This window comes from Vigna unguiculata, chromosome 9, assembly GCF_004118075.2.
Source record: "Vigna unguiculata cultivar IT97K-499-35 chromosome 9, ASM411807v1, whole genome shotgun sequence".
Taxonomy (NCBI): Eukaryota; Viridiplantae; Streptophyta; class Magnoliopsida; order Fabales; family Fabaceae; genus Vigna; species Vigna unguiculata.
This window is the reverse complement of record NC_040287.1, coordinates 4636350-4708094: the sequence shown is the minus strand read 5'-3', so window position 1 is coordinate 4708094 and position 71745 is coordinate 4636350. Positions and strand designations below refer to the sequence as shown.

General features: G+C 34.2%; 5 protein-coding genes across 18 annotated transcripts in view; 3 read left to right on the top strand and 2 right to left on the bottom strand.

Moving 5' to 3' along the window:
- The window catches only part of LOC114162320 (cation-chloride cotransporter 1), a 15621-nt gene extending 2203 nt beyond the window's left edge, over positions 1-13418 (bottom strand). The window contains exons 1-13 of one of the 3 annotated variants that reach the window (XM_028046169.1): positions 13283-13418; positions 12990-13194; positions 12493-12639; positions 10956-11034; positions 10598-10689; positions 9042-9156; positions 8271-8371; positions 8057-8118; positions 5629-5856; positions 3719-3833; positions 2115-2309; positions 1050-1450; positions 336-497 (exon numbers count right to left, since the gene is read on the bottom strand). In XM_028046169.1, the coding sequence (XP_027901970.1) occupies positions 336-497; positions 1050-1450; positions 2115-2309; positions 3719-3833; positions 5629-5856; positions 8057-8118; positions 8271-8371; positions 9042-9156; positions 10598-10689; positions 10956-11034; positions 12493-12639; positions 12990-13171 (1879 nt within the window). In that variant the 5' untranslated portion in view covers positions 13172-13194; positions 13283-13418. Of the gene's footprint in view, positions 1-335; positions 498-1049; positions 1451-2114; positions 2310-3718; positions 3834-5628; positions 5857-8056; positions 8119-8270; positions 8372-9041; positions 9157-10597; positions 10690-10955; positions 11035-12492; positions 12640-12989 lie in introns of all 3 variants that reach the window. The other 2 variants (XM_028046170.1, XM_028046168.1) reach the window with 2 other exon arrangements.
- Positions 13419-24543: 11125 nt separating this feature from the next.
- Positions 24544-28979, bottom strand: LOC114163131 (BTB/POZ domain-containing protein At1g30440). The gene is made up of 4 exons (XM_028047247.1): positions 28123-28979; positions 27317-27386; positions 25616-26833; positions 24544-25401 (listed from the first exon to the last, which is right to left on the bottom strand). Exons 1-4 carry the CDS (start codon positions 28179-28181, stop codon positions 24814-24816), a joined length of 1935 nt encoding a protein of 644 aa, XP_027903048.1. The 5' UTR covers positions 28182-28979; the 3' UTR covers positions 24544-24813.
- A 7054-nt stretch (positions 28980-36033) lies between these two features.
- On the top strand, positions 36034-40764 carry LOC114164095 (nitrate regulatory gene2 protein). Of its 2 annotated transcripts, none has more exons than XM_028048609.1 (6): positions 36034-36264; positions 37036-37937; positions 38264-38448; positions 38657-38880; positions 38976-39303; positions 40111-40764. In XM_028048609.1, the coding sequence occupies exons 2-6, from the start codon at positions 37232-37234 to the stop codon at positions 40507-40509; spliced, it is 1842 nt and encodes a 613-aa protein (XP_027904410.1). In that variant the 5' UTR covers positions 36034-36264; positions 37036-37231; the 3' UTR covers positions 40510-40764. The 2 variants fall into 2 exon arrangements, with proteins under 2 accessions (XP_027904410.1, XP_027904411.1); XM_028048610.1 differs by lacking the exon at positions 36034-36264 and adding an exon at positions 36305-36504.
- Positions 40765-41656: 892 nt separating this feature from the next.
- LOC114163268 (cell division cycle protein 123 homolog) lies at positions 41657-46454 on the top strand. Of its 11 annotated transcripts, none has more exons than XM_028047481.1 (4): positions 42727-43066; positions 43585-43690; positions 44590-44757; positions 45012-46454. In XM_028047481.1, exon 4 carries the CDS (start codon positions 45046-45048, stop codon positions 46042-46044), a length of 999 nt encoding a protein of 332 aa, XP_027903282.1. In that variant the 5' UTR covers positions 42727-43066; positions 43585-43690; positions 44590-44757; positions 45012-45045; the 3' UTR covers positions 46045-46454. The 11 variants fall into 11 exon arrangements, with proteins under 11 accessions (XP_027903280.1, XP_027903282.1, XP_027903278.1 ...); XM_028047480.1 differs by having other exon boundaries at positions 42728-43066; positions 44590-44762; positions 44979-46454; XM_028047475.1 differs by having other exon boundaries at positions 42729-43066; positions 44979-46454.
- Positions 46455-48231: 1777 nt separating this feature from the next.
- On the top strand, positions 48232-52247 carry LOC114163521. The gene is made up of 4 exons (XM_028047827.1): positions 48232-48551; positions 49103-49306; positions 50036-50446; positions 50574-52247. The coding sequence occupies exons 1-4, from the start codon at positions 48345-48347 to the stop codon at positions 51609-51611; spliced, it is 1860 nt and encodes a 619-aa protein (XP_027903628.1). The 5' UTR covers positions 48232-48344; the 3' UTR covers positions 51612-52247.
- The last annotated feature ends 19498 nt before the right edge of the window (positions 52248-71745 follow it).

Sequence of the window (71745 nt, the reverse complement as noted above, 5' to 3'; positions counted from 1 at the left end):
GTCAAAATCCTTTTAATTCAATTTGAAATCATTCAAACTGAAATTAAGGGATCAGGCTGCATTGGTAACCGGGAGAAAGGAGATGATAAATCTAAGTCAATTAAAGTAATAACTTTTCCAAGATAACAGGAATGAGACATCATCAGAACGAATAGCTATGCCTTTTGGGGTTTAGGGAACTTTTGAAAGGAGAATAAACTAGTGGATCAACAAAATCTATCTCGAGTGCTTGACCATTCAATCATACATAGATGCCAAATTCAACATTGTTATGCTTTTCTGTATTCTATCACCTACTTGAGGAAAGCATATGATTGAATTTGAATGATACATACCTCCAAGGGACCGAAGGCTACGAAGTGCTAGTTGGAAATAGGCACTTTTGAAACCATCACCCCAGTCCCCAGCCTTTCCTTTAATGCTCACGTACTTATATATGAGGCTTGCAAGGGCCAAAGATACCACAGTGAATGACCAAGATATTAGGAACATGATCACTGTAAAGGAAAAAGTTAATGATCAAAATCAAGTTTCAAGATGAACACTTTTGTAGCAGCGGTCTATAATGTAAGGTTATATACACTAAAAATACCATAATACAGGGCTTCTCAGTTCTCACCACATCATTTTGTCTAAAATGTTGTAAATAGTGTTTGGGTAAACAATTAAATTAAGCATTCATTTACTAATCTTTTATTACATTAGTGCTTACATCATAACTTTGTCCATAAAACTTCATAGGAGTCGACGAGTCAAACTATTTTAACAAACTTAAATAAGTTCCCTATAAGCTTTTCAGACACGTCAATAAGGCCATACATGATGGTGTGTAACTGTTGGTATCTTTAGTGCACTATTTGTCATCCATGTCTATATGTCTATTTATTATGTTTACATAAAGAAATTCCAATCATCCTACATGTATACTTCACACACCAGATAGTAGAACAGACCAAATCTAAAACAGAGAGATCTTTCACATTTGAATATAATGAGATAAAGAAAAAATTGACTGAATTAATTGCAAAAACAAAGGGAAGACAGCAAACCTATGCATAGTAATGCTCCCACAAGGGACATACTCCAATGGTGAAATTTCCACCGAGGACGCCAACTAGGGGCATCTAGTAGATCAAGAAGGAAGCAGGATAAGTTGACACCAGTGTAACATAGAAGAAAAAACATAGTTACAGTTGGAGTGATGAGATCCAGATTCCCAATAACGACACATCCAATACACAAGAAAGCAGTAAAAAGGGTAGCAACATGTGGTTCACCGCCATCTGCAGCTTTAAAGTAATTCAAAATGGGTAAAATATCATCATTGGCTATCGCTGCAAGCAGACGAGGGGCACCAGTCAGGCTCTGAAGAGCAGCACCCATGGTCGAAAGAATAATTCCAATTTTAATTAATGAAGGAAAAGGCCAGGCAACTGTAGCTGTGAGTAGCCTGCATAAAAGCTCAAAATCAGACTTCAAACCAATGAACATAAATTCTATCGGTATCCAAAATGACAAGGACAGATATAATATTTCTAATATATCCATATCTCCATAATTTATTTTGAAACATAAAGTCCTAATATTCCTAATTAATCCACACCCTCCTTCCAAAGAAAAAAGAAACCGTGAATGTTCAACGTCAGACTGGGATCAGATACATATTACAGGATAAAATACTTTGAAATACAAACAAAAAGGTAAAAAGATGAAAAGGGGATTTATTTGGTGCAACATTTAGATAGAAGAGACATTTTGAGCTAATCCCTTTATCTTGCTTTTATTTTCCTTTTTCTCTTGTTATGAGGAAGCCTGATCTTCCTATTCATTTTTTCTCAGGTTCCTCAACAAATTTACTTGAAAAAGAGAACTTGAATTGCATTACCATTTGCTGATCATTTACATCAGCCAGTACAAGCTATATATAGACATTGAAATGGATGCTAACCTACGTACTTTTGGCCACAAATATGTACATAAGGTAAGTGGGGAATTAGGGATGTTACTCCTAATTAAATAAATAAGAAAATAAACTGTACATGACTGTGCAATACAACAATGTTTTTTTTAATATCAAGAAATACTATATGAACAAATTCTTAACCAAAAATTACCTGTCAGTTAAAAGCTTCTCTCTGGTGGCAACAGAGCCAAACAACACTAAAGAAACAAAATACAGACAAGTAGTTGCAAGAGTTGCTGCTAAAGTTCCAACAGGAATTGATCGCTGAGTATCTTTCAGAGAGGATGATCGGTTAGAACCTGCCATTATTCCCGTCACAGCAGGGAAAAAGAGGCCTACCAATGAACTGTTGGAAAAAGAAAATCAGAATTAAAAAAATATCAAAAATCATACATTTTTCGACCAATTGGTCCCAAGGGGACTTGCTGTAATTCTTAGTGGTTTTAATTATACTGAAAAAGACTATTTTAAGGTGATGAAAATTTCCCCAACTCTTCCAACAAGGTTGCAAACTTGGCCCTCTAGGAGAACTCACACAGCCCTAGTATGGCACTCTTGAGAGTTTCCATGCTTCCAAAATATTTCTTAAAAAACATATCATTCTACAATATTGTCAATAGCGTATAGTGCAAAATCACCAAAAAGTTGAAATTCCGCTATATCATATAGTGTTGTGAGCACACATTGAAGCCACATGCAGCTGATATATAACATTTATATATTCTATATAAAAAATAAGGTATATGCCAATAAAAGTAAGTTTGTATAAACATTAACATGATATTAGCTCGGAGTCAGAATGGTGAAGAATGCTCATAGTTAAAGAAGTCCCATTGATAAAAGAAAAAATAAAAAAATAGAGTAGCTCTTTGAAGGTAGTACTTTACACAACTGTCCCACATACTCTCACATTCACAAACTCTCCCTGCACTCCATATATATCTAATCCCACCCATCCGGATCCAAATTCTCTTATAATTTATCAGTCACATAGGAATTCTATTATGCTGCTGCAAGTAACTAATTTGATATTCCTGATTCTGTGACTGACACATTTCTCTACTTTCCATCCCCTTCATTACGGAGTAGACCTTAGTAGGAGGTCCATCACAGATACTGCAATCGTAATTAGGCAACTATAACTACATTCACGATAGGTCAACAATAACAAATATTTTTAACTGTCTAACACCCTTATCAACTCCGCATAAAATCCAAGAATGACTCTTGGTCCTGGAAGTAACAGGTTCAAATCCTACAAAACAGTCTCTCTTACGAGGTTTGAGGTTGTATACATCTAAATTCCCCAAACTCGAGTTGGGAACCTTGTGCACTACGTTGTCATAGCAAAGGAATTCAAAAAACTAGTTAAAAGACGAAATAAACCACTTTTAAAAACCAAAATTGAAATGTTTGAATAAAAGGTTAATGAAATCATTTTCAACTTCAAGAGGTAGAACTTACACGAACTAAAAATTAAATATAAAATTGAAGAACACAAATATTGTATTTAGCCATTACATCTGCAGATTTAGTCTAACTAAACTCATTGTTATCATAGTTGCTCTGATTTACCATATAGAACTTGGTCAATTGTTAAAAGCAGAAACACTTTGTTCACAAATTATTTACTTACAGAGTAAAACCCAAAGCCCAAAGATATTTATTTATTTAGGCTATTCATGTCATGGTGAAAGTTTAAATGCCAGAATAAAACGGTATATGGTTAAATGAGAAAAAGCTGGGAAATCTTACTTGAAATCCCAGGTTACAGAGCCATCAGGTTGCGGAATTCCAGCTTCATTAGTCTTTTGATAATCTGAACTCCAATTATCTCTAAATGTCTGTGAATTCAGCCCAGTAATTCCCTCTGGATTAAATAAGGTAAAGACGGGGGAAATGAACTGAATTAAATCAGTATAAAAAATCTGAAATACAAAAAAGATGGAAGAATGAAAGGAAAGAAATCCTCAACATCACCATGGAGTAATAGCAAAGGCAACGGGAGCTGTTTCCCTAATTATTGTCTAGATTTGATTCTCTTTTCTGTTTCTGCTCAAATTTCTCTTATCAATAATTTCAAACCGTAAATTATACTCTTTTTCTCTTCTCTAAATTTTGTTTATTTGCTTCCGAAAAGCAAAAGGTAATCCTAGTCCTATTTAATATTGCTTTCTAAACAAAGAACATTATTTTCTTCAGATTTGGACTTCCAAATACATTTTATAGGCTTAGATATGGTCAGGTTTGGGAAACTTTTGGTCCAAACCATATGAATTCAGATAATTTTTCTGTGGATTTTTATGGTAACCAACTTGATCAGGATGGGGTTGTGCAGGTCAGGTCATTGGGCACACCAAAATTTAAATAATCATTCAAAAAATCACACACATAATCAGAAGAAAAAAACACATGACTTCAAACAAACACTATCAGGTCACCATTCTTTATCAGAACACCCAAATCAAACCTTCAAGAAGTTGACTTGGTTTGGGTTCCTCAGGTTAACCAATAGTTAAGCACGCACATCCCTCATTGGACATGAAAAGGCCTGATGATTTGAGGGTAAATTAGAAACCTACTTAAGGACTGCAAAGACAACATAGAATAAAGGGTTCAAATTCCACATCCTCATTGACAGAAAATGTGTAGAACCATTCAAAGAAATAAGAGACTCAAACTCAGTAGCTTTTCCATCAATAAAAATATTGCCTTTAAAATGGAAGTTACAAGACTATTTGGTTTGGTAACAATTAAATTTAGAGAAATATTTCTTTAATGTAAAGCTCTTTCATAAATCTGTCCAACAAGAATAATTTGCCCAAAATAAAATAACTAAAGCACAAACGTAAAATGAGAACCTCGGGTTAGGTATGTTGTGATTATAAATAATTTAAAACTTCATAACTAGCATTCGTTCTGTGTGTACCTTAGGAAATTAAGACGGTCTTTACTAATATATTTTGTAATCCATGCACTGTATTAACTATCTATGTGTATGCACAATTTAACTATGTCTGCATAATTTGTCCCAAACAAAATAACTAAAGCACACACGTAAAGTGAGCACTTCAGTTAGGTATGTTGTGATTTATAAATAATTTAAAACCTTATAATAGCATTCGTTCTGTGTATCTTAGGAAATTAAGATGGTCTTATTAATATATTATTTTGTAATCCATACACTGTATTAACTATCTATGTGTATGTACAATTTAACTACGTCTGCATTAGGCACTCCGGTATATTCACTAAAAATTAGTTTTCCCTTTTAGATTTAGATTAGATAAAATGTTTCCAGATCCATTAAACTGAAATTGGAAGTGTTTCAAGTTCCTATTCTGGAATATTTAGTTATGCCTGTGAAATATAATCAGTGTTCTTCATGTTCCTTTCATTTCATCCATTTGATAACAGCTTCTTATGTGTAAGGAGGTACATAGTCTTACCCTAACAAGAAATTAAATGACGCAAAAGGCCCAAATTTTATGTTTCACATTCCTGAAAATCAACCGAAGTGTTACCGAATTGAGAAGGTGTCTACACAAAACAGTCTACATGTAAGCCAAGACTAGGAGGAAACTAAAATATGGCTTCCTTTAACATGAAAGTGATTGCAAAAGGAAGTGGAAATTGGGAAAAGGGAACAGAATAAAAAAACAAACCTATAGGATGGTCCTTCCTTGCCGCAAAAATTCCCAAAAATATGCAGATGACTGAAAATAAAACAGGTATGAGAAAAGCAGGTGCAACCCGATTTATCATCTTCACACCTCCAAATACAATAAAGCATAACAAAATAGTCAGAACAATCCCGTATATTTGCAAGTCATGAGAACTTGGACTCTCTATTGGTTGTGCAACTGCGGTCCCATTAACTTGTGTGACAGCCTCTGCACTTGCAATACAAATAAATATATAATTATATAACATTAATAACAAAAATAATAAATCATTACATAATCAAATTGCTTGATTCAAACATAATGATTACAACAATACAACAATAAAGCATAACCCTAAACAATAATAAATCATTACACCTGTTCAACGTATATAAACTCTTAAGAAGTGGATTTTAAATCAAACTCGAGCCTAGAAAACTAACTTGTAAAATAAGGTTTGCACTTACCTATATATTCTAAATTAGTCTTATTTCTAAACGATATGAGATTTCTAACACACACCCCTCACGCCAAAGCATATACATATCGAGCATAAAACTAGATATTTGAGGATAGTCAAATAGTGGACCAATAACAAATGGCACAATAGGTCCAACAAACTAGATGTTTAACTTATTTGTTAGATTCTTCAGTATGATAAAAACACAATTTGGAAAGTCAATGGAAGGGAATGTGTAAATTATGAAATGTCTAAATTCCTTTCCGAGAATGGTGTTGTTCATGAATTCACATGTGTGGACACATCACAACAAAATGGCGTTGTTGAGAGAAAAAATAGGCATCTTCTTGAGGTGACATAGGCACTTCAAATTCCAAATGTATGTCCCTAAATCTTATTGGGGAGAGGCTGTCCTCACTGCTGCCTATCTTATTAACTGATTACCCTTTTGGGTTCTAGATGGTTTGAGTCCCATTGAGACTATTTCTTCCTTCTATCCATCAATTCCTTTTCTTTCTAGTCTTCATAGTCGAGTGTTTGCATTTGTTGTGTTTGTCCATATTCATAGTCAAATTCGTGGAAAGTTAAATCCTAGAACTATTAAATGCACATTCATTGGTTATACATCTAATAAAAAGGGATATTGTTGTTACGATCTTCCAAGTCGAAAGTTTTTTACCTCCATGGATGTTACTTTTGAGGAAACTAAATCTTTTTATGCGCATCCTCAACTTCAGGGGGAGAGTTCTTTTGAAGCTGAGTCTTTTGAATCTCTTGAATCATCTTTTGTACCTTCCATATAGGAACCATCTCATTCTAATACTACTCTTGGTTCTCATAATACATCTCCAAAAACATCTTCTATGGATGTCTCCAAAATTGCTACGAACAACTATTGGAGTTCCTATAGAACAAAACCATAGAATTGGGAGTGATGAAGGCAGTTCTACTATAAATAAAGACCAATATCAAAGACTTGTTGGGAAGCTCATATACTTAGCTCACACCAGACCAGAAATAGCCTATGTTGTGACTGTTGTTAGTCAGTTCATGCATGATCCAAGGAACAGACATTTACAGGCTATAAACAAGGTCCTTCAATATTTGAAGACAAGTCCAGGAAGGGAATTATTGTTTAAGAGGAATGAAAAATTAAAAATGGAAGTGTATACGGTGCAAATTATGCAGGGTCTGCCATTGATAGGAAATCCACTTCAGGATATTGCATGTTCTTGGGTGGAAATTTGGTGAATTGGAGAAGTCACCAAAGGATCCAACATTATAGTCACCAAAGAAAAATGTGATGACAAAATCAATCATAATTGAATGGCCTTTAGGCACAACTTCTTTGCACTACATGATTTGATTATTCCAATCTACTATCTAGTTCTATTATAACTTATTTAGAAAAATAGAAACATTTCCAATAGCAAATGAAATGTTTATTGACATGGAATAAATAGCAACTAGTAAAGTATATACATATAGAGAGAGAGAATAGAGGGATCAAATTGCCCAAAGTAACTCTAAAACATATCTATCATTCAATTCCTTTTAATCTAAGGGTCTCAGTGTTGATGTTGGGCGCTAGTGGCCAATCCACTCTGGGCTATATTTATGGGTAATATCAGATCAATAGGATGAGGTGTTTTCCGCTATAAAAAGTTTAAAACTATACCTTGAAACCACAACACTAAGATTAGTTACTCAATAAAATGCTTAGGCTAAAAGAAAATGAAAGGTGAAGAGGAGGAGTAACTTTTACATAGTTACCTTCGGAACAACTCAATCCTTTTTCATATTGAAATCAATAAAAGTTTTCTTTTTGTATCCCATATATATATGTCAGCACAATTATAAAATTCTACAGTTCCAGTGTGCCAATTTCAACAAAATTAGGAAAAAAAAATTAATATTAATTGAAAAGGATAAAATACCAATTAAGTTCAAAATATTTAAACTTGTTACCTCTAAAAATCCCAGCAGCAGGAACTGCTTTCAGAAATGTTTCTACAGCTCCCAATACATAACTAGAACCACAAGCAACAGACAAAGAACTTCAGAATTAATTTCATGGTACATATCAGTTATCATAACTACAATTCGGTTACATACATAATCCTTCTAGCCTGATTTCCTTTTAAGAGATTAAAATTAAAAGAGATTCATATTATACGCTTACAGTGCTCCAGCAACAGCATTTCCAAGGAAGAAGCATAGACCAATGCTAACTCCAACTTCAGGACCAAGGGCTCGACCTATTAGATAGTAAGGTCCCCCACCCTACACCACACACAAGAAAATACTAAACTATATCAATTATTAATGCATCCTAGGATTAATTTTTTTGGAAAAATAAAATGTTATCCTTTCCACAGTTGATCACTTGAAAAGATTTTGTATCGAGTTATTTCAAACACAAATTTAAGCTAAAAGGAAAGATAAAGAAATAGCAAAAATTCTCATAGAAACACACAAGATATAAAACTGTGCTGACCTAAATTTTCATTTTAAGAAAAGAAGCTCTAATAAAGTTGGGACAAACACCGCCTTAGATCTAAGTGACCTTTTCTAAAAGACTTTATTTTTGACAAAACACAATGGTGCATTTGATAATAGCATAGCTTACTCAAAGTAAAAGTAAAATACTTAGTAATTGTTTTTGTCATAAGACCACACGGAGTCCTTAAAAGATTCCTTGTTTTAAGAAAGAATATTCTAGTTGGTCCAACTGTATCCAATGTAGTATAACCGTCACTAAATATTAAATACTCAATCATTCCCTTGTCACAAATCATAGTACCTCAACTTGAGCAAGACATGACAGCAAACTCCTTTTTCAAATTAACTAACAAGTACAACTTAAATTTGCGAATAATCCAAAATATAAAAGTTAAAAAAACTGCATTCATAACAAATAAGCAGTACTTCAACTTAGTCATAAAGTGCTTACCTTCATGGCACCATTGGTTGCAATAGCACTCAATGATATTGAAGTAAGGAATGTACAGGCGCCACATAAAGAAACAAGCAACAATGTTTGTCCTACGCCAGCCATGCCAACAATCCTACAATAGTGACAATTATGAAAACATCCAATGTTTAGCTAGCTTAACGCCAAAGTATCCAATTCAATCATATTGAATATACCAAGGGGATTAAACAAATATTATAATAATTAAAATACAGTATGGCAAAGAAAATCGTGAATAATTATCAATTTCTCGTCATGTGTTTCTCTTCTTTTTTATTGGGACAGAATAAATGAAGTCCTATTAAAAGAACAAAATAAAGCAAGGTGACCATAACATATCCAGAATAGTGGGGGAGGGGAGGGAGGGGGCCAAAGGGGAAGAAATAGGAATGCAGTACGACATCCCAACCACTCTCTAAGTCAGACATGCCTACACCCCTGATACAACCATTGGCACAACAGTTGGGGGAAGGGGAAGAAATAGTAATGCAGTAGGGTATCTCAACCCTTTTGTAAGTCAGACATGCCTACACTCTTGATATACAACAATGGGCCACCAACCACAGAACAGATAATAAGATCATAACACTGTTGATATAGGAGTAAAAAGTTCCACTTGAAGATGGATGCAAGTGGTCCAACAAAAGGCCCAAAAAATAACAGACTGCACACGGTTAAGCCTCGTTGATTCCACCAAAGCCTTTTATAGTAACCTACAAGCAACAGTGGCCTAGGGAGAGGAAACCCAGAGCTCAAAAAAAAATCAATTTGAGCGTACAGGTGAAGAAAGAAATATGATACAAGTGGACTAATCCAACCTAGAACATGACCAGAAGGATTTAATCAAAGAAGCCATGCACACAATACATTCTGATTAAGTATGTACTGATATTAACCATGACTAATCTTTACCAGGGAACCTAGCTAACCACTTTCAGTTGGATATTGTTAAAAATGTTGGTAGGGAAAATAGAAAATGGGAAAAACCTTTACAGGTCTGTTTTAGACGAAGAAAAGGAAAAGAATTGAATTGTAAATAGAGTATCTGCATTGAATTATGGAACGACAAATAAGAATGGAATAATCAATAAGATAAGTTTACAAATGTTCTTTCAAATTCCTTTTTCATTGAAAATTTTAAGCTCGTGTGACTTTTTAAAAAAAAAGAAAGTGAAAAGCATATGATTGTTGAATCGTAACATTGATAAAAGTTACATAGATCTATTCATGTATTATAAGATACAAAGTCATTTAAGATTCATCTTGAGATATGAATTGGTAGATAGCTAAAATGTATCAAATCGGAATATTGGAAACAAGAATCATAAGATTATGATACAAATAGTAAAATTTCTAATAGCCTAAATTTCCTATTTAATGGTATAAGCTTTACTATAAATCTCAAATAAATAAGTAATTCAATCTTAACAAATAACCTTTTAGTAATAATCATTCTCCAACAATCAGATATTTAATTCCAAAAGGCCTAAACATGAACATATATGATGTAAGATTTAAAGTGATTTACAAGTTACCAAGAGAAACGAATGTAGTAGATGATGCCCAGAATGCTTTGTATACATGGAATAAATACACCCATCATTGTACCAAGTTTGGGAGCAGCAGGCTGCAGAATTAAATAAACATGATATGTCAAGACAAAACATAGGTAATTACACATAATTTTTATTTTATAGTGACACTATATACAGCTAAGCTAACCACATCATGTCTACCAGAAAACATTCGAATATGCCACTTTTCACTTTTCAATCTCTTATTTTGGTAAATTCAAACCAAAACACACATAACATTTTCATCAATCTACATATGAATGTCATTGTTGTTTAGAAAGTAGACAAGATACAAATAAAGGAAGTAAAGTTATACTACCTTTGGCAAGCCAGCAGTGATAGATATATCCTCACCATCTCTAGGACTTGATGGTTGTGCAGCCTGCTCACCAGTCATACTGGAGAAGGACAGGATAAAGTCAATAAAGTTGTTTGAAATCAGAAAACCGGGAAAAATTCTAAAACTTAAATCAAATTTAACAGTGACATTGATAGGAGACACCCCTTTAGATTAAGAAACAAATTAGAGCCCATTTGTTTGCTCCATTTTTAAGGGATGGTGCTTTTTAAGTTAAAAATAATTTAATTCCCTTCTCAATAACTAGATAATTATAAAAGTATAAGTAAAAACTCAAACAAATTCATTAGAGTACATTTCAGCTAAACAGTAGCTAATGTTACTGACAAAAGAATCCCAAAAACAAGGTCTTCTTCAAAGCTTATCCTATCCACTCTCGAATTCAACCATGCAAAGAGTTTAATAGTGTGCTCAGATGAGAAATTTTTAAAAGGCAATTTATTTTTATAAAGAATTTGAAATGCTTTATGACAAGACATGTTGTTTACAAAGAAATTGAAATTCTAGAAATTTATGAATTATTTGATTATTTAAAAGTACAAAATTTTAAATTTTACCTAAAATATAAGAATTGGAAATTCTTAATACTCCTTTCTCGCTAAGATGTTATCGTCTTGGTTAAGGTTGGGGCATCATATGCTCAACATAATTTTGTGGTTGACATTAGCATAGCTTGCTTTAGGTTACAGTTAATCATGGTTATTTTTCAATTGTCATAGCTGACACTATATTTTTGTACATAAAAACTTATTTTTCAATTGCCGTTAGCCACATTTCTTTTTTAACATTAATGGTATTTTGGTTGATGCCAACAACAATTTTTCCCATTGACATCAACTAGCATTATTTTCAGTTGGTGTAATTTGGTTGACAATGATAGGATTACTTATCTGCCAATGAAAGTCACGATCATTTCTTGGTTAACTTTTGTCATGGTTTTCTTGATCAACATTGATGAGACTACTTTTAGGTGAATATCAACCACATTTTTTCGGAAAGTATGTAGTGTTATGGCTAGGGTTTGTAGTGGTGCAATTCAAGACTATTTTTCCGTTGACTTTTATAAGGGTTTTCTCAATCAATGTTGGTGAAGCTATTTTTCGGTGAATATTAGCAAAAACAATTTTGGCTAAAGTCTATAATGGTTATTTTTTGTCAATGTCTAAAGGAAATATTTTTTTAATCAATATACTATTTGATGGTAATTTTTGTATTTGGTATTTTTTGTACTTAGTGGTAATTGAAACATGTCATCCAAACAAGAAAATTAAGATTCAATAGATTTGAATTGTCCTATCCAAACAAAACACTTGAAAATTAAACAATTTGAAGAGAAAGCAATTCAAGTGTAGCGTATTAGAATTTTTGGAGAAATGGTAAAGTTCCTTATTTACACGGTAAAGTTTAAGTATAAAACCCGAAAAACAAACTATGTAAACTTAAAAAACATCTACTAGCTGAAAATGAGCATCGGTAGCAGCAAGCAAGTACCATGTACCTTTTGAGACCAAGAATGTTGACAAGAGAGTCAAAACCGAACAGTTCCAATTTAGATTCCTGCTGCTGGGATCCGTTAGGTTGCTGTTGATGAGAAGCGTTGCCTTCTTTAGCATCTGAACTCCCCCTAAGACTAGTTTTCACTTTTCTGACCACATAACCGCAAATAAAGGAAGAAGAAAAAAAAAAAAACAAACTCAGAATAAACCCAATAACAACAGCAACTCATCAGAATGGACTAACTTTATTTCCTTCACAACAAGACACAATCGCACTCACACACAAAATCAACTCGACACAAGTGACTAGCTTACATTCATTCACAACACACTATCGCACTCTCACATACAAAATCTCACTTGTTTCAATAGCAAGCAACAGCAGGTGAAAACATCGCCCAATTCTTCCGGTAGGGCACAAGTTTCTGATTACGAAACGAAATGAAATCGGCGCAATCGCTAGAGAAGATAATTGGCGGAGATGGAACAGTGTGAATACCTGAGATTAGGAGGAATATCTGTAAAAGCAGAAGCGGAAGAAGAAGCAGATCCCGGATCTATGGAAGACATTTCGAGCACCGCGCGATCATTGGCCAACACAGGACGATACTTGCCGCCCGAGCGAAAACCATCATCGCCGCCACCGCCTTCAATGTCACCGTCGCCATTTTCTCGATCCATTTTCTCAGATCCAAATCGCAAATCTGAATCACAAATGGGAAATAGAGAAAGAGATATTAAGCAACATAAAATTCAGATCCAGCGTTCTATATACTTCTTTTGTTTGTTTACTTGAGAGAATGAAATACGAATGGGTAAGAGTATGACCGCAGCGAAAGAGATTAGTACGATGGTTCGAAGAACGAAGAAATTTATGTGTGTTTGGAGGGAGGAAAAGAAATTGATAATTTTGGACAGAAAATTTGAATAAAATATTCTGTTTTATAAAATCATTTTGGATTTTTGGGATGGGGTTTTATACATATAATTGAATTTAATTCAAATTTTACATTTCCGTTGATGGTATACTGTTTAATGAATTAAGTAATAAGTAATATAAATGATAAACTAATAGATTTTAAAGTGTGAGCAATGAGCATAATTAATGATATCTAATATAGTTTTATTTAAATTAAATAAATTATTATTATATAAATAAAAATATGAACTTAAATGGGAGAATTTTTTTTATGACAAAACCTAAATGTAAGATTGAAGATGAATTATATTTATATTTTTGAAAATTATGTTCAGGATGACTTTTACTATCTTATAATATAATGAGGTGATAAAAAAAATGTATTACTCTCAGTTTCGTTTTAGCCATTTTAAAAGATATTTACTTGTTATTTAAATTACTTTTCTTTGGTTTATAAAGTTTAATATGGAACAGTCCAAATATTTTAAAAGTAGATAAACAAAAAAATAATTTAACAATTTATAGGAACTAAATCAAACATTTGAAAATTTAGTAGGATAAAAAAAATTCTACCTTCTAAAGTATTACCATTTAAGGTCATAGTATGTTGAGTAAGAAATATTCAAAGCATTAGCCAGGTCAATACTTGTTGGTACTTTTACTGATTTAATTATTGAGTTTAAAGTATGTTTGGAGAATATTGTTATTCCAGATTTCGGTTATTTCGAGATTAAAAAGTTGGTCGGTGCTTCAGTTGTTTGTTTGATAATAGTTCAATTAGTATATAAAAAAAAAAAGTCATTCATATAAATCTAAAAACTTGTAATCAAAATGACATTTTTTTTCAGCTTAATAATAATTTTTTTTCTTACTTACGAATAAAACTAATTACCTTATAACTATGATTTCTTCCAATTTACTCAAAATAAAAAATAGAAAAGTTATAGGAAGTTATTTTTTATTGTACATCTAAACATAAAATAGAGTGACAAATCAATTTATCTTCATGGATAGTTTTTTTTTTTTTGCCAAAAAAGTATAAATATTTATAAATATGACAGAATATTTGGGTTCTCCGATCCAATTAGCTTTTAGTTAACTTAACAACAAATTTATACATTAACTTACCAAGAAATTTATACATTAGATAATACCCAATATTTTAATTTGGATATCAATATCCAATGCAATAACTAATTTATCAGTTTTTAAATGAAAAGTATACTCATTCCGCCCAATAAGTTCATTCCGCCCAATAAGTTCTACATCGTTTAGGAGTTGGGATCAATAGAAATTTAAATATTCATATCTCTTTATCTTCCAAGACGTCTTTTAAGGACAAAATTGTGATAGAGTTCAAATGCTCTAAAACAAACAATACCTTAAAAATACGGAATTTGTTCCTACCGATGAGTGCGAAACGAACTTGAGTTGGAATCCGAACAATACTCTACCAACATTTATACCGATTACCGTTTTGAAAACTCATGTATATAAATATTTATAAGTATGAAAAAAACAATGAATCGATCTATTTGTGAATCCCTCGATAATATTTAAGCTTTAATAAATAAAAAGATGTATCAATTTCTCACAAGATAAAAAAAAACAATAAACCTTACACTTGCCTTTTTAAAATGTTTTGGTTTATAATATTTATTTTTTATCTTAAATGTGTGTAAAACACTTAAACATATTATTGTGAAAAAAATAACTAAAATAATTACTTTAAATATTTGAAATTTTAGTTGCAACAGTTTTCAGATACCCTTGGAATTTTTCAAAAACTAAATATAGTTTCATGATTAAGGTGATATGGTATAAAATTTCTTTTCATTTTTTATATTTTAGAAAAAAAAAGTTATTTTGAAATATCTTTAGAGAAAAGTTTTTGAAAAACCCAATTGAAGGCTTTTTTGTATTTTTATGCGCTAATGAGTAGGGTTTAAGATGATTTTTATAAATTCCAAATATAATTAATCTCTTAACTTATTTAAAGTAGAACTTGCTTATTTTCTTCTATGGTCAAGCGCGCGTTCTCTTCATTTGAAAAGTATTTTCATTACATCTTTAAAATATAATAATTGAATTTCGGAGAATCGTATGAAAGTTTGAAAACTTTAACCAATCTCTTAACAATTTCCTAGAAGCTACAAATAAAAAAAATTAAAATCATCTCTAGAAGCTCAAACTAGTTCGAAAAGAGGAGTAGAAGTTTCAATTAGATGAGAAACATATTTATATTTAATATCTGAAAATGAAATAATTGAACATAATTTAAAGCCAGATTTTTTATTATTATTTCACATAGATAAAATAATATAAAATATGTTTCGGTAGATGTTTTGATCTTCCGTATTCATTGCAAGTTTTCTGTTTCTCATAATAAACCGTTACCGCAAAACAAAATTGTAAGAAATTGTGTAAAAGGAAAATTAATTATCAATGAATTTTACAATTTTTTTATAGAGTTTAAAAAAAAGTTATAAAATCTAAAGAATAAAATAATAACATGAAATTCATTTATACCAATAATATTTTTATCTATAGTTATAGAGTTATTTACATTATAAAACAAGCTTTTTCTCTCATCTTTATAATTATTAAAATATTGAATTTGACTGATATTTGATTAAAAAAAGTGTCTCCTTAAAATTTGGCTTGGATTTAGAGACATATTTAAAGTGGATAAAATTAATCAGTGTAGACAAAACTGAGAAATCCTTAAACCAACATATATAAATCAATAGTAGAGTTTAGATAGCATATTAGCCATAATCTTTTCACGGATTTTTCTTTCTGCACCTCCAAGCTTGACTAAGCTTGACTGTGAAGACTATTATATTTTTTTAAAAAAAAAATTATAAATTAAATATCTCTGTAACTCGTACCCCAATAATGAAATTCGGTATTTCAGTTTTTGAAAATCTGTAACACGAGATTTTGAAAGCCGGTAATTTATGATTTATGTATCTTAAATTTATGATTCTCCTATAATGTTTCTTCCAAATTAAGTTTTACCCAAATTAGTATGAACCCTAATTATGATTTTAGAAATTTTTTTATCAAATTGGCATAAACCTTAATTATATTTTTATTCAAATTAGTACAATCTTAAATTACAAAATTTAATGGTTTTTGTGTTTTCTGCTGAAATGGTAAAATTTATGGATATATTTTGGGTTGCATTACAAATTATGATACACATAATGAATTACTTGGATAACCTTGATTTGGAATAGAATTTAGAATACCTCTGTTACGTGAATTCAATGATTTAGAAGTATTAGAGATTGAAAATTGTATACGTGAATCACTATATGAAAATGGTTTAAGTAAAGAAAATGAAGAATTTTTTATTTAACTAAAAAATTAAATTTGACACCCCTTAAATTTTTATTCATGTTTCGCCACTGTTCGTATCTTAAAATTTGATAAAACTGAATTCTAAAAGCCGGTAAGACCAGTTTTTGAAAGCCGGTAACTACAAACCAAAAGGATGAAATTATAAAAAAGTTAGGGGTGTAGGAAGAAAAATTGGGGATGCAGGAAGAAAAACACTTGGGTAGCGCGGTCCCACTAGTTTCATTAATAAGTTTCCTTGGTTTATTATGGCAGCAACGGTTTAGAGAAAAAAAAAAAACAAAAAAACTATTTTGCAGCACCAAAAAGAAATAGGAACATAATTTGTTTTTGACAAACATTTGGTTGATAAAATAAACAAAATTATTAAATAGAATAATTTTTTATTTTTTATGAAAAGTAAGAAAATAAAGTAATAAAATTTTAAAGTTTTTTTTATAAAATTTATTGTTTGTCAAAATTTATAATTCTTTTATCAAAGTATCATTTCTCAAAAAATTATCAAAAATAGAGAAAAAATAATAATAATGAGAATCAAAAAAAAAAAAAAGAGAGAGAAAAACAACTAAAGCCAAATAAAAATCACATAGGCCAACCATGAATCAAACTCACCCCTTTTACATACACTGACCCATATCATCAATCATTAAAAGACATGCTTACTCCTAATAATATAGTGCACATCACATATTTATAAACACATATATTCTACATAATATAATTAAATAAAATAATAATTTAAATCAACTAATTAACTTTTTCATGTGTTTCTTTTATTAAATTATGTGACAACTACTCTAATAAAAATTATTTATTAAAATATTAAACATTTTTCTTTATAACTTCACTTTATTATTTTAAATTTTTCTCGGTTCTTACACGTATGATATGTGCAACTTGGGTCTATAACCCAATTTTTATGAAAATCTTCACATGAAGCCACTAAAACACCGATCGTTTAATATCCTTCAAAATTCTCAACAACATCGATTATTTTTTGCATTCGAGAGCCTTTAGCTTTTTGAAGTTCAACTCTCCTTTCAACACTTCGTCGCAACCTTGTTGGATCAAAATTGCTTCCATCTTGATCTTCCACAAACCAAAGTCATTTGAACCTCTAAATTTCTCGATGTCGAACTTCGTAGTCATTTCTTTGAATAATCTTTCATGCTCCCACAGACACCACTTTGGTTTGTGAGGAATGAAAATAAGATTAAACAAAATGGATCAAGGTGGATGAAAATGAATGAATTGAATTAGAATATTGGTTTTGTACACATATACACATTTCTCTTATGAATTTTTTTTTAGTATTAAATTTTGACAATTTTCTTTTATAACCTTAGGTGACATTTTTTAAGTGGTTTCCTATTTTTTCATTTTCTCATTCTCAATATTTCAAAACCACTTAGAAAATGTCACCTCATGTTGTAAGAACAAATTGTCAAAATTTAGTAGTCAAAATATCTTTCTCATTCTTTTATATAGGGACATATATGGAATCTATTTAACCATTTATTAAATATGTAAATTATTTTTTTATTTGTTAAAGAATAAAATTGTTTATTTAAAGGATGAACTAATACATTTTCATATTTAGAGCTGTCAAAATGGGTTGGAACCCGCGAGCCAACCCGGCTCACCATGGGTTCGGGCCGGGTTGGGTTGAAATGTTTCTACAAATTTCAATACGGGTTGATTTTTGACCTGGCTCATTTAGAACCAGGCTCATCCGGGTTGAACCCGTGGTGAGTCGGGTTGGCTTACCAACCTGCAGATAAAAGGGTCACACAAGTGTTTTTATTTATTTTTTATTAAGTTGGGCTTTACATTTGGGTCATGTTAAGTTGTTTTTTATCCAACACATAAATAATTTGTATTTTTTTATTTTGGTTTATATTTGGATTGTATTAAAGTTTATTTAGATTTTAATTAGAATTACAATTTAGTTTTGACTGAAAAAAAATTAAAAAAATATATATATTTTTTTTAATTAAGTGAACCCATGAGCTAACCCGTTTAACCCGTCAACCCGTGGTGGGCCGTGCCGGGTTCGAATTTTTTTGAGTCGCTAAATAATTACGGATATAATTACGATTTATAATAAATAAACTTATTTAAATATATAAATTGTTGTAACCAAAAGTATACAAAATAAAGATTGTATTTTCAGTTTTATGATTTATTTATCTTTTGATAAGATTACTTTTTTCCGTAAACTGAAGTAAGAACAAAATGTGATTTAGATATTCATATATTTTTGCGTAAAATTAATTTTAGTTTTTGTATTTTTAAATTAACGAATTTAGTTTCAAAATTTTAAAAATATTAAGTCATTTATATTCATTTATAAATATAGCGTATCTTTTACTAGAAAAAAAAAACGATACATTATGATCACGATTTTTATGACTAAAAAAAATAATATTCTTAAAAATGATTAAAATTTATTTTATTAGTTATAGTTATTTTTGATAATGTTTATATGAAATTGTCAGAAGTAAAATGATAAAGTCATAATTCTTACAAAAATATAATTACTTATCATATTAATAGATACAAAAATAAGAAAATAAATAAATAAGCATACTATTCAACAATCTCTTTATAATTTAGATATATACTGTTACTTTAGTTTTTACATTACATGAAATAAAAACTTGTTTTATATAATGAAAATCTATAATAAATACTTCTATTATAATTAATATGTTAGTGAATAAATATTGCAAACAAAGAAATTATGTAGCACGTTTATTAAAAAAATGTGAAACACTAATTATTGATAATACTTTTAAAAAATATTAAATTTTTAACTAAAGCTGTTAAAAAAAGTTAACAAACTCTATATTCAGTTTTGAAGACATAATATATATTTTATCAACCAAAAGACATAAGATATAACAAACGAGTGTTAAATCTATTTAAATTTAGAATAAAAGAGAAATATATATTTTCAAAATTCAATTTGAGATATCCTAGAAAAGTTTAAAAACTGAAAACATAAAAAGAAACAAGCTATATTATACTATTTTATTTTCGTATCATATCTTTCCCATCTTATCTTTCACTTATTCTATTCCAAAAGAGCTTTAAATATAAAGAGATTCTTGTGTCATCTCATCTGATATGAGAAAAAAAAAACTTTATGAGAGTTGAGAACGAAGATGAAGACAACGGGTGTAAGTGGCGAAAGAAAAGAAGAAGATAGACTTAGTGATTTGTCCGATGAAGTTCTTCAACACATATTGGAGTTTTTGCCGACAAGACAAGCTATTCAAACATGTGTGATATCAAAACGATGGAAGAACCTTTGGAAAGGTTTCACCACTTTAACTTTTAGATCCTTCAATGAAATTGACAAATACAACATATATGTCTCTCAAGTTCTCTCTAATCGAGATCATTCTATTTCCCTTCACAAGATGCATTTGACCGTGTTTAATTCTACTGCATCAAAAGTTTTCATCAACGCCATCAACTACGCTTCGTTGCACGATCTCCACAAGTTCACACTTGTTATAGATTCTGAGGTTAAACAAATACCCAACTCAATTGCAAATGTTTAACTTTTCTTGACATTTTCGTTCATTTTTCTTCCTCCTCCTTAACACTTCCAGCATCTTTTCCGCTACCGTTTTTGAAAACTTTGCATCTTGCCAATGTCGCTGAACCCTTCTCAGAGTGCACTTCATTGATCACTCTAGTCCTTAAACATTCCATCCACAATCATTCAACACAAACTCTTTGCATATCAAATCATAATGTTTCTGTTTTGAGAATGGAAAAAATAGTCTACCAACATACTTTTATACCCAAAATTGTGCTTTCTGTTCCTAAACTCACTTCGATCACACTCGCGAATATTTTCTTTCACATGTTCTATGAACTCTCATGCATTTGCGATCTTCCTCTCCTCAACGAAGTCAAAATCGACATCTGGATTCATGTAGATTCTTCCATCAACATTCATTATATACGAGTGTTCTCTAACGTGAGAACGTTGACACTCTCTAATCGTATTCTCAATAGAATGCTCACGGTAACACACTTTTTTTTTTCTTTCATTGTTGAATCTTATTTAGAAATATTTCTGCTAAAATGTTCTAATCTTCTCTCTAATCATGCAGAATTTATATATGAAGATAGTGAATATGCAACCTTCCTTATCGGTTAGATTGGAATCATTTAAAAGCCAAATGGATTCTAGAATTATCATATATGAAGATAAAGTAAAGATGGTAATGGATTACTTAGTACGCTATTGTAAAACAAAAAATGTTGATGTGAGAGAGTGCTGAAAGTTATGTACATGTTCGTAGCTTTATATTGTAATTGTCTTGTTATGGTGTTTAATTTCTTTCTTTTGATACATGATAATTTTGAAGAAACATCCGTGTGAACATTTGAAACAAATTTGTACTTTAACTTTTGGTGCAATTTTTGTTGCCGTATATTCAGCCTTTTTTTTCATTTAATTAGTTTTCATCTTCTTACTAAATTTAGATATGCTTAAGTTTTTATTGTAATATTTCTTAATTAAACCATACCTTGACACGTTAATGATAATAATAACATTCATTCATTAATTACATTATTATTTTTATGTTAATCACAAAAATAATATTACATTAATATATATATATAAAAACAAATAAATAATGAAAAAATTAAACAAAAAGATATTTAAAATTGAGAAGTCAATATACTAAAAAAAGTTTAATAAAAAGACTCAATTGCAAATATTCAAGTTTTTCAAGAATTTGATTAAATTTTGTTTGTTCAGTTACCAAAAAATAGAAACAAATTTATAGTTAAGTTGGGAAATATAACTGAAGATATATGATTGTGAATTTGAAATCTGAATTTCTAGTGGTAATTTTTTATCATTTATCAATTAACCTAATCTAAATTTCTAAAATTAATTTTAAAATTATTGTACAGTCTACTATGCAGTAAAAAAAAATACTACGTTGTATAATCTAAAATTAATTTAAAAATCATTTTGTACGGTCTAAGTATGTCCTTTTGATCAAGGGACACTGTATGTGTTTCATAATATTTCATATTTCTAAGAGGTGTTTGATACTTTGTTACTATATGAAACTTATTGATTTAATAAAGGTGGATATTGTAATTTTTTTAATTATGTAATTATATTTTGGTCTTCTAATATACGATAATTCTGGTTTTTCTTTTTCAAATTTCGAAAAAGTATTTTTAGTTTCGCGAAATTAAAAATAGTAGTAATTCATACCCTCAGTCAAACTTAAATGTTTAGATATTAAAATCACATTTTATTAAATTTAGACTATGAAATGAAATGTTTTCTTTTTTTAATTTCAGGAACTAGATGGAGTTTTTTTCAAGTATTATATAGGCTAAAATCATACTTTTTTTTTATTTATCCAAATTTAATTGTTCAAAAAAGCTGCATAAATATTTAATCATTAACGAATTTAATCATATAACTACAAGCTCAAACTTAAAATTTCATTTTTCTTGAACAAATCTCTGTTTAATTCTCCCGCTCATTGCCAACTCTCTCTCCTTAAGAAAAAAAATGGAGAACTCAAATTGTGTATTTATTTGCTTGTTCAATGGCCATGGCCAAGTTGTTGATTAAATTTTTCCCCACGAGAACATACAAAAGAACACAAGAACATACAAAAGATTCACAAGAACATACAAAAGAACACAAGATAAGCTCTCTACGTACGACCATCATACAATGCCCGGAGAGCCGTTATATCTGGTGTTTGTAAGAGCTCCAGATGTTGTTCTTTGGGCAAGGTTTCGCCCAATTCAATGAGAGAATTAAAAGTTCTCAGGAGTGCCGGATTGGTGCTTGCCACGGGCAATGGTGAAGGCAAAGATTTAGACGGGATGTCTTGAGCTGCTGACAGAAATGCTCTTATCTTCATCATAAGCTCTTCCCTGCAATACTTGAGCACCCCCCTCCAAACCTCCCATGCGTGTTCCTTTCCCATCATTAAAGCACGCAGATCTTTCGATAAAGATGATAATAACCAAGATTGAAGTCTTCTATCCTTCTCAGGGTCATCTTGGTTAGGGTTTGTGACAAACTCTAATAATTCTTCATCGATCAGAACCAGAACTACGTGCTTCTTCCAAGATACGAGATTCTCCACCCCTTCTAACTTGACGAGGCACTCATCCTCTAAGCTCCATCTACGATGCACCATAGATGGTTGTGATTTCCAAGAAGTGAAATTCTTGGGTTCCGTTTCCGTAGCCCATGCAACAGAAGCGAGAGAGATGATGAAGGGCGAGGACATCATTGTAGAGGATAATGAGGCTGATACAGATGGCGTGGAGGAGGGTAAACTCGAAATGGATTCCGAAAACATATTGAATGGTGCTGCGTGTTTGTTTTGAATGAGAGAATGGTTAAGGTGGATTCGTCTAAGATCATTTATATAAGCATGACCAGGGTGGAAGGTAATAACGGTTAACGGATTGGAAGGTAATAACGGTGGTATTGTTTAGAAACTTTGCAAAGTTCATAAGAGTGGTCATTGGATTGACTTGTGAGAGTAAACATGAACCCATACGAGTGCAGAGTGGAAACACTATTCGTGAGGGTTGGAGTTGTTCATTGCCCTTGATTCTTGATTGTTCACTACTTAAGTCTTTGTTTGGAGTTGTTTTTGATGATCGAAAGGTTTGTAGCTTGAATTAGATTATTTCACTATCATGTGCACGTTAGAGTTAGCATGTTAGAGAGTTAATTTGGGCAGAGTTGTATCATTGGTTTTCTGTTTTTAGGAATTTTTAGTTAGTTTTTTCTTTTATCTTGCCTAGGAGTACAATAGTTTAAGTGTGGGAATGTTATAAGTCCCTTATATATAGAGTTTTTCTTGGTTATATGTGTTTTTTTTGAGTAGGTTTAAGTTGTTAATTAAGAGTAATTAGCTTAGAATTAGTTTAGTTAGGATTTTAGTCTAGTTTTACAAAAGAAGCTTAATTAGGTCCTTTAAGTACATTTTTAGTGTAAGCCCTAGAAGTATACTTAGGATGGTCCAGTGATACGAGGTTTAGGTTAAGATGATAAAATCACGTATAGATTCATAGCATCTTTGTTTAGATAAATAGACTTAGGAGTGGTTATAAGAATAGAGTATGTGGTATAGTTTAAGAGTCATAAGGAAGAGTCTTGGTGTGACTAACATTAATTTTGAGCTTTGTGAGTATAAAGCAGATAAAAGGTTCAAGGATAGCATTGATGTAATTATTGAAAATTACTGAAGAATCCAAATTAGACAAGTCTCGTGAATTTTGTGAAGAGTTGACTTTTGCAATGAGAGTTGACTTTTGCAAGTGACGGTACCTCAATAATTAAAAAAAATGATATGGAGAAAAAAACTGAATAATGAAAAAAAGGATTGATAACATTTGAAAAGAGAAAAAAAATTAATATGTTAAAAAATAAACCGTCAAACTTTGTTAAAAATAGCAAAAAAAAGTCTATCAAAATATCATTCTTTTTACTAATTATAATTCCAGGAATCTCCATTGAAACACAAAATTAATATCCCATAATTCATGTCTGAGATTAGAGCATCAGAATAGATAGTTCTATCAGACAAACTTAAAAATCAAACCCCAAATCACATTCTCAACAAACATGATTATCATTATTCAATGATACATACCAAAATGTTCCAAAAGGTCATCACTTTTACACATAGCAAGGGGCATTCAGAACTGAAAAGGAGTTAGGGAAATTTAAAAACAAACACAGAATGAATGTGTCCCAGCAAATATCAGAAGCACACGTTGCAACAGTTACTTCCGAGTTCATTACTCTAAGGAATATTTTGGACAAGTAGGAAACACAATGTGCATGGAAACTTTATATGCATATGTAGTGGGACAAAGGACAAATAAATAACCGAAGCTAAATCTACGGTTTACACAATACAGACACTTCTGTTTCCATCTGAGTTACATTTGAATGAGAAGCAGGGGCCAAGAAATTGATTAGTCAATATGACACAGTAAGATTAAGATTTAGACACTATGAATGAACAATTGAAGAAACCGATGATGCCTTGTCACTGATAGAACAACTTTTCTTGTGCTTTACATGTCTTTCCTTCAACTTCTCAACCTTACTATTTGCTGCATTGTTGTTCTGGTTGCTCACTGACCCTTCTTGAGCACTACACATCTGAGACTTCATCTTGAACCCAAGTTTCTTAGAAACAGTTCCCCAAGCGCTTGATCCCTTTGAACGACCCAATTTCTCAATCTCCTGCCTCATGTTTGAACACTCCTTTTCCAGCTCAGACACCCTCATCCTCATGTTGTCCATTCCCACCTTCAAAACCTGATTTTCCTTCACCGCCGACGCCCACCCACCCTCCGTCGATCCCACAAGCCCGCTTCGCAGCTGCCTCGATCCGTCTAGGTTATCCGAAACCATGAAGCAACCGGCGATTGATGTCCGGAGCTGGAGCTGCTCAAAAAACAGAACTTGAAAAATTATTCTGATCGGTAGCCTCTCGTTCTGCGCCGCGTGCGTGCATGCCTCTAATGAGAGCTTCTGGCAATCCATCAGCCTGCATAGCTGCTCTCTCTCAGACTCCACCAACCATGGGTGAGACTGTAGTTTGGTGTCACCATCATGAATCAGTCCAAATTAGTTAGAAGAGTGAAAAACCATGGTTAGAATTTAGAAGGAACATGTTATAATTTGAAACATTCTTCAGGTGAAGTATGAGTTAAACATGAGCTAAGCTAAGTATATCAAAAACAAGCTAAACAATGATCATGTAATGATATAAACCAATTTGGTGTGGTGTGGTGTGGATATGTACCTTCAAGTAAATATCTAATGCACGATATAAACCATCATCCAAAGGCCTGGCATACTCTGGAACTGCTGCTGCAAGGGCCTGAAACTTTGGAAGTTTTAAGTTAATATCTGGGGCAACCTCTGCGAGGTAACCATCAATCAGCTTGGCTACCATGGTGATTGGTGTTAATGAAGGCGATCCGATCAATTGACCATCGTCGATCGAGCATGGAGAGGCACAGCCAGTAGCCTGATCCATGGCAAGGAAATGGTCAAGAATTCTTTGCACACAGTCAACATTGTAAAGTGTCTCCATAGAGTATGAGAAATTTGGCATCAAGAGATCTTCTAGAGTAGCTTGGTCAAGCTGCATGCCGATCCGTTTCTCCAAATTTGATATGCAAGAAGGGCTCACTCGTAGAATCATGGCCGTTCGAAGTAGACCAAACAAGAACTTTGTTTGGACCAGGCCCTTCTGCATTGGTAGCAAACCATCAATCTCTTCCAGTAGGATCTTCTGGTCATCTTCAGACAGTGGAGACCCTACCTGTGTCAGCCGGGTGCTGGACTCGCCGGAAACCTGGCGCCGGTTTAGCATAGGCAGATATGTTTTAGCATAGAAAGCAAGAGAACCAGCAATAATCTCCTGCCTAATGCCTCTCGATTCCATGACAGCTATTAGTCTCTTATAAAGAGGTAAACTTAAATTTGATACATCCTCATACCACCAATCTGCACTTGAATTTTTTGGTCTTGCACCGGTACTTATTCCATTCCACAAAACACTTCCACCAGGGCTCTGCAAAGGACCACCACGCTCCAGCACCGGCCACCCGAATAGATTTGGGTCGGTAGACGCCTTTGCTGCGAGTGACTCGATGCATCTTTTCACAATGTGGAGCTCTTCGGCATGGGCCAAAACATCATCACAGGTTTCAAGTGCCCTCAGAGAGTCTTTCCAACTGCGGAGGACCACTTGATTGAAAAAGGTTTCAGCCTGTGAAATAAGATTCCCTTCACCATATTCCTCGGTCATTTCTAGACGCTCTGCTGCACACCACAGGTACACAACATTTGATGCTGTAAGTTCAAGTTTCACTCCATAGCAGAATTTTGCCACAAGTTCAAATGTTTTGGCACCACCAGGAATGTCACTGAGTGATATTACACATTCTTCTTCTGATTCAGTAGCCTCAGCGATCATTCTTTCCAGAACCCCACTTCTAGAGAGCAAAGGAAACTGCATTAAGCATGAATTTGATTTAGCTTAGTTCACAAAAACTTTACACTCAAAATAACGAGAGAAAGCTTTTAGATGGAAAAATATTTTGACTAAGAAGGTAATATCAAACATGTACGAAATGATATATTGAGGAAAATGGAGTTACAACTTGGCACTGTTTTCCAAGAAATGGAATAAAATACTGCTCCTTGATGTATTACATTTGCATAACGTTCCTAGACAATAACAACATTTCTCAAGTTTTTAATAACACAAACATGCCCAACTACAATTACATTTAACAGTGGCAGTGTCTTTATTTTGAACTACTATTATAATGACAGCATAATCCTAAAATCTGATCAAATCTAGCAAATTTTTAAGTGACTAGATCAAATTCTAAACTAGTTAGAAATTTAAGGAAACTGATGTTTGAATAGTGCAACAACTGGATGAGATGAACATAAACTAAAAGAATAGGTTTATGTACATATATTATACCTTGTGAAGATGGAAGGACATCTCTCCAACTTCAACAACTATATCACTAGGAAGACCAGTCGTACAGAACCTATGGTTATAACAGCAATGAAAATGACAGATTATATAACTGTGAATGTGACGAAATTTAAAAGAAAAAGAAAAATTATAACAGGCACATTGCATCTTCAATCAGTTTGAACTCAGAACAATCACATTTATAAATGGCTTACTTTATAAAGCCATGACAGAACAGAAAAATGCCAGAAGATTCATACCAATTCATACAACAAGCATGAAGAAAAACTTCAGATTAGTTCTTCAAAGACCATGAACAAAATAAATCAAATTAAGCATTCATAGAACAAGATAAAAATCTTCATTGACAAATCCGTTTTTATCATATTGGCACCAAAGTGGAACAACCCTCATTTCATACACAGGAAGAACAGATTAGACCTTTGCCATGCATTCATGTTTCACCAATTATATCAAATTACTAGAAAGGGAAGGAACTCATTGTCCACTTTTCATTCACGCTTTACACGTAGGCCTCACGCACCAAACCTGAACTTGACATATGAAGATCTAACAAGAAAGACTGATAAACAGAGAAAGGAGTTCAATATTCTGAACCAATATAAACTCTTGACGAAACAAGCAAACATTCAGTACACGTACAGCTTAAAAGTAGATAAAAACGTTTTTCCCAAGTTTAGACTTCACAACACACAGAAAAAAACGTCACACTCGAAGAGAGAGGAGAGAGAGAACACAAACAACAAAACTGCAATTTACAGAGCAAACAAAAGGATAAGGCAAGATACCAGGCCTGCCCTTGACGCTGAAAAGCATCAGCTTTGGAACCCAATTTCACGCAGGCCATTTGCTCGAATCCTCAAAAGAGACAACAATTGATGAACAAAACCAAGTGAAGAACAGATCTAACACCAATTGAATTTGAAACACAACCAAACCCTTCACAAACACTGCACCACGCAGCACAACTCGGTCTCAAATTCACCCTCCACGAAATTGATTCACAATGCAGTATCTTTCCATGCCCTTCCTCAAAAGAGACAACCTTTATCAAAATTCCGAGCACCCCAACAAACCCAAAGGCCGAATCCACCACAAGATTCAATCAATATAACACCACCACCTCAAAAACCCTAGAACCACTCCACTATCGGTAGGGTACGAAAAACACAAACACCCACTTCCCAAAAAAATAAAAATTGATCCCCAGAAACCTAAATTCCTTATCACCACTCAGTTTAGGTCAACAACCCAGTTCTCTACCCCTAACAAACAAACAAACAAAAGGAAAAGGCCTAAACCAAACTAACGGAGACAAAAGGGGCTAAACAAAACCCACTCAAACCCATCAAAGAAAAAGTACTAACAGTAACAGCTTGGTTAAATAGAAAGCATTGACTCCCTCTAAATGCAAGCATGTGTGTGGAAAGTTTTAATTTTGGGACATGGGACAATGTGTAACATTAATGGCTTTGGCATCTCAAAGGGTAAACCTCAGCACCCAAGTGGGGTCCGTGCCTTCAAATACACTCATTGCTCTTTTCTCGAACATGGAATCTCCATTAATAAAATATTAATAGTAATAACAATAATCAATAATTTCTATCACAGAGAGTAAACTGGATTTGACTTGGGAGAACAAGAACAGTTGAAGATGGAAGTAAAATCGGTTTGGTATTTTGTATTTATTAGGAGAATTCCTTTGTTTATTGCGAGTGTCGGTATCTTATGAGCGGAACCAAGGCCCCCAGCTAGGCCATGTGCGTTACCAGCGCACCTGCCGTTGAGTGTTGAACTTCAAAAATCACATTTTTATCTTTTTCTTTTTTCTAATTTCTTTTTCGCCCAATCAGAAATTTGTAAAAAGTCAAAATATTTCAAAGCAGATAAACAATTTAAAAAAGAAAGTTGTTTTAAATATAATCGAACCAAATTCCACCTTCCATTTTATTACTATTTTTATTTTTCTGTTTAAAATAATATGAAAATCAGCATTTCGCTCTGTCAGTGAACCCATGAACAGACCACACCGAGAAAAACATAATCTTCCAGAAAATCATGTCAGACAAGACTGTTTCATTTTCTCCTCTTTTCTTTCTAATCCCATAAGAAAAGAGAAAAAAAACTTTTATTATTTTTATTCTCGTAGGAGAGAGGTGGATTAAAGAAAATAAAAATTTAACTATATTTTATATGCTCTTCATTGTTCCGGAATCGTACTTTTTAATTTACGGAACCTGTAATGTAGTTTTTTTCGGCTTAAACGTGTCAGATTTTTTTTTTAACTATGCATCTATTTTTTAAAACTATCAAAGTACGATGGTTCATTTAATGTTGGATTTTTCTATAGTTTGATTTAATGTGTAAATTTCTAGTCATTTTCTAGATTTGATAATCTCGTTACTTTATTCAAATTATCAGACTTGGCATTTATAATTTGTTTGACTATTAAGATATAAAAATCAAAAACTACTTTATTCAAATTTATCGAACTTAATATTTAAAATTTTGTTGACTATTAAAGTATATATTTATCAACCTTGAAATAAATTTTCAATTTGACCATGATTAAAAATATAATATGAACGATAAAAAATAAAATATACTGTATTTTTTATTCTTTTATTGTTTATGGAGTCTCTTACCCAATAAAATTATAATCCAAGACTTTACTTTGCGCATAACATATGATGTTAAGTGTCCTTACCAAAAACTTACAAAGAGTTCTCACAACCACAGTTTAAGTAATTTCTTAAAAAGTTTTGTTCTTCATTTATAGAATCTCGTTTTATTAAAGTGTGCGCGGCGAAGAGAAAATGTGGTGTACAACATGTGACATTTTTAAAATTCTATTTGTAACATGTTTGGATATTGATTTATGATCATATATCTAATATATAATGTTCTAGAATTAATGTAATAATGTTGATATTTAGTACACATGGTATAAATATTTGCCATATGTGTATTCGATATTTTACCAAACTATATTTCAGACTCAATTTCAATATATATTTCATTTGAATTCATATTGTATATTGTATTTAATTTTGGTCTTTATATTTGCGTTAATATTAATTATTCGCTCAAGGTAGGTTGGATTTAGTTGGAGGCCGAATGAAGTGAGTAGGCTCAGATATATTTAATATTTCGAATTCAACTTCAAATTGAATATATTTTATTTCAATTTCAAACTGTACGTACTTCTTTAATATATTTGTACGTTATGTAAAAAATAAATAAGATTTAATTAGTCGGATAGTACCTATTTATTTTTATTTAGATGTGTTAATTTAGTATTTATTTTTAAAAATGTGTTCATCTAATTCCAATTTTTTAAAAGACAAAAATTACTAAAGTTATTAACTTAATTCATAAATTTTTACTACTAAATTTTAATATAAATATCAATACTTAATTTTGTAAGTCATTTTAAATATCAATATCGTTAACAATAATAATAATTCTTTGCTTAAAATGACCTAATTAAAATATCACTTCAAAAATTAAGACTCAATTGACATATTTAAAAACAAATACCAAACTTACATATTAAAAAAAAAGTTAAATATGTTTTTAGTCCCTCAAGTTTCAGTGAATTTTGGAATTAGTCCCTCTTCTAAACTTGATACCAATTTAGTCCTTCATCTTTAGAAATATGTGGATTTAGTCCTTTTTACCAAATTTTGTTAAGTTTATTTGACATTTTAAATGCATTATATGATAATATTTAAGTTGATATTGAAGCAAAAATGTGTCAAACAGTGTAAACAATTCAAAAATTATCATGAAATGCGCTGAAACGTCAGATAAATTTAATAAAATCTGGTAATAAGGACTAAATTCACACATTTCTAACGATAAAGGACTAAATTGGTATCTAATTTTGAAGAATGACTAATTCCAAAATTCACTAAAACTTGAGAGACCAAAAACATATTTAACCCCAAAAAAAATCATCAGAATAATTAAACCAATAAATAAAACTGCGAAAAATGGTTCGGAAAAGCAACATCACACTTACTTGCACCACCCAATCTCTTGCTTTCTTAAACCCATTCCTATTTGGAATATTTCTTCCTGTACCCCCATGGTTTCTTTCTGCACTTCTATCGGTGTGTACAAATTAGAATCCATAGTCTCGATCAGCTATTTTTATGTTGTTATGGCCTTTTCTCATCTCCTTATACTACTATCTCTTTGGTCGTCTATTTTTTCTTTTTGTCTTACATTTTCTAATTTTTATATTTCCTTTATTTAGAAGATATCAGCACATATAATACATTCTGATAGAAGTTTTATTTTTATTTATTCTTTGTCTTCAACAATGATTCTCAGAATTAAATATTTTTATGTAAAAGGTGACTTTTGAATTGTGCAATTTGAAAAACAATTCTATATTATATTATCAAAAAAAAATTTAAAATGAAAAAATACTCAAAAATTGGATAATTTAGAAATTTATTTTTTATACAAAAATATAACTCTGAATTGCAAAATCTAAAAATTAAAAAAAAATTCTACATCACACAATTTATAAGTAAAAATTAACTTATAGATTACGCAATCCATAAATCAATAATAAAAAAATATTCAGTGATAATTTTTCAATTTATTAAGAAATTATTTTAAATTTTTTTAACTAGTTTTAATTTATGCAGGAAACTAAATTCATGATCATATGAAATAGTTCAGAATTATAAGTGCGCGAATCAACATTATGATATATGTTATAATTAAAGTACTTTCAATGCAATTTTTCATAAGAAAAAAGTTAAAGAGAGATAACATTGTTTTCATTAATTGTTAAAAGAAAATTTTAAATTGTCGTGCAAGAAGAATTAATTTATGATAAATTGTTTTGAGTATGTATAAAATTTTTAAAGTTTATTTGGATTTAAATTCTCAATTTTCTATAGTCAAATATGAGATGTCTAGTGGCGTTCACTTAAGTTTAGCTAAAATCTAACAAAATCAAAAAATAATTTTAATGGTTTTTTTACCTGAGTGGGAAGCCTGTCGTTTGAACAACATCTTATGTCGCTTGGGCTAGAAGTTATCACTTAACCGACAAAATAGAAATTTGGCTATTTTCGCTTAAGCTAGAGTTTACTTGTTTGAGTCAAAGTTACAAATTTTCACTTTGTTTTTAACATCCAAACTCAAATAACACAAATCACTAAAATCTCACATGCATTCTTCAATTCGACACATCAAAACACAATTAAAGACCACGATAAGTAGTTCATATCAAAATTAAATAAAACCTAGTTTCCCTTACCTTGAATGTGGACAAAAACTAAAACAATAAATATCCCAAGGTGATTTTGAGCACAAAAACCTCAATTCAACCTAGATAAGCCAAAAGTACACAAACACAAAGAAAAATAAGACTCTAATCATGATCAAAGCAAAAATCAACACTCCAAAACAAAAAATAGAAGACAAAGATTAGATTTTTAACTTACATAAATGAAGATTTTGTTTAAGTTGATTTGGAAAGAACTCTACCACAATCTCAAATGTGGCCTTTGATTCAAGAAAATATGAAAATTAGATGAAAAAAAGGATAAAACATATTGAGTTGGATGAAGAATACAAATGGGTCGAGAGAAAGAAAAGGGACATACATTTTTAGATACCAAAATTACTTAATTTGTGTTTAAAAAAGAAAAAGGTTTTACGATTTACATGTATTGATTTCATACATTTCTTTCTATGAAAAAACATAATAAATATATTATATACTTTTAAAAATCATGTACAATAGATATACAAGTTAAGATACTTTTTCACACAAACCAACAACACTTACTTATCGTATAATTTTATTTAAACAATTTATTTTGATGAAATTGGTTAAGGTTTGTAACCCATTTGTTTATTTTCATTCATCATGACTAACATGTTATTTATGTCTATCTGTCCTTCAAATTACAACTTTTTATCTGATTAAGCACAATGTTAAAACTTATTACAATTTTTATTTGAAAAAATCCTATGCACTTCACATCAAATAAAACTATTATTAATTTTTAAGTATGCAAATTACTACTCTAGGCAATAAATGAAGAACATATCTTATTAAATGCATTTGTTTGGTTGGTATAAGATGAGTAAAAAAAGTAGGTGGTGAAAAATAATATTTTTACTGTTTGGTTGAAATTAAATAGAATGAGTGGGTTTTTTCACTTACTCTTCCTTGCGTCCATTGCAACACCATTTATTGAAAATTAGGTAGGCTTGATAATTGTTTTTAGCTTAATTTTATTTTCAGTCTCTTCAGTATAAAAGGAATATAATTTTGGCTTTCTAAATTAAAAGAAATGATTTTGTCCCTTATATTAATTTTTTTGTCTAAATATTAAATTTGAAAGACTAAAAATTATTTTAGTTTTTAAATTTAGCATTTAAGGACTCAAATCGTATGTTTCAAATTTAAAATATTAAAACGAACTCCTTAAAATTTAGAAAATAAAAGTTATATTTACTTTAAAGTTTAGAAAATCAAAGTTATATTTACTTCACATTTTAGGTAGCAAGAGTATAATTAAGTTTTATTGTTTTTTTAAGAAAATAACTTTGGTATTAGTAGAGGTCTAGTAAATAATTACTTCACAAATCGCAAATAATTACATGAAACTTTCGAAATCATGAGAGGATTTAACAATTATCTCTTGAAATAATTAAAAGATGTAACAACTAAATAGTTGTTAAAGAGGATTCAACAATTGTTTATTTCTAATATTGTTGGAAAATAATTACATATTGAAGGGTAAATCAAGAAAATAAATTGTACATTAAATAAGATCAAATGTAATATTTTATGTTGACCATTTTTTTTTTATGAATACGGATTACCAATATTTCAAAGTTTTGTTTGATTTAATTAAGTAATAGGTAATTAAAATCTGGTCAACTATCACACGTGAAAAATATAATACTTTTCATTCTCCAAATGCATTCATAATGTTAAAATATGGTTTCCGAACTTAATTAACTATAATCTCATTTTGTACCTCCAAATAGAAAAACAAAATTATATGCAGTTTGTTATATTTTTGTAATATATAAAATTCAAAATATATTATATTTGTTGGGGTTAGATATGTCTCCGATGTTTGAACTTTAAAGAAAAATTATAATTTTAATTTACATGAAACTTTGATCCTCAATTTTTAAAAACAAATAAAAATAGTCATTTTAATTCAATTAGATTCAATCTTTTGACATTTAAGTTATAGTTTTTTTTTTCTCAAAATTTAAGGATTAACATGTATAAAAGTTTCATACATAGATGAATTCTAAATTTAAATTAAAGTTGAGGAACTAAATACATATTTAATCTTATATTTTATAAAAAAAATAATTACATTGATAAGTTAATTAATTTGACTTTTATTCACATAAAACACATAATTTAAGATTTTACTTTCACTTTTTTTTAATAGGTATAATTTGTTGTAAAGTGTAATTTATATTGTCATGGTTTTGATCTTTCATATTTTGTATTTATTTTTTCTTTTTCAATTTAATAAATTTTTATGTGATAATAATGATGGACATTAGTACAATGGTAAAGTTCATAATTATGATTAATATAAATTTATTTAAAAAATAATTTTTTTTCTTATTTCTTTAAATATCCCTCAATACTTACTTTTGTTCACTTTTCACGTTTTTTTTTTACAAAAAGTGTTATTTGTTGTGTAGACCAATATATGAGATTGAGTACATCATTCTTGAAAAGAAAAAAAAAAACTATCAAAACCTTTTTTAAACAATTGAACTCAAACCCAAATTGACTTAGACTCATGTGAGATTTGTACTTTTATTTTTTCTCTTTTGGATACCTTTTGGAAAATCTATAACAATAAGATAGATAGAAGGGTTTGTGGGACATGATCCCATGCATTTGAACCAAAAATTTTGACAAAGAAAAATTGGAAGAAAAATTTGGCAGCAGAAAGCTAATAAGAAAAAGCACATGCACTCCCTTAGCTCATAAGTAACATGGATAACCATGCCACAAAATACACACAAAAAAAAAGTATTAAATTTTTGTTATTATAAGAACCAAAATTGGTGTATTACATTATTGTTCAAGCATGGTTGGCCAATGCCAAAACAATAATAATATTAGGTCATAAAGTAACACTTTTTGTGGTCACTCAAAAAGTTAGAAAAAGAAGATAATTTTGCATAACTTTCAAATAACTTGATCACTAATCATAAACATTATATGTATCTTAAACTCTAAGATATCACCCATACCACTTGTTGCTGCCTCAGCATTCCACTTATTACAATGAAAAACTCTTCTTACTTTTTTACGATTTCAATTTTGATTCACCATTTATGCAATTTCTCTATCAATTTCATGATAATTGAATTTATCACGAAGTTAACAAAATTTGAAACTAACTTTCACATGTCCATAGTTAAATCATTACATTGCTATTTGTATAGACACAGTTATATCGAACCTATTGAAAATAGGTTTTATTTTTTACTTTTTTTCTTTGTGGTCCAAATACATACCCCAGTAATAGATCTCTTCCAACATTCTTAAAGAAACCCAAGTATAATGTTCATGTTTCTTTGTCCATAGTTTCACACTTTATCATTAATAATTAACTACCATGATTATTGTTAGTGTGAAAAACAAAACCAAATCAGTGTCCCATGCTACCAGGTAATATGTCTCATGTGAAGTTCTATAATTTGAGAAAGGTGTTCTTTTTCTCTCTCATAGCTAACACCCTCTTCCATTTTTCCATTTACCTTGGCAATGCAAAGCTGTTCAAGAGTTTTCTCTCTATCATCGCATGCTCCAACATCATCTTTTTCACACACCCTTCAAAGTTATCTTCTTCTTCTAAGCAGAACCAGCAACATAAAACTTCAACCACGTGCTCTGCTTCTGATAGGTAGTAATACCTCCAATTTTTCTTCTTCTTCGTTCTCTCTCTCTCTCTGCTGTGGTCTTTGTGCCGTTTTTCTTCTTTTCTTTGGATGCTTCTCCCTCTCTCGGGTCTCGAGCTTTGTTTCTCTCTCTCTGTTCTGTAAAGAAGGAGCAAAGTGGGTTTCTTTTGAACGCTTTTTTTAAAACCAGAAGAAGATTCACCTTTCTGTCTTCACATTTTACCATACCCAAATGCCTGTGTGTGGTGAGTTGCAAACTGCAATTGCAATTGGCTATGCGTTTTTGTATGACTGTTCTTGGAGTGACCTCTGTTGCAGACAGATTCTTTGTCAGAAACATTGTTTTTTTTTTCTATTTTTAAATTTTTTTCCAACATTTTAATATCCCTGTGCTAATAGCTTAGTGTTATATGTTCTTTTGTGTGTGTGTGTGTGTGTGTGTGTTTGAAGCTTTTTCCTGTTGTTGTTTCCCCCATATTGAGTTTGGTCATGGCAACTGTTTACATTGTGCTTTTTTCTAGCAATACTCTCTGGAGTGAGTATTGAACACACTGTTATAGATTCTGGGTTAGTTATTGGGGTTTTGACAATCATGTAAGAAATTCGTTGGAAAAATTAATGAAGCAGGGGAGTTGAATATGTTGGGTGTGGTTATTTTGTGGGTATGGTTGACAACTGTGAAATATTTCTAATTGGGTGTCTTTTTTGTGTGCTGCGTTTAGTTTTTGTCTTCCTTGTGGTTTAGTAATTACATTTGTTTGTTTTGTGTATTGTAGGTGACAAGTTTTTGGATATTGAAATACTGAAAACGTTGTGAAGACTATTGGATAGTGGAATCTAGTGATGAACCATACAATCTGAGTTTTTGGCAATACAATGTTTGTTATATAGTTATTTTGAATAAAAACTATAGAAACTTCATCAAGATACTTTTCTGACACCCTTTGACTTGTGAGATCTGTATATTCCAAAATGGGTTGTGTTTTGTCAAGTATTGATGAGGATGAGAAGGTTGGTAGGTGCAAGGAAAGGAAGAGGTTGATGAAACAGTTGGTGAAAATTAGAGGGGATTATTCTGATTCCTTATTGGCTTATTTGAAATCACTGAGAAACACTGGTGCCACCCTGAGGCAATTCACTGAGTCTGATACAATTGAGTTTGAAACTGCATCCCCGCCACTACCACCGCTACCACCGCCGCCGCGGCCTTTTTTTCTCACTGACAAGAGTATGGTGCAGGAGGATGAGATGCTAGAGACAGATGACACCAATGTTCCTCCACTGCAAATTGATCCAAGTTTGAGTTCATTACGGCTGTATCGATGCCCTGATAGAAACGAAATGGTGGAACCAGTGGAGGAGGATAATTGGGAAGAAACCAAAACAGAATTTGAGGATGAAGAAGCAGAAGCTGCTGTAATTGCTGAAAAATTGCGTAGGGGAAAGCAACAGTTGGTAGAATCAGTTGATGAAAATTCCTCTGCAATAAGTTTGTGTAGAAAAGATGCTACAACTATGCCTGTTACAGTTTATAGAAGTGGGAAAACATTGGAGGGTATAGGTAAAGAGTTGGATGAGCAATTCTTGAAAGCATCTGCATGTATTAAGGAAATTGCTGTTCTTATTGATATCAGTGGAGGAGATACTCTTCTGCGGCAGAATTCTGGGCGTCATGATAGTAAGGCTTTTTTTCTTTTACTGTGTCCTTTTAAGATGTTGGAAGTTCTGTAATGATGAATTTTGGTAGATTATTCTAAATTTTTGAAATTGTGGTGTCTTCATTATAAGCTATGTTTTATGAAGTATGATTGTAGTAATATATCATATACAGTCTTATCTGAACTTCGTCCATCGAATAACTATCAAGCTTAATCCCATTCGGTGTTTCGTGATATACCATGTTGTGTGGCAGGTTTATTATGCTTAACAATTGTTTAAGACATCATTCATTTCCGATGTTGTTTTGGTGCTGACATGTTTTTACTGTGGCTATGTTATTTGAAGGGAAGAGAGGCAATTCTGCAAAGGTCTTCAGTGTACTGTCATGGAGTAGGCATTCAAAATCACCACCATCCACCAAAGATTGTGCTGAATTTTCTGGTCGTAGTGAACCATGCAAGCCTGGAGCTCATTGTGCCACACTTAAAAAGTTATATTCGGCAGAGAAGAAACTGTTCAAAGCAGTAAAGGTTAGCTAATGAATCTGGCTATCTGATTTCATAGATAGGAAATTTGAAAGTTGCCAATAAAGGAATACTGTAATAGGGTTGATTGGATGTTGTTTTATGTTGATCATTGTCTTCTTTCTTTTCATCTGAATGGAAATCTTTGCTTTTGGATTTTAAATCTTAGAGCATGATTGTTCTTGTCTCATTGTTAAAATGTCATACAATGTAGGAAGAGGGAATTGTTGCCTTGGAGTTCGATAGAAAGTCGTCATTATTGCGTAAACAAGAGGATGAGAACCTTGACATGGTGAAAATTGACAAAACTCGATCATGTGTTGAGAAGTTGGAGTCTGATTTAATAAGCTTACGGCAGTGCATCAGTGAAACAACTTCATCAATTTTGGAAATGATAGATGAGGAGCTTTTACCCCAGCTGGTTGCATTAACTGCAGGGTAGATTTTGTCTGAATCAATGCATGACACTTGTTGTAACTCAATGATGTGTTAATATGAATCTAACTTAATGAATACTTTTGGTTGTTCTGTAGGTTGGCACAAATGTGGAGAACAATGCAGGAGTCCCATGAAGCCCAAACACTCATCTCCCAGCACTTGAGTAACCTCAGTGATAATCACAGCACGATACTAAATTCTGAATATCATCCCCAGGCTACAATTCAGTTTCAGACTGAGGCCTCTTATTGGTATAGCAACTTTTGCAAACTTGTAAAATCTCAACGGGAGTATGTGAGGATCCTCCATGAATGGATTAAGCTTACCGAGAGCCTCAGGGATGGTCAAGAAAGTAGCAATCATTCTTCTGTTCTTACTATTTGTGAACATTGGGAGCGTGGGCTTAATGACTTACCAGAAAAGGTACTTTTGGGTCAAAACTCGATGTCAATATTTTTGCCTTGGGCTTTGTTTATTCTTGACAGGAAAAATACAAAATCTGTTGTCATAACTGTTTTCCTACTTCATTTCTTTCTCTCACAACTGAAGAATCTTAACTTTTAAAAATTCAAACTATTCCAACTGCTTTGTTTTGGCTGCAATGCTATCTTGTTCTAGTGTTTTCATCTAGTATACACCAGCTGTTAGAATCCAAGTGTGAGTTCCATATCGGAAATCCAAGTATGAGTTTAAGTTTCACACGGAGTAAAAATGAGAAAGTTGAGTACCATATAAAGATGAAAACCTATAAATCATTGTTTTAAAGTTTTGGGTTGAGAGTGATACTCTTATGTGGTTGAACTCAGATCTCATTGGTGTTGTTTCTCTCGGTGAATTCTCCCCTCTCATTTGATCCGTCATTTATTTGACACTAGCTACTGTGTACTTGTTCTTGGCTTCATTCCAGATTGTGCTAGTTCTGTGTGTCTATGTAAACTTCAAACTTTAGGGTCTGATACTAAATTACAGATATCATCTGATTAACTAATTCTTCCAAAAGTTTAAACTAAGTCTTAATTCAATCAGTTTCTCTGCACAAAAATTCTGGTTTCAAAACATTAATTGCTTTATTGTATTAAGACTGTGCAGAAGTTGGTTTGAAAGATTAAATCTTGTTTGAATAAACACTTTCTTTTCTCCATATTACCAAACATCTTGACGAATTTCATGAGTTGATTTTCTTATGAATACCAAGATTTTCAAATTTGCTGACATTCTGGGTGGTTGCAGGCGACCTCTGATGCAATAAAAAGCCTTTTGTCATGCATCCGATCCATAACTTCTCAGCAGACAGAGGAACACAACATTCTGAAAAGGTTAGAGAAACTTGAAAGGAAATTCCAAAAATGTGTGAACACCTTGGCTGAGATGCAGCAGAGAATAGATGGAGATATAGCTGATACAAGCCCCAGGCATCCAATCCATGTTAAGAAGAGTGAAACAGAAGAAATTAAGAAGCAAGTGGAGAATGAGAGAGCAAATTATTTGGATGCTGTTCAGTATAGTAGGGCCATGACCCTTGATCAGCTACAAACTACACTTCCCCCACTCTTCCATTTACTCATGGAATTTTCAAGTGCTTCATCCCATGCTATTGAGCTTATCAATGCCCCCACTGAAGCCATTTGAGTAGAGTGCAGGGATATTGCACCTCATAACATTTTTATTACTGTCTGGTGCTTTGGATAGTTTGAGAAGAAAAAATATATACATTTGTATATTGTAGATTGTGTTTGTCAGTTTGTGAACTGACACAAAATTGTGTTGATGGTATCAAAATTAAACTCTTTTGTATATCCCTTCCATGCCACCGTATTCTTAACTTTTTAATGGGGGTTGAAGGTTATCTTTTATGTGGAACAAATGAAAAGAAAAGTAAAGGAAGAAGAGTATGAAGTGATTCTATCATATAATTATAATATATGAAAGTTAATATAAAAAGATTTTTTTTTGATATCAACGTTTTTCATGACTTAAATAAAGCATGAGTTAAATATATTTTTGGTCTTCAACTTCTAGTAAAAATTAAAATTAGTCATTTTTAAAAATTTTGAATCAATTTAGTCTCTCATATTTAGAATGTGTGGATTTAATTTTTTAAATCAAATTTTTTGAAGTTTGTTTCACATTTCAAATAAACTATAATAAAATGTTTTGAAACGTCAAATAAACTTAAAAGACTAAATCCACGCATTTACATAGAGTTGAGAGAGTAAATTTATTTAAAGTTTCAACGAAAAAATTAATTCTAATTTTGACTCAAAATTAAAGGACAAAAATATATTTAATCTATTATAAATATAATAATCCATTAATGTGAACATTTTCTTTAATAGATTTGTTGTGTACATGTTTTTGTCTCTTTCCATCTTTATAAGTACAATAACTATTTTGAAACAAATTATTTACTTTGATGAAAATTACAAGTGTTTCTATAGTGTAATTCTAACACTATGAAATTTAATAAAAAATATTGTTTTGTAGGTATACATTTTTTATAATTTCAATATAAAGTTTGGGAACTAATTTGTTTTTTATCTTGACAATTAAACTACAAGAGTGTAATTATAACACTATAAGAAATTGGTAAAAAAAATATTTTTATACCCGTTTTGTGTACATATGTTTTTTATTATTTCAATATAACTTTTAGTAACTGGTTTATTTTTTCATTTTGAAAATTATTATAATAATTAATCATAACTCCGATTTCAAAATTTCCATGCTATTTAGTTTAAGGTTATCTCTTAAAAGATTACATTTTTTGGTTTCTTCTCTCAACGCCAATTCTTCTTTCGCTTTAGCTTCGTAACAAGTTGTTGCAGTTACTTCCCTCGACTTCTCTCAATTCGTGGTTTTTTTTTTTTTTTCTGAGTAACATTGATAGTGGATTTCTTCTTCTCCAGGTTAGGGTTCGATTAGGGTTTTATTAAATTGAAGGATTGTGCTGGATAATGATAGACTGCATGGTTTGAATGAATTTCTTAATTGTTTTCCATGTAAATAGGGTTCTAATTAGGGGATGTAATACATTGTTGCTGATTACAAGGAAATTTTTTGCCTTTTCACTGCCCCGTGTTTTAATCTGTTTTTGTGTTGCGGGTGCCAGTCACTGAGCCAAAAACGCTCTGTTTTACTTTGCTATGTAGCCTAGTTATGTGCTGAACTTCTTTTTCATTTTGTTTATGATCTTCATGGTTGTTATATTATTACCGTGTTGAGATGGCAGAGACCAGATAATGAAGTCTTATTTAGTATTTCTTTTAGAAAATTACCAAAATTTTTATTAGAATGCATATCATATAATGTCCGAACGTCATTTAATTCTATCTCAACACTGTGCGTATTTTTCTCTACTGCAAGGAGGATTCTAGGGAGACAATTTAATAGTTCATATCCCCTGTCATTAGCTTTTGATGAATTGTTTTTTGCATATTTCTTGTGCAATTGCTCAATTAGTTTATATTTGAAATGATAGTGTTTTTAATGGTAATTAATTTATCCTGCAAGTTACAATGTCTGCAAAATGAATCGTGTGCATGGTAAAGATTATAGTTTTAAGAAAAAAGATTTCGAACTGATTTTAATTGTTAACCTGGCTTCTAGTTTGACTTCCCCTAAAGTCTAGTGGATTTCCTCTTTGATCTTGTAGGTAGGGGTGTCAAAATGGGCCGGGTCCGATGGGTCGGCCCGCTAGCCCGACAAAAATAACATGGGTCGAATCAAGAAATTCAGCCCGCCAGTTCCCTACAGCCCGGCCCGTCAAACCCGCTGGCCCGTCGGGCCAACCCGTGGGCCAAAACGGGTCAGCCCGCGGCCCGTGTAACTTAAGTAAAAAAATCCCAAAATCCCACGTGCATGTTTTATTTTCACTTCAGCATCCCTCTCACACTCTCACACAATCCTTTTTCTCTGCGCTCCCCACCCATCCACAATCTCTCCCTCCGCGCACTCTCTGTCTGGGCTCGCTTCTCTTCCACTCTCTTCCACTCTCTGCGCTCCCCACCACCCATCCACACAGGCCACCACGCTAACCATACCCGCCGCTTCTCTTCTCCTCCACCTTCACAGCGTCCACGAACACCGTCCACGAACACCGCGTCCACGAACACCGCGAAAACAGCGGAGCCACCGTCGGACTGCGATTGGCGGACGATTCCGACTGCCACGACCACCGCGAAGACAGGTATGTTCCTAATTTGAGTTGTGGTTCCATTTGTCCCGTTTTGTAACCTAAATTCCCAATTTTGTTAACCCTAAATTTCTGATTTTCTGATTTCCGACCACCACGACCCATTCTGTGAATCATGAATCGTAATTGCTGGTGCTGCTGCCGTTAATGGATGTTCATCGTTAATATTTTAATATTCGGACTGCATGTAGATTGGATGTTTTTTTATATTTACAGAGGTGCAGGACGAAAATATAGTGAGGGTAGGAAGAATTAGGCATAAAACAAAGATGATTATAGTATATTGTTGATAATAAGTACTGCCACTGGTTCATATTTAGATGTGTGTACTGTACTCTGCATGTTTCAAACTGGGATTGAGTTGTTTGGAATTAACTTAAATTGAAAGCAAGCCTATACAGTTTCTGCCACTGGTTCACACTGCAGCACATGTATTAATTTTTATGCACATCTATTTTTATGTGTAATCTGCTTATGCTAGTCTTAAATGCTTCTATTTTTCTTTTGTGTAGTTGCTTGCACTTTGGTTATGCTCCATGCCGAATGATGTTCTGATTCAGACATGTTATTGATGCTGCAAAAGTGACCTTCATGACTTGCAGTTGCAGAGAGCAAAACGTCATTTACATGTGTTTTTAATCATTTCAATTTGTTTGGACTTTCATGATGCTCCTCTTTTTAGGTTACATTAAATCATGGACTATTGTATTAATGCAGACCACCCTGATTATTGTTTGTGATCATTTTCTTGTTTGAATGAACCTGCCTGATGCTTCACTGAATCAGTTATGTTATTATATATTGCATTCCAGGGCTGTTTTTGTGTTGTGATATTAGATTATTGTTGTTGGACAGATGTGAAAAAATTCAAAATTAAAATCTGACTGATTGGGCCAAAAATTACACACACCAGGAAAAACTGGCGGGCCAGCCCGCCAGCCCGCCAGCCCGCGGGCCGGGTCCAAAAAAGCAGCCCGTTTTACCTTGTCGGGCCAGCCCGGCCCGGCCCGTTTAATACGGGCCAAAAGCGGGCCGGGTCAAAACGGGCCGGGCTGGCCCGTTTTGACACCCCTAGTTGTAGGCATATTTTATGATAACTATATGGCCAAGGACTTGTGATGACTTTGTTTCTTCCTACGGGAAGAATACTTAAAGTCTAATTTATTGTCAACTCCAGTATTAATAAAATACTTGAAAAATTATAAGCAGGTCTGGTCAGTGCAATTTGTACTACTAGGGTAGGGTGTTTTCATAGTAAAGTATAAAAGAAAAGGCTAGACTAAAGATAAAAGGCTTACTGGTATGTGTTACAAATAACAAGCTAAAAGAGTAATTCCGAAGGGGAATGAGATTGATTTGGTTACCCTTGAAAGATGTCATTGTGGACATGCTTTTTGATTTGGATTTTATTAGTCAGGAATAGTGATTTAATATTACAAGACTTTAAAGATGGCCAATCAGCAGAGTCATAAACATTTGAGTTTTAAAAATTGATTCTTCTTTATCTAATGTTGTAGGTTAATTTGTTTTAACTGGAGGAAGTGTTGGATTCCTTTTACCTAGGAATACTGAAACATTGAACACCGATGTGCTCTTTGGTGGTGATTTACTGTTCCCAGTGCCCATAGCTTGAAGGTTCCAGAGGCAAGGAAAATCAAGTTTACCATTTATTCGAGGACAAGAAGGTAGGGTATGTAATTTAAAGCATATTAAGATAGCCTTGGTGCATGAATAAAACGAAAGCAATTGAAAAAATTACACCATAATCTCAATGCAGTGCTTTTATTCCAACTGGCTTTAGTGTTGTTATAAGTATCTCAATACCGTGCTTCTATCTTATATTTAGTCAGATTTTCCTTCCTTCTCACCCAATTGATCTCTTATACTTATGGTTACTGAATACCAGATACTGATTGTTGAAGAAGAGGTACTTCAACAGGTTATATTTGGTAGAGAAACTACTGTTACAGAATATGAAAGTGGAAGAGGTGAATCAATGTCAGATTCAAGAGTGGTATCCAAAGTTCAAATCTGTATCCATCAAGACTGTAATTCACCAACTTCCCGAGTCATTTATTCAGTACCTTCTTGATGACTCTGGGCCCTTTCTCTTACCTGCTTCTGTCTTAAATGAAGATGCATTACCCAATAGAATTCATAATCCAACTGAAGAAGAAGATTTTCAGGTTTCAGAGGGATCTGGGGATGAAGCAGAAGATTCTCCACCACCTTCTTTTCCAGAACTTGAATTGAAAATTAAGGAATCTATTGAGTCCCTTGGGGGTGCAGTCTTTCCCAAGATGAATTGGAGTGCTCCAAAAGATTCAGCATGGATAAGTACCGCAGGCAGTCTTAGGTGCACCAGTTTTAGTGAGATTGCACTTTTATTTCGAGCATCTGACTCATTGGTCCATGATTTGTGCCATGCGTATGATTCATGCCAGGATAAATCTTCGACTAGGCCCCATAATTTCTTTCTTGCACTCCGTAAATGGTATCCATCTCTTCAGCCAGACATGGAATTTCGATGTTTCATACGAGATCAGAAGTTGATTGGAATTTCTCAACGAGAGGTTACTACTTTTTATCCTATTTTGCTTGAAAAGAAGAATGATATCCTTTCATTGATCCTAGCATTTTTCAACAATTACGTGAGGGCTAAATTTGAGTCAGAAAACTACACATTTGATGTTTATATCACAAAGGACGAGAGAGTTAAGATTGTGGATTTCAACCCTTGGGGTGCTTTTACATTGCCCTTGTTATTTGCATGGGATGAATTAGAGAGTATTCATACTGAAGGAAATGATGTGGAGTTTAGAATTGTAGAAGATCGTTGTGCTGTTAGGCCAGGCCTTAAAACAGCAGTGCCTTTTGATTACTTGGATACGAGTGAGGGTAGTGGTTGGGATCAATTTCTAAGGAGTGCAGATGAAGAGTTTAGACAACAATCTGCAGAAGCTGGTGCATGATAATCAACTGCTGTTTCTCTAAATTAACACTTAAGGTAGCAAATAAAAAAGTAGCTTTTTAATTTGTATTTTGAGTTTCTTTACAAAGGAAAACTCCTGTTTGAAAGCATTATCGCATGGAGGAGGCATATTTTTTGTTTAACATAAACCTTAGTCCTTATGGTTATTAAGTTTATTTTGTTGGACTTCAAACATCAGATATTTTTACTTGAAGTTTTTCTGTTGGTCATTGTTATCTGCTACCAATTTCAGGCCTTCGGATGATTAGGTGTTGAAACTCAGGCACACGAACATCTGTAGGGACAATTGTGTCGTATGGTGCTTAGTTTGTACCTAAGTATTTTAGAGAAAATTTATCATGTGTTGAGTGTATTTTTTATATGAAAAAATGAGTTGCTTCCATGTTTGTATTATTCATGTGCTTATTTATGTTCGTTCACTGCAATCTATTCCCTTACCTGGTGACACTAACATGCATAATTCCTTTATTCTATGCAGGTTAGTTTGGTATATGTATTGAATACTTAATATTATGAATAACCTAAGTAATATATAACAGAGGAGATATGCAGGGTAAATTAGTCGTTATTATAATATTTTGTTTATATCCTTATTTAGTTTTGAGTAAATCTTTTTGCTTAAAAAAAATAATACACACGAAAATTGATTATTTATAATTTTTAATATCTTTCTCTTCCTTTTAATCAGCAAACACTTTATTGACTGTATAAACGGATATTTTCAAATAAAATTAATTGTGCCAAACTTTAAGTAAATAATCAGTTATATAAAATTAAGGGTTAAATATGTTTTTTTTTCTTTAACTAAGTGAATTTTGGAATTAGTCTATTTTGAAATTTTGGATCAATTTAATCCTTCATCTCTTGAAATATGTGATTTTAGTCCTTTTAATTAAATTTTGTTAGATTTATTTGATGTTTTGCATCTCATAATTGTATTTGAGTTGTTTATACTGTTTGACACGTTTTCGCTTTAATGTTAAGTTAATTACTATTATGAAACGTGCTTGAAATACCAAATAAATTTAACAAAATTTGATTAAAAAGATTAAATTCATGCATTTTAAAAGATAAATGATTAAATTGGTCCAAAATTTTAAAATTAACTAATTCTAAAATTCACTAAAAATTAAAAAATCAAAAGCATATTTAACCCTAAAATTAATTATTAACTATTTAATATTCGTAATTATTTAAAAAAATTCTTATTACTAACTACAAATAGGTATTTGGTGTCTCTAAATTTTATTTATCGGTTATATAAGATCAATTAAATATTTATTTTTTATAACTATTTTATCAACATTCATATTACTGATGGGAAAAGACATACTTCATATCTCTATACCATTTTTAAAAAATAAGTTAATAAATGACAATTACTAAAAACAGTAGTAGATGAATTAGTGTAAGATGTGATACGAGAAATTTGTAATGGATGGTATTGTTGAAGTAGATGCATCTATTCTTAATTTTAAACATTTTTTTAATTTTAAAATAAAATATGAAATATTTATCCAAAATATTATATAACAACTTTTTTGAGTTATAAATTGAACACAGGAGTGGAAACACAAGTTAGACAAATATGTGTTCATTCTTTTCTTATTATAACAAAAAATCTATTAGTATAATAATTATTGAAATAAAAAATAGAGATAAGTATATTTTTATAATTAAATTTATATTAAATTAAAATTTTTTATTATCTCAAATTTTAATATATTTTGTTTTGTAAAACTTAAAACTAAATAAATATAATTTTTAAAAAATATTAATTAAGTTAAAATAAATATATTTATTATGAAATAAAAACAAATTTTAATTCGTACCAAAAATATATTTAACTTTAAAAAATGATATTAAATTATAAAATAATTTTCTATAAAAATGTAATTATAAGATAAATAATTTTATATTATTATGTTTTTAATCATGAATAGTAAATTTTATATAATAATTATTTAAAGAATAAAATAATATATATATATATATATATATATATATATATATATATATATAAATTCTTTATTAACGGATAAACTATCTTACATATTTCTTTTATATTCTCTCATATTTCTATTAAATTCAATACCTTTGAACCAATTTTATTTTTTCAATTATTTGATCTAACCCTGTTCCTTGGCAAAAGTAATACCATTCCTTACCCTCCAAAGTAGAACGGTGTCGTAAAGGTGGCTTCCTGGGCGCCTAAGTGAAAACCGAGAAGAACCCTATTATTATCATTATTGTTGCTGCGAACACTTCATAGTAGTAGGCATGGCGGAGGAAGGGGAAGAAACGAAGAACGCTGTCAGAGTATTCGTGGGAGGATTGGCGGAAACCGTCAGTGCCGAAGACCTTCGAAGCTTATTCTCCTCTCTTGGTTCCGTCCAAGCCGTTCAAACCATCCGAACTAAAGGTCGCAGCTTTGCCTACATCGATTTTCACTCCGATCCTAAATCCCTTTCCAAACTCTTCAGCAAGGCAAGAATCAATATCTTTTTTTTTTCTTTATTTCTTTTTTCCAATAACTATCAATGACATGTTGTGATTCATGTAGCCAACTTTTAGGAGAAATAGTTTAAGGACATTTTATTCGAACTTTTCCCTCTCAACTTTTAGGAGAAAAATGAAGATAGAATTCTGTATAAGCTAAAATTCGAGTTTTTGTGTGTTAAAAATAATACTTAGTTATACTGATACAGAACTACTAAAAACACATGATATTAGAAACTTGAGAGTTTGAAGAATCCAAAATTGCAGGAAATTCTATGAATTAAAGAACTTCGAGACTACTTGATTATTGGAATAGGAAACAGAGAAGAAGAATTACAACTGTTTTTCCAAAAGCCCCTTTCTTCAGGTCCAAACTAACTATTTAAAGAGTTAGTTAACAGATAGTTAGTTGACAATGGTTAACTACTAAAAACAGACTATACTTATGAATAAGATAGTTTTAACTAACAGAATTTTTTTTTTAATTATTTTGTTGTGTTGTTTCAGTGACTAATTTTAACTTTGGATTGACATGGCAGTATAATGGGTGTCTATGGAAGGGTGGAAGGCTGAGACTGGAGAAGGCCAAAGAAGACTATCTCACGAGGATGAAGAGAGAATGGGAGCACGATGCTCTTGATGATGCTACTCAACCACCTCCCAGTTCTCCTAAGGAAGCCACCACACACTCTTCTAAGTCAAATACCAAACATCTCAGTATTTTCTTTCCTAGATTGAGAAAGGTCTCTTGTTTATGTGGTTTTTTAGAGTATGCATTTCAATGTTAAAGGTTGATCTTGTGATAGTTGGGTTTGGTTGAGTTGAGTTGATGAGTAGGCAATAGGATTGGGTACGAGTTGATGGGTTATGTGAACTGTATGCGTGAAATTATTATTTTGGGTTTCTTGTGCATTGTGGTGAGGTGGAAAAACTTGATTGCACTTCCCTTGGGTGCTTGCTCTTAGTCAGGGATGAAGTTTCACCTTGTTAGGGGTGCTAGCTAACTTTCATTGTAAACTTTATTATATTGGTGATTGAGATAAAACTTTGATCTGAGAAAACAACACCAAAGGAATTTGCATTGCATCTTAGTATTCTTCTTATTTTAAACTGAAGGAAGAGATTTTCATTGAGTTAATATTTAAGTATGTGTAGGAAATCAAGATAGGCCTGTCTGTTAGGATGTGACACTGTTAGTTAGGCCTTGTCAGTTGATAGTATGCCTTGTAGTCTATTAGAATAAATAATTAGTTCAGCTCTAATAAACAGCTGTTAGAATAAGTGTTTTATAACTTGTACAACGCATTTTCAGAGCAATGATTTTTATTTTAAAGTTAGTTTATTTATCTGTTATGCATAACTAAATAGTCATTTAATTATGTCAAATGTATCCTTGCATTTGCATTATGTCTAAAGAAATAAGGGTAAATGATATTACTTGGCTTTTACATGCTACATATATACCTGTGCAGGTGAAATCCATACCATTCAGTGGAACTGGCAAGCACAAATACAGTTTCCAGAATATTAAAGTTCCTCCACTCCCTGTGCATTTTTGTGATTGTGAGGAGCATTGTAGTCCCGTTATCACGGAAAGAGGGAAGCTATCTATTGATGGGGGAGCTGAAAGTGGTGGAATGAATGATGAAGAGATTAGCATAATGAATTCTGTGATGAACAAGCTACTTCAAAAAGAAAAGGTTTCCAGTGTTGAGAACCTTGGAAAGGAGAAGGATTTGTGCAAGTTACCTGATACTTTACAATCTGATGAATGTGAAGATAGCGCAACAGATGAAGACGATCTCATTATTAACATGGAGACGAATAGAAATAAAACAGCTTTAATAGGGAACCAGGAGCTCGAAAGAATCCTGGAAAATCAGGTATTTTTTCTTTATTTGTGGGTGGAGGTTGGGTGTTTAATAAATTAGGGTCTAAGCGGTAATGTCAGTTTCCTTTTAGCAAAGAAAATGTATTCTATTCCATGTAATTGTTGTATTTAATCTTCAGGAATCATGGTTTAATAAAACAAAAATTGCTAAGGAAGATCACAACAATAGTACGCCTCAAGTGGAGAGAAGGAATAATACCAATCCCAACAAGAACAAGAAGAGGAAATCACTTCCCAAATTGGAAATGGAAAGTAATGCAGAAGTATCAGCAACCCCTGGTGGCAAGGGTAATAAGCAGACTATTCCAAATAAGGTGGGATCTGGTGCACAGCGTAGTGAGCCAGAAGATGGTTTTGAGGAATTGACTAAAGTATCATGGTCTCAAAAGTCTTCATGGAAAGAACTTCTTGGTGGTGGAGGAAATACTTCTTTCAGTGCTTCTGTTATATTACCAAAGTTGGACTCTAGTAAGAATCAAGAAAGATCCTATGATCTGTGTGCACCTGTATCTACAATCAGTAAAACTGAAAACATGGAAAAGGACAGAGAATTATGGAGCAACCCTACCAATACGCAAGCGATAAAAGAGCATGCTGATGCTCAACCTACCGATACACAAGTGATTAAAGAGCTTGCTGAAGCTCAACCTGCAAATAAAGAAGTGATAGAAGATGTTACCGAAAATCAGCATAATGTGGCACCTAATAAGACAGGCAGAGGAGCTTCATGGCTGCAAAAACAATCCTGGACACAAATGGTTAGTGAGAATAGCAATTCATTTAGCATTTCACATATTTTGCCTGGTATTACTTTTCCAGAGCCAAAGGCCAAGGAACCCATTGTGGTACCTGCCATTTCCAATCAATCCAAGCATAATGGTGTACCCAAGGATACTATTAATGAAGCTGTGAGTAATGACGGGTTTAATTCAAAGGAGGCTGTACAAGAAAAGAGTCAGCATATCAGTGCCAATGACGTTACTTTTGCTTCAGTAGTTGAGGAAAAAGTTGAAACAAATCCCAGGGAAAAATCCCCTGAAAATATTGAAATAGGTGAAACGTGCACATTTATGAGAAGTGCTGCATCTTTGAAGGAATGGGCAAAAGCTAAGACCGCTATTAGTGGATCACTCAAAAGAAAAAGTGGTGAGAGGTAACATGACAAGGTTTCCACAGGACAGAAATATCTGACGGTTAATCAGCATTATCTTTCACAATGTTTTGTGCTATATTCACTCCCAGTTATTGTTCTTTTCGTGCAAAGAGATGAAAGTGAAAAGTAATGAAGGACAAATTGATTTTCAAAATGACATTTGCAATTTGGACACCAATTTCCACACTTTTCTTCAGTTATATCAAATCTGGTTCAGAACGTTCTGATTGAGACTCAGTCAGTGATATAGCTAGTCCAAATTGGTTGCATCAGAAATGTTTTGTAACCGTCATGGTTCAACACAACCCCGTAAGTTTTCTGATGAATCCTGTGATCCAACCGTAGCTTAACTAGTCTTAGCGAATTGGTGACCAGGTGGTTTATAAAGTGAATTGGTGTTTTGTGAGTTTTTGCGATTTTTAAGGTATAGCATGAACATTTTCAAGTTTGAAGTTTATAATTCATGAATTTTTGGATAGATTTGATTCATGCTGTTAGACAAGTATATTTAAAGTGTATTTTTTTTATAGTTTTGTTAGCCCAAAAAGAATCAGCAGCAGAGTGAGGAATTGAATTACCATTAAGTTAAACATGCTCGTGATAAAAGTTAGGAATGAAAAAACATTATTTGTTTTTCATAGCTTAGGAAGTGTTTGATTCATGTACTCTTTGTTTCTGGAAATATAGAAGTGAGCGTATTTAGAATGTTTAAAAAAAAAATATTTTTGAGTACGTGGAAAGTTGAATTAAAAGGTATTTTTCAGAAATATGATGAGTTAATCGAACATATCTTTAGATGTGTTTAAGAATGATTTTTTTATTGTAATATTCTTATTAATTACGTTTCTAGGATTATAATATCATGAAACAAACATTTCATTGAGAACTGAAAAATATTATTTTTAGTATTATATAATACTGATTATTTATTTATTGGGCTAAAAATGATGGTTGCAAATGGATGATGGGTGATGACCATCAAGATAATTAGAACCCATTCTAAATGAAATCATTTTTAGCCCAACTAGTAAACAAATAATTAGAACTTTATGTTTTTTGTTTGTCACAGAAGCAATAACGCAACCCATTTTTTTTTTAATTTAGGGAGAAGATCCTTTATATAATTCATATTTTATTTCCTTTGTTTCCAAAAGTTAAATATGAAAAATATAAACTTAAATTTATTTCCTTAGTATATAATTCATATTCAATATATTATTTAAATGATTAAATATAATATTTTTTAGATTAAAAATATATTTTATTAATTATTCCATTTTTTGATACATTATATGAAAGAACTACATATATAAATGCATGAGATGTTGGGAAGTATACACAAATTTCTTATCTTCATAAACAGATTTTGGAAGAATCATTAAAATAAGTATGTCATATCCTAATAAATTTTATTTTGAACGGATAGAGTGTTTATAGATATTACTTTTGTAAGGGCTCTTGTGTTAAGAGCTACAACCACAACATTACAGTTAAGTTAAAACTCATAAGTTCACCAATCATTTTTATCTATGAACAAATGCTATTAAACATTGAATTATATTTTATATTTTTACTACAAAAATGTATTTTAATTTGGAGTAGTTTAGTCTAATTATATGTATATAAAACCAATTAACCTATGCATTAATGAGTCTAATTTTATCACGCTGAATCTGGCGTATAAAATAAAATTAATATACATATATATATATATATATATATATATATATATATATATATATATATATATATATATATATATATATATGACCTTTTATTTGTTTAGTAATTCTACGTCAGTGCAAAAAGGTTTATAATGTTATAAGTTTCATGACCCAAAATTCAACGTTAAAAATATACAGCAATATTTTTGTAAATATTTTTTCAAATTAAAATCGTACTTCTTACAACAAACGTCAATTTTAAATTTGAAGTCAGTCATAGGACCTATAGACGTTAAAAAACATCGAACTATCCTAGGTCCAACAATTTTTAACGTCCGTTGGTCATAAGATCGATGTAAAATTGAAAATTAATATTTACTGTGCATTAATTTGACTTTTAAAATTTTAGAAACAATGCCAGCATCATCACCTTTCTCTTTCTCGTTTAGTGAAACCTACCACCAAAGTATAGCGATGACGCCAAACTTATAGGAGTATGTTCTTTAATCCATTTCACTCCATCTTGTTGTGGTGGTGCTCATATGCGCTTAAACTTTGATTATCCTAGATTGCATTTCACATTAAGGTTGGTGTTTTCATTCACTAGTCATTATTGTGTTGCCCTAAGTGTTGCGGTTTTAGGTAAATTTCACTAAAAATAGGTAGAAAATTATTTTTGACTCAAAAGTTTTTGTGGTAATTTATATTAGGTTGTATTCAAATGTGAGTGTTCAACTATGAGATATTGATCACAAATTCAAAGTTATGAAAATTTAGTGATGAAAAATTTCAAATGGTCATAACTTTTGGTACGAACCTCGGATGGAAACGCTTCAGAAATGAAAGTTGTTGGAAAGTGGATTACGATATAAAATTTTCAAAAATCAATCTTTAAAGGTGTGTTGGTCATAACTTTTATTTTTTACCCATTTTTCTATGTTCTAGAAAATTTTGTGATGTATAATTATATTGTATATTGATTTTCTATGAGCGTTAACGTTTGTTATAAGCGTTAAATGATTGATGTATGTACAAAGATAAGATACATAAATTTAACGTCTTCTACAGACCTTTAACGAATTTCTAATCACTTTTTAAGGAAATTATTTGTTGGTTTCAATGTAACATTTTATTAGTAATTGTTACCATCATAAAAAAAAATGCGAGTTCATTATGAAATTGGCAGTTCAAACACGGCACAATATATAACTTGTACAAATATTTTTCATAATGTTTACATCCAAACCCTTTGGTCAACTCTTGTACAGTAAATATGCACACACAAGGTTGTATACTTTAAATAAATTTCTTTTAGTCACTGATTATATCATTTAAGTATAAAAAACTTATACATCAACCATTAAGAAAATATGAATAGTAAGAAAATTTATTTATGATTTTTTATTATAGGTATAATTTATTTACATTTCATGAAAATAATTTTTATTATAGATTTGATATGATTTTTCATGCTTTGTATTTTTTTTTTGTTATAATAAATTTTTACGAAGACAAATAATTTATGATTTTTTTTTATGTCAAAAGTTAAAATGTTAAAGTTGATAATTAAATACAGCAATAAATTTTATTTGAAATATATGACTTTTTCAAAAGTCATATAAAATTTAATAAATTTATGATAAAAATATATTAAGAATAATATATTTTTGTTATAATTAATGGAAAGAGATGTCTAGTTTTACTAAGTGAAAACGAATGAGCATCCAAAGAACACATATTCAAAGTTATTCTTTTCATTTCAGTGCTCATTTACTTCCTCTATCCTTATTTTGTCCTTTTAACATACATAATCACATACCAATCATAACATAATTAGTTAATTAGTTCACTCTGTTCTTTCAATTTTCAAAACAAAGGTACAATGTATTAAATTTACCCTCGTTATTAATGTTTTTTAAAATTTTCTTCTCAATATATATTGATCACAAACATGTTTATAATATATTTAATAGAGACAAATAAAGAAATGTGTATTTGTTACACCGGAGAATGTATGTTCGACATGTAAGCCCTCTTTCTTCAGTTCATGTAATGGGCCTGGCCTCCGTAGGCCCAAGGCCCTGCCCTTCTGAAGGGCACCTTACCCTACCACCAGCCCTCCATCCTCCTCATTACTCATTTCTCCTTTGTTTCAGAAACAGCAGTTCCATACTTTTCCCTCTGCTAGGGCACATCATCCATAAATCTCCAAGCTACCAAAAGTCCTTTCTTTGCTTCCGGTAAGTGAACTTCGAAGCTCCTGGTTCGTTCATTCCCTTTTTCCTCTCCGTTTAAAACGCATGGTGCGAGTTAGAGTTAAGATTCTTAACTTCAGTTTTGTCCTCTTTTCCAGTTCTAGCCCACTTCCTTGGTTCAGGAGCTGTTATTTCGTTGATCGCGGGTCTGTTGTCTTGTGGTACTTAAACCAAGGTAAGGGAAGCTAGTTCTAACCGTTCAAAGTTGTTTTCGGGTGTCTTTTGGGTCTATTGCATGTTTATATGTTTGAGAAATGTGTTTTGTCGCATGATATGGGTTTGCATGTGTGTCTGGGGGTAGATCTGGGCTGTTTCCGCCGTTGCATGTGAGTGAACAGTGATGAACTCTGTTATTTTCGCCCAAGCGAGCTAGTCTCGCCTAGGCGAGAGTACTAGAGTACTCCCTGTCACGAGAGCTCGCCCAGGCGGCCCTCTTTCGTTTTGAGCGACGCACGGTCTCGCTCAGGCGAGAAGGTCTCGCTTGAGCGAGATCCCGTGAAGCCTCCACTGTCGCGCGTCTCGCTTGAGCGAGAATTCGATGTTTTCTGTGAAGGCGCATCTCGCCTGAGCGAGAATGCGTGAAGACCTCTTTGGCTTATCTCGCCTGGGCGAGAATTCGCTGCCTCTGAAAGGTCAGCGTCTCGCCTGAGCGAGTGTGTGAGTGGGGGTCATGTTTCCTTGGCTGTTAAGTGATTTATTGCATGCATTGTCTTGACTATTCTTCCTAAAGATGATGTACGTGAATATGCTTGGGTGTTTGGGTTTTTATAAATGAAACTGGCATGCTTGGTATGAGATTGATCATGGGATTATGGTTTTGTGATGTTTTAACATGAGGATTGTATGCATGAGATCAACGTGGTGGTTATGATATGAGAAACATGATCATGATTGTGAGATAGGCGTAATTCCATGAGTCCCATGGGGAGACTCCATGGTGGCGTGTAGTGTATATGTTAAGATATGGATTCAAGTAAGGATCGCATCCCGAAACTCTAAAGGATCAGTGAGTCTCAGGTAGAGCAAGCTGACCCAAGTGGTGAGAGTAGCGGGAGGCCCTAGTCTTTGGCAGGATAATGGCCTCAGACGCTTAAAGGCTAACCTTGTGAGTGGTAGGGTGAAACCCATTGGCAATGGCTCTGCAGAGCAGTAGAGGCCACCACAAGTGCAAGCGTCCGGTGAATCCGATCTTAATATATGTATCCGGATAATCGAGTCATATTGTCTTGCTTGTTTGCCTTAACATGATCTATGTGCCTCCGTGTTGTATGCCTGGAATGTTTATGTCTTTATTCCTTTATGCCCCGATAAGTATTATATTACACTAGCTTACCCTTGCATGTTTGTGTGTGTTTCTGTTATGTTTTCTCTTTTGCGATGATCACCATTGGTGGGAGCAGATGGGAATACTTATGGAGGTAGGCCTGATGGTGGTAGCGGTGCAGTCTAGTGGGCCCGTTGTTGTGGTTTCTTGAAGATGTTCTATGGCCCTAGTGCCTTGAAATTCCATGCCCCTAGGGCATTCGTTTTGCGTAACTTCTAAATCTTAGAATTGTTTTGTTTATGGCATGGTTGGATGCCCAAAATTCTCTCTAAGTACTCCTATGGATGACTGTTAAAGTACACTCTTTAACTCTGGTTTCTTTTGTTCACGTTGCTCTTAAAATATTATAACTGTGCGACGTTTGTTTATTGGATTAATCTAACTAAATGGGACGTCACACGACATCTCCGATAATTTATATATATACATTTTGTGGTTTTCTTCTTATTTTTGACTTGCTACTGGGGAGTATTTTCAATTAAAATTAATTAAAGAAACAAATTACATATTTTATTAAATTTATTGTAACTTATTCAAAGCTGGAAATGTTAATAAAGCAATTCAATTATCTCAACAGTATCTTTATACATATTCTTGTGAAAAATATGTTTTGCTTTTAAGATAATATACAAAATAGAATTCGTGCAGGCGTCTGTGTTTCTCTATATATAATTCTTGAAAGTAAAAGTTAATACTAAAAATGAAATACAATAAAGAAAAACTAAACATTATAAAATAGAGAAATAATATAGCCGGAGTTAAATATATTTTTAGTTTTTAAATTTAGACCAAAATTAGAATTCGTTTTTATCTTAAACTTTAATATATTTTGTTCTCCAAATTTAAAAAATGAATGTATTTAGTCGTCTTAACCCAACCGCGTTAAGTTTTTTTGACGTCTCAAACGAGTTTTAGGACTGACATTTGAATTATTTATATTATTTTGACACGTTCTAGTTTAAATATCAGTCTCAAACATTGTTTAATAAACTAAAAAAATTAGCATCATTAGGTTAAAATGATTTAATTCATTTATTTTTAAAATTTAAAAATCAAGATATATCAAAGTTTGAAATATGGCCGAATTCAAATTTTGTATTCAAATTTATGACTAAAAATATATTTAACCCTATAACTAAAAATTAAATGATAAATGATAAAGAGCCAAAACTATACAAAGAAACCTATAATCAACAGTTTTGTATATTATTTGAAGTTCAAATTCTGTAGTGATTTTTTTTTTCTGTTATATGTTTTCAAAATACATTAATATTGATATTTAAAAAATATTAATATATTTTAAAACATTAAAATAAATATCAACTAATATATTTTGAACACACTAACAGAAAACCACCGTAGAAAACACGGCATAGAACCTAAATTTTATTATTTGAGAATTTACATGGAACATTCAAAACGTTATAATGAAAAGGTGATATTACAAAAGTAGTAAAACTTTCAATACGGAATTCTAATGAACAAGAACATCACTATCTTTTTGTATCATCATTTTAAAATTTTAAAATATTTTGTATAAAATATTCAGTAAAACTTTGCATAAGCGGGTTTTTGGTATAAAATTTTATAACTTTACATTCAACTTTGATATATAGACGTGTTTTTACAGCTATTTTATTTTAAGCGATCACCGCATTTTGTTGAAATTTCATTTTTCATTATTTGCATAAAAACACCATGTTGTGAACATCTATTAAAATCAAAGACCTTGAAGTATAAGTAGATGAGATATCAAACACATTATATTTATATAATATTTGTTTATTGTATTGCCTTCACAACATTATATAAATTTTAATTTTCAAAATATAAATACACATGTACAAAATGCATGTATATGGATACAAAAGTTAAAAAGAAAAAACACAAATAAATTGAAATTCCTTACAAATGTTGCTCCTCGACCTCTATATGCAATGATAAACTATTGCGATATATTACCTTAAAATAATCTATATAAAGGAAACATTTCGATTAAAAATAAAATCAATTCAATTCTATCAAAACACCAATATACAAAAGCCATAAAGATTATACTTTGTAGACAGAACTATTCAACAAGTAAAATATTAATTTACGTCTTTTAATAAACTTGTTTAAATGTATTTTACTAAGATTAAGATGTGATTCAATATACAAAATACTTTAAATGTTTTTAAATTTTGAACTTTTATTTAAATTTGGAATTCATTTCTATTCAAAATTTTGATAAATAAGTAAAAAAAGTTATATTTTAACTGATAACTATAATTTTTTATCTAATGGTAAGTATTTGATCGAACAATAATGTCTTGTCTTATATATGCATCATCCTGATGTCTTGTTTTATCTTATGTTTTTCATCCAATCGTGTAACAGTTGTGCATTTCCGTTATATATTATATTTGTGTTTGTCATCTTCTTCCGAGGTGCTGTGTAACCATTAACTTATTTATTTTAATATTTAAAAAAACTAAGATTAGATTTTGCAAATTTTGGTATTATTTGTTATTATTAATTACGATTTCTTTTAATATATTATATTGATTAATAAATTTTAGATTATTCATAATAGAATATTTATTCACATATGAGTTTGTTTATCGAAGATTGGAATGAGTTTAAACTTTATATTTGTAAGCCCTCTTTTCTGTACTGTAGAGTTTGGGCCTGGCCTTTCCGGAGGCCCAAGGCCCTGCCCTACAGAAGGGCACCTTACCCTACCACATACCCCACATTCTCATCTTTTCCTCCACTCTTCTGTTTTCCAGAGCAACTTCCCTTCCTCTCCAAACTCCAGCAAAGATCTCTGCTAGGGCACTCCAGCCACACATCTTCGAACTAGTGAAGCTTCCTCTTTTCCAGGTGAGCTAACCTTTAGAGCCCAGGGTTCGTTCCTTCTCCTCTTTAATCTGTTCAAAACTCGTGGATCAAGTTAGAGTTAAGACTCTTAACTTTGTTTTGTCCTCCTTTCCAGTTTCAGCTCGCGATCTTAGTTCTTGGAGCTGCTGTGCTTCATAGTTAGAGTCTGCTTGCTTTTGGTACTCAAACAAGGTAAAGGAAGCTAGTCTTAACCGTTCAAATTCGTTTCTGTGTGCCTTTTTAGTTTATTCCATGTTTATGAGCTTGAGAAGCATGTTTAATCGAATGAAACTGGATTGCATGTGCCCTTGGATGTTGGTTGCGTTGTCTTTCTGCCTTGCATGCGTAAAACAGTGGTGGGATCTGTTATCCTCGCCCAAGCGAGCTCCTCTCGCCTAGGCGAGAGTAGCAGAGTGCTTCCTGCCACGAGAACTCGCCTAGGCGACCCTTTTCCGTTCTGAGCGACGCCTTGTCTCGCTCAGGCGAGGAGGTCTCGCCTGAGCGAGATCCCGTGAATCCACCACTGTCGCGCTTCTCGCTTAAGCGAGAGTCCGTTGTGTTCTGTGAGGACAGCATCTCGCTTAAGCGAGAATTCGTGTGGAGACCCCTTTGGCTTATCTCGCTTAGGCGAGAATTCGCTGCCTCAGAAAGGTCAGCGTCTCGCCTGAGCGAGTGTGCGAGTGGGGGTCATGTTTCCTTGGCTGTTAAGTGATTTAATGCATGCATTGTTTGGATTATTCCTCCTAAATATGATGTACGTGAATATGCTTGGGTGTTTTGGTTTTTATGAATGAAATTGGCATGCTTGGTATGAGATTGATCATGAAGTTGTGGTTTTGTGATGTTCTAACATGAGGATTGTATGTATGAGATCAACGTGGTAGTTGTGGTATGAGAAACATGATTGTGATGATGTGATAGGCGTAATTCCATGAGTCTTGTAGGGGGGACTCTATGGTGGCGTGTGATAGGCGTAATTCCATGAGTCTCGTGGGGAGACTTTATGGTGGCGTGTAGTGTATATATTAAGATAAGGATTCAAGCAAGGATTGCATCCCGAAACTCTAAAGGGTCAGTGAGTCTCAAGTAGAGCAAACTGACCCAAGTGGTGAGAGTAGCGGGAGGCCCTAGTCTTTGGCAGGATAATGGCCTTAGACGTTTGAAGGCTAACCTCGTGAGTGGTAGGGTGAAACCCATTGGCAATGGCTCTGCAGAGCAGTAGAGGCCACCACGAGTGCAGGCATCCAGTGAATCCGATCTTAATATATGTATCCGGATAATTGAGTCATAGTGTCCTGCTTGTTTGCTATAACATGATGTCTTGTGCCTATTGTGCTGCATGTTAAGGAATGTTTAAATACTTGTCTGTTGTATCATGATGAGATCAAATTACACTAGCTTACCCTTGCATGTTTGTGTTTGTTTGCTGTTATGTTTTCTCTTTTGCGATGATCACCTTTTGGTGGGAGCAGATGAGAGGGAGGCTCGAGATGGATCCGGGAGGCGCAGCGGTGCGGCCTAGATTCCCTGTATGGAAGTTTTAAGAGTAGTTCCATGGCCATGTGGCCTTTTGTACTAGTTGCCTTAGTGGCAACCCTTTTGCAAAACTGTTGCACCCTTTTAAATTCTCTTTTGCTTAGGACTTGTGGTATGCCTAAGCTTCCTTTTGAGTATCTCCGGATGACTGTAACAGTTACCTTTTACATTGTCTTGTTCATCTGAATGCTTCTCGTTATTATGACTGTGTGATATTTTAATTAATAGTTTAATCTTATTAAAATGGGATGTCACACTTTTATGGTATCAGAGCCTTCGTTCCTAAGTGTCTGTGGGTTATGTGTTTGCTTAGCTTTCGTTGTGTCTTTCTGGTTGTGTTCGGGTAAGTTTCCAGTCTAACCCAGATTCTAATGGTTCTTTCTGTGTGTCCAGTGATATGGCACCCCCTCGTGTAGCTCCTCCTCAATCTTCTCAGGGTGATGGGCAAGACCTTGCTAGGGCGATCGAGGCTATGGCTGCAGCCTTGACGCAACAGAGCAATGCTATGATGCAACAGCATGAGGCGGCGATGCAGCGCCAGGAAGCCTCTCTAGAGCAGCAGCACTTCATGATGCAGCAGATGGAAGCTGCTAGGCAGGCTGCAGAGGATGCTCAGAGGCAGCATGTGGATGCTCTCCGTCAGTTAGGGGGGAATGCTGCTGGTGCACCCGTGTACGGTCCTCATCCCCGACCTCCACCCCCGGAATGGAGTTTGGAAGACTTCCTGAAGCACCAACCTGCCAAGTTTGATGGCAAGCAGAGTCCTGACCAGGCGGACCAGTGGATGAAGGACATGGAGCGCATCTTTGATGCCAAGAGGTGCCCGGATGAGAGCAGACTGGCTTTCACTGTTTACATGCTCACTGGGGAGGCTGAGCATTGGTGGGCCAGCATGAAGCTAGTGATGGAAGAGAAGCATGAGGACATCACATGGAGAGTCTTCAAGAGGAGGTTTCTGTCAGAGTATTTCCCTGATAGCGTGAGGTACGCTAAGGAGGTAGAGTTCCTCCAGCTGACACAGGGAAACAAGTCAGTGGCCGAGTATGCCGAGCAGTTCAAGCATCTTGGGCGTTTCTACACCATGCCACTAGATGAAGAGTGGCGATGCAGAAAGTTTGAGAATGGTCTCAGAGGAGACATCCGCCTGATGGTAGCTCCACTGTCCATCAAGGACTTTGCGGCCTTAGTGGAAAAGGCCAGGGTCATGGAGCGGATGAAGGTAGAGGTAGAGGCTCAGCAGCAGCCACAGCAGAGAGTTAGCGGACCATCTGGGTCCAGGCCACGAGTCGAAGAGAAGAGGAAGCCATATACTAGGCCTCATCCACAGCCGCAAGGGTCTAGAGGTTTTTCTTCCCCACCCAGCAGGATCCAGTGCCACCACTGCGGAGGACCGCATGTGAAGAGTTTCTGCCCACAGCTATCCGGGTTCCGCAGGTGCAACCATTGTGGCATGGAGGGCCACTTTGGTAGAGATTGTCCCACTCTGAGGAGAACAGTGGCACGACCTTCACCACAGACTCAGAGCCGGACTTCTAGTCAGACTCAGCAGAGGAGGGGAGGCAGCAGGCCTCAGGCTACAGGCAGAGTTTTTGCGATGACTGGGTCAGAGGCAGCAGGTTCAGGTAACCTAGTTATTGGTTGTTGTGTGATTTCCGGCAAGTCTTGTTGTGTGCTTTTTGATTCTGGAGCGACACACTCATTTGTGTCAGAGTCTTGTGTGCGGGAGTTGGGTTTGCCGGTGTGTGAGCTACCGTTTGATCTTGTGGTATCGACTCCGGCATCTGGGTTGGTTAGGACTTCTTCAGTGTGTTCTAGATGTCCGGTTGAGGTAGATGGGCGCGTATACAAAGTCAATCTTATATGCCTCCCTCTGCAAGGGTTAGACGTGATCTTGGGAATGGATTGGCTCTCTGCCAATCACGTTCTCATAGACTGTCGGGAGAAGAAGCTGTTGTTCTCAAACTCTGAGGAGCCAGAGTTGTTGTCTTCTAATGAGGTCATGAAGGAAATCCGGGACTGTGCACAGTGTTATATGGTCCTTGCCAGGTTGGATGTTGAGAAAGAGGAAAGGATAACAGTAATACCAGTGGTCAGGGATTTTGAGGATGTGTTTCCCGAAGAGGTACCGGGTTTACCCCCTAGGAGAGAAGTTGAGTTCTCCATAGACTTGGTACCAGGAGCCGGTCCGGTGTCGATAGCTCCTTACCGTATGGCCCCAGCAGAGTTGGTGGAGTTAAAGAAGCAGATAGAGGAACTGCTTGAGAAACAGTTTATACGGCCGAGTGCTTCGCCGTGGGGAGCGCCTGTTTTGCTGGTGAAGAAGAAGGACGGTGGCTCCAGGTTGTGTGTGGACTATAGGCAGCTGAACAAGCTGACTATTAAGAATAAGTACCCCTTGCCAAGAATAGACGATTTGATGGATCAGCTACATGGGGCGTCTGTGTTCTCCAAGATTGATCTACGGTCGGGTTATCATCAGATTCTGGTGAAGGCAGAAGATGTTGAGAAGACTGCTTTCAGATCCAGATACGGGCACTACGAGTATGTTGTCATGCCATTCGGTGTGACTAATGCTCCGGCCTTGTTCATGGACTACATGAACCGGATCTTCCGTCCGTTTTTAGATAAGTTTGTCGTGGTCTTCATAGACGACATTCTCATCTACTCCAGGACGCATGAGGAACATGCCGAGCATCTGAGGATAGTGCTTAGCATTTTGAGAGAGAAACAACTGTTTGCCAAGTTGTCAAAGTGCGACTTCTGGATGAGAGAGGTGCAGTTCTTGGGACACATTATATCAGCTCAGGGTATTGCTGTGGATCCAGCTAAGGTAGAGGCCGTGATACAGTGGGAGTGTCCCAAGTCAGTGACTGAGATTCGAAGCTTCGTGGGTTTAGCTGGCTACTATAGGAGATTTATAGAGGGGTTCTCCAAGATAGTAGCACCCCTGACACAGTTAACCCGAAAAGATCAACCGTTTGCATGGACTGATAGATGTGAAGAGAGCTTCAGAGAGCTTAAGCAGAGGTTGACGAGTGCTCCAGTTCTGATAATTCCGGATGTGAGTAAACCCTTTGAGGTGTATTGTGATGCCTCTCATCAGGGTCTTGGGTGTGTCTTGATGCAAGAGAGGAAGGTGGTGGCTTATGCTTCAAGGCAGTTGAAGGTTCATGAGAAGAACTACCCCACTCATGACCTAGAGTTAGCAGCGGTGGTTTTTGCTTTGAAGATATGGAGGCACTACTTGTATGGTGCACAGTTCCGTGTGTTTAGTGACCACAAGAGTTTGAAGTATCTCTTCGATCAGAAAGAGCTGAATATGAGGCAGAGGCGGTGGATAGAGTTTCTAAAGGACTACGACTTCGAGCTTCTCTATCACCCAGGGAAGGCGAATGTGGTAGCGGACGCATTGAGTAGGAAGACGGTGCATGTGGCGCACTTGATGATAAAAGAGATGGAGTTGCTTGAGAGCTTCAGAGACATGAAGCTACAGTTTGAGTTGGAGCCGGAATTCATTAGGTGTAGCACCTTGGTTATATCTAATGACTTCTTGGGCTTAATCAGAGAAAGACAAGCTACGGATGTTAGTCTACAGAAGGTAAAAGAGTTACTGGGGACAAATCAGGCCAAGGAGTTTGCCTTGGGCAGTGATGGTATGTTGAGATTCAGAGGCAGAGTTTGTGTACCAGAAGATGCAGAGTTGAGGAAGTTAATCCTTGAGGAGGGACACAAGAGTCGTCTTAGTCTGCACCCTGGCATGACTAAGATGTACCAAGACCTCAAGGAGAACTTTTGGTGGCAGGGCATGAAAAAGGAGGTTGCACAGTTTGTATCGGCCTGTTTGACTTGTCAAAAGGCGAAGGTGGAGCATCAGAAACCCGGTGGAACGCTCCAACCTTTGGATATTCCGGTGTGGAAGTGGGATAGCATAGCCATGGATTTTGTTACCCACTTGCCTCGCACCGTGAGAGGACACGATGCTATATGGGTAGTGGTGGATCGGTTGACGAAGAGTGCTCACTTCTTGGCTGTGAATCTCAGGATGTCTATGACCAAGTTGGCTCAGCTCTACATCCGAGAGATAGTGAGACTTCATGGAGTGCCTAGTAGCATAGTGTCCGACAGAGACCCTCGGTTCACTTCCAGGTTCTGGCAGGCACTGCAGGAGGCTATGGGTAGCAGGTTGAGGATGAGTTCTGCTTATCATCCTCAGACGGATGGCCAGTCAGAGAGAGTGATTCAGTCCTTGGAGGACTTGTTGAGGACGTGTATCTTGGATCACCTTGGCGTTTGGGACGAGGTGTTACCGCTGGTGGAGTTTACCTATAACAACAGTTACCAAGCGAGTATAGGGATGGCGCCTTACGAGGCTTTGTATGGGAGGAGATGTAGGACTCCCTTATGTTGGTACCAGGACGGTGAGTCAGTTTTGATAGGACCTGAGTTGTTGCAACAGACCACAGAGAAGGTGCAGTTGGTGAGAGACAGGTTGCAAGCATCCCAGAGTCGGCAGAAGGCATATGCTGACAGAAGGAGAAGACCCCTAGAGTTTGAGGCTGGGGAGCATGTGTTCTTGAGGGTGACCCGAACCACTGGTGTGGGGAGGGCTATCCGCTCAAGGAAGTTGTCTCCTAAGTTCTTGGGTCCGTATCAGATCTTGAGGAGGATAGGGCCCGTAGCTTATGAGATAGCATTACCACCCCAGTTGGCTAATCTACACCCAGTCTTTCATGTCTCACAGCTACGGAAGTATGTCTTCGACCCATCACACGTCTTAGAGGCTGAAGATGTGGAAGTCAGGGAGAATCTCCAGGTAGTGGTACAGCCCGTGGCTATAGAGGATCGCCAAGTGAAGGAGCGGAAGGGAAGAGCCACTAGTCTCGTAAAGGTCATCTGGGATCGGAGGACAGGTGATGCTACTTGGGAGCTAGAGGAGGACATGAGGAGTTCATACCCATATCTGTTCTGGTAAGTCTAATTTTTCGAGGACGAAAAATTTTTGTTGTTGGGGAGATGTTGTAAGCCCTCTTTTCTGTACTGTAGAGTTTGGGCCTGGCCTTTCCGGAGGTCCAAGGCCCTGCCCTACAGAAGGGCACCTTACCCTACCACATACCCCACATTCTCATCTTTTCCTCCACTCTTCTGTTTTCCAGAGCAACTTCCCTTCCTCTCCAAACTCCAGCAAAGATCTCTGCTAGGGCACTCCAGCCACACATCTTCGAACTAGTGAAGCTTCCTCTTTTCCAGGTGAGCTAACCTTTAGAGCCCAGGGTTCGTTCCTTCTCCTCTTTAATCTGTTCAAAACTCGTGGATCAAGTTAGAGTTAAGACTCTTAACTTTGTTTTGTCCTCCTTTCCAGTTTCAGCTCGCGATCTTAGTTCTTGGAGCTGCTGTGCTTCATAGTTAGAGTCTGCTTGCTTTTGGTACTCAAACAAGGTAAGGGAAGCTAGTCTTAACCGTTCAAATTCGTTTCTGTGTGCCTTTTTAGTTTATTCCATGTTTATGAGCTTGAGAAGCATGTTTAATCGAATGAAACTGGATTGCATGTGCCCTTGGATGTTGGTTGCGTTGTCTTTCTGCCTTGCATGCGTAAAACAGTGGTGGGATCTGTTATCCTCGCCCAAGCGAGCTCCTCTCGCCTAGGCGAGAGTAGCAGAGTGCTTCCTGCCACGAGAACTCGCCTAGGCGACCCTTTTCCGTTCTGAGCGACGCCTTGTCTCGCTCAGGCGAGGAGGTCTCGCCTGAGCGAGATCCCGTGAATCCACCACTGTCGCGCTTCTCGCTTAAGCGAGAGTCCGTTGTGTTCTGTGAGGACAGCATCTCGCTTAAGCGAGAATTCGTGTGGAGACCCCTTTGGCTTATCTCGCATAGGCGAGAATTCGCTGCCTCAGAAAGGTCAGCGTCTCGCCTGAGCGAGTGTGCGAGTGGGGGTCATGTTTCCTTGGCTGTTAAGTGATTAATGCATGCATTGTTTGGATTATTCCTCCTAAATATGATGTACGTGAATATGCTTGGGTGTTTTGGTTTTTATGAATGAAATTGGCATGCTTGGTATGAGATTGATCATGAAGTTGTGGTTTTGTGATGTTCTAACATGAGGATTGTATGTATGAGATCAACGTGGTAGTTGTGGTATGAGAAACATGATTGTGATGATGTGATAGGCGTAATTCCATGAGTCTTGTAGGGGGGACTCTATGGTGGCGTGTGATAGGCGTAATTCCATGAGTCTCGTGGGGAGACTTTATGGTGGCGTGTAGTGTATATATTAAGATAAGGATTCAAGCAAGGATTGCATCCCGAAACTCTAAAGGGTCAGTGAGTCTCAAGTAGAGCAAACTGACCCAAGTGGTGAGAGTAGCGGGAGGCCCTAGTCTTTGGCAGGATAATGGCCTTAGACGTTTGAAGGCTAACCTCGTGAGTGGTAGGGTGAAACCCATTGGCAATGGCTCTGCAGAGCAGTAGAGGCCACCACGAGTGCAGGCATCCAGTGAATCCGATCTTAATATATGTATCCGGATAATTGAGTCATAGTGTCCTGCTTGTTTGCTATAACATGATGTCTTGTGCCTATTGTGCTGCATGTTAAGGAATGTTTAAATACTTGTCTGTTGTATCATGATGAGATCAAATTACACTAGCTTACCCTTGCATGTTTGTGTTTGTTTGCTGTTATGTTTTCTCTTTTGCGATGATCACCTTTTGGTGGGAGCAGATGAGAGGGAGGCTCGAGATGGATCCGGGAGGCGCAGCGGTGCGGCCTAGATTTCCTGTATGGAAGTTTTAAGAGTAGTTCCATGGCCATGTGGCCTTTTGTACTAGTTGCCTTAGTGGCAACCCTTTTGCAAAACTGTTGCACCCTTTTAAATTCTCTTTTGCTTAGGACTTGTGGTATGCCTAAGCTTCCTTTTGAGTATCTCCGGATGACTGTAACAGTTACCTTTTACATTGTCTTGTTCATCTGAATGCTTCTCGTTATTATAACTGTGTGATATTTTAATTAATAGTTTAATCTTATTAAAATGGGATGTCACACTTTTATGGTATCAGAGCCTTCGTTCCTAAGTGTCTGTGGGTTATGTGTTTGCTTAGCTTTCGTTGTGTCTTTCTGGTTGTGTTCGGGTAAGTTTCCAGTCTAACCCAGATTCTAATGGTTCTTTCTGTGTGTCCAGTGATATGGCACCCCCTCGTGTAGCTCCTCCTCAACCTTCTCAGGGTGATGGGCAAGACCTTGCTAGGGTTATCGAGGCTATGGCTGCAGCCTTGACGCAACAGAGCAATGCTATGATGCAACAGCATGAGGCGGCGATGCAGCGCCAGGAAGCCTCTCTAGAGCAGCAGCACTTCATGATGCAGCAGATGGAAGCTGCTAGGCAGGCTGCAGAGGATGCTCAGAGGCAGCATGTGGATGCTCTCCGTCAGTTAGGGGGGAATGCTGCTGGTGCACCCGTGTACGGTCCTCATCCCCGACCTCCACCCCCGGAATGGAGTTTGGAAGACTTCCTGAAGCACCAACCTGCCAAGTTTGATGGCAAGCAGAGTCCTGACCAGGCGGACCAGTGGATGAAGGACATGGAGCGCATCTTTGATGCCAAGAGGTGCCCGGATGAGAGCAGACTGGCTTTCACTGTTTACATGCTCACTGGGGAGGCTGAGCATTGGTGGGCCAGCATGAAGCTAGTGATGGAAGAGAAGCATGAGGACATCACATGGAGAGTCTTCAAGAGGAGGTTTCTGTCAGAGTATTTCCCTGATAGCGTGAGGTACGCTAAGGAGGTAGAGTTCCTCCAGCTGACACAGGGAAACAAGTCAGTGGCCGAGTATGCCGAGCAGTTCAAGCATCTTGGGCGTTTCTACACCATGCCACTAGATGAAGAGTGGCGATGCAGAAAGTTTGAGAATGGTCTCAGAGGAGACATCCGCCTGATGGTAGCTCCACTGTCCATCAAGGACTTTGCGGCCTTAGTGGAAAAGGCCAGGGTCATGGAGCGGATGAAGGTAGAGGTAGAGGCTCAGCAGCAGCCACAGCAGAGAGTTAGCGGACCATCTGGGTCCAGGCCACGAGTCGAAGAGAAGAGGAAGCCATATACTAGGCCTCATCCACAGCCGCAAGGGTCTAGAGGTTTTTCTTCCCCACCCAGCAGGATCCAGTGCCACCACTGCGGAGGACCGCATGTGAAGAGTTTCTGCCCACAGCTATCCGGGTTCCGCAGGTGCAACCATTGTGGCATGGAGGGCCACTTTGGTAGAGATTGTCCCACTCTGAGGAGAACAGTGGCACGACCTTCACCACAGACTCAGAGCCGGACTTCTAGTCAGACTCAGCAGAGGAGGGGAGGCAGCAGGCCTCAGGCTACAGGCAGAGTTTTTGCGATGACTGGGTCAGAGGCAGCAGGTTCAGGTAACCTAGTTATTGGTTGTTGTGTGATTTCCGGCAAGTCTTGTTGTGTGCTTTTTGATTCTGGAGCGACACACTCATTTGTGTCAGAGTCTTGTGTGCGGGAGTTGGGTTTGCCGGTGTGTGAGCTACCGTTTGATCTTGTGGTATCGACTCCGGCATCTGGGTTGGTTAGGACTTCTTCAGTGTGTTCTAGATGTCCGGTTGAGGTAGATGGGCGCGTATACAAAGTCAATCTTATATGCCTCCCTCTGCAAGGGTTAGACGTGATCTTGGGAATGGATTGGCTCTCTGCCAATCACGTTCTCATAGACTGTCGGGAGAAGAAGCTGTTGTTCTCAAACTCTGAGGAGCCAGAGTTGTTGTCTTCTAATGAGGTCATGAAGGAAATCCGGGACTGTGCACAGTGTTATATGGTCCTTGCCAGGTTGGATGTTGAGAAAGAGGAAAGGATAACAGTAATACCAGTGGTCAGGGATTTTGAGGATGTGTTTCCCGAAGAGGTACCGGGTTTACCCCCTAGGAGAGAAGTTGAGTTCTCCATAGACTTGGTACCAGGAGCCGGTCCGGTGTCGATAGCTCCTTACCGTATGGCCCCAGCAGAGTTGGTGGAGTTAAAGAAGCAGATAGAGGAACTGCTTGAGAAACAGTTTATACGGCCGAGTGCTTCGCCGTGGGGAGCGCCTGTTTTGCTGGTGAAGAAGAAGGACGGTGGCTCCAGGTTGTGTGTGGACTATAGGCAGCTGAACAAGCTGACTATTAAGAATAAGTACCCCTTGCCAAGAATAGACGATTTGATGGATCAGCTACATGGGGCGTCTGTGTTCTCCAAGATTGATCTACGGTCGGGTTATCATCAGATTCTGGTGAAGGCAGAAGATGTTGAGAAGACTGCTTTCAGATCCAGATACGGGCACTACGAGTATGTTGTCATGCCATTCGGTGTGACTAATGCTCCGGCCTTGTTCATGGACTACATGAACCGGATCTTCCGTCCGTTTTTACATAAATATCTAATATCTGTTTCAATACTTTCCCCTCAAGATAGATAATTTAATGCTAAAATTAAAAAAAAAAAAACTAACTAGAATGGTAAACATGATAAATAATGTTTTATAATAATACAATTAGATTATTTAAAATACACAATTCAATTAGGTAATATATTTATTTCATAAATACGATAATAAAATAATTATATTAATTTATTTTAAAATATTATAAACCATTTTTTTATGCTTTTGATAAATAATCATTATTATTTTTATAAAGCTAAATTTCATAACTCTTTTACATGCTGCGTTGGATAGCCATAGATTGTTTGTCTTTTGATGTAGTAATTAACATTATCTTCAATAATTATTTTATTTACTACTAGTGAAAACAGCGCATGTGCTGATTTTTTTATTGATAATAAAAAATAAAAAATTATTATTGTTTTGTTATTATTATTATTATAATGATTATTATGAAATTAAAAATAAATAATTGTTATAATTTTATTGTAAATAGTTTTTATTTATTTTATAATTAATTTTAAGATTGAAAATGATTTAAATTTAAAAATTAATTCAATTTAAAATAATAGTTAAATTTAAAAAATTGATAAAATAATGATTTGAATATAAAAAATATTGAAAAAGTAAATTTGAAAAACAACGCGCTGACATAAAAAAGGAAATATATATATATATATATATATATATATATATATATATATATATATATATATATATATATATATATATATATATATATATAATATGAATTCGTTCTTTTCTACGTAAAAGAATTAACAAAAAGAAAAAATACTTATTATATGCAGAAAATTACCTTTTTATTAGTTTTAAGTTAAACATGAATAGAAAAATAAAAATAATGATAATTATTTTTATTCGGATGAAATTACCATCTGTGTCATATTAAAAAAGATTATACCACGATACTTTAAAATTAGAATAAATATATGTGTATTGCTCTAATTAATTAATAATTTCTAATTTCATTACTAAACTCATCATGAGCTATTTCTCTAGAAGTCAGGGGAAAAAAAAGAAAATGAAACTTCTCAATAAGTACGAAGGTTTTTTTATGGATTA

Excerpts from the sequence above, each read along its gene's own strand:
- LOC114163131 (XM_028047247.1), bottom strand. The coding sequence starts at position 28,181 with ATGGCCTGCGTGAAATTGGGTTCCAAAGCTGATGCTTTTCAGCGTCAA. Across the intron at positions 27,387-28,122 it reads CAGCGTCAAGGGCAGGCCTG|GTTCTGTACGACTGGTCTTC; the intron begins GTATCTTGCCTT and ends TTATAACCATAG. Across the intron at positions 26,834-27,316 it reads TGTCCTTCCATCTTCACAAG|TTTCCTTTGCTCTCTAGAAG; the intron begins GTATAATATATG and ends TGCTTAATGCAG.
- LOC114164095 (XM_028048609.1), top strand. The coding sequence starts at position 37,232 with ATGGGTTGTGTTTTGTCAAGTATTGATGAGGATGAGAAGGTTGGTAGG. Across the intron at positions 37,938-38,263 it reads GAATTCTGGGCGTCATGATA|GGAAGAGAGGCAATTCTGCA; the intron begins GTAAGGCTTTTT and ends TGTTATTTGAAG. Across the intron at positions 38,449-38,656 it reads AACTGTTCAAAGCAGTAAAG|GAAGAGGGAATTGTTGCCTT; the intron begins GTTAGCTAATGA and ends CATACAATGTAG.
- LOC114163268 (XM_028047479.1), top strand. The coding sequence starts at position 45,046 with ATGAAAGTGGAAGAGGTGAATCAATGTCAGATTCAAGAGTGGTATCCA.
- LOC114163521 (XM_028047827.1), top strand. The coding sequence starts at position 48,345 with ATGGCGGAGGAAGGGGAAGAAACGAAGAACGCTGTCAGAGTATTCGTG. Across the intron at positions 48,552-49,102 it reads TTTCCAAACTCTTCAGCAAG|TATAATGGGTGTCTATGGAA; the intron begins GCAAGAATCAAT and ends TTGACATGGCAG. Across the intron at positions 49,307-50,035 it reads TCTTTCCTAGATTGAGAAAG|GTGAAATCCATACCATTCAG; the intron begins GTCTCTTGTTTA and ends ATACCTGTGCAG.